Here is a 57,884-nt window from a genome sequence, read left to right on the forward strand (position 1 = left end):
AAGGCCGCACGTGTCCCCGTACCTCAGGGGTAGGCAACCTCGGCTCTTTTATGACTCATGGACTTCAACTCCCAGAATTCCTGAGTCAGCAGAGCTGACTCAGGAATTCTGGGAGTTGAAGTCCATGAGTCATAAAAGAGCCGAGGTTGCCTACCCCTGCCGTACCTCGTGAAGCGAGGGAGTCTCTGCTTCCTTCTCCCCTCCCCCCCAAGCTCTTGCGCGCGTGTCTCGGACGCCATGCTTCCATGGGACCTGCCAGGGTGGCAGCCTCCCTTCCTACTCATGGCAGAGTAACCGTCGCCTTGCTTTTTGGCATAGCTCCCCCCATATGATTGCGGGGAGACTCTGACTTGGGCAAGTCACATTCTTGTGTCATCCTGTGCGGAGGGAGGGTTTGCTTTGGAAACGACAGGGTGGCCTGGATGGGAGCTGCCTCTTGAGACGGATGATAGTCGTTGAAAACATACCTTGGGTAAAGCAGAGTTGAAATATTTTGAGAGGCCTGCAGATCTGTAATACGAAGCTGATATTTTTTTCTTTTAAAACGAGTTTTGGGATCGGCAGCCGATGGTCGAGGATTTAAAGGCATTTTCTAACCATTGAGAACGGTACTGGGGGGGGAGTGCTACACATTTTGCTAGTTGGTATCTTGGATTTATGAAAAAAATTAATCTATGTAAATTAAACATGGGTAATAACTTTTCGACTGCAAAAGTGATTTTTTTTTTCCTGTTTTGCAGGGTCGGTTTGCATGCTGCTCTGATTCTGAGGATAAATGCAAGAAATCAACTTTTATGACAAGATCTGCAACGATTTCTAGAAATAAGACTTTGCGGTGTATCTTCTCAGGAATAAACCTGGTATAGTTAAAGCAGTGCTTCAGAGCCCAGTTAGACAAGATTAACCTTCTTGCCCTTGATCTTTATTTTATTTTATTGCTTTTCCCAGTGTAATGGATTTCTCAAGGGAGCTGGCTTCATTTGTTCAGCAATCTGGCTGAATTTGTTCTCTGGCTATCTAGAGTACTCTCAAAAGGAGTCCTTGGTGCTTTCTTGATATTTCATTATCCAATTAGGCAACATCTTCAGGGTTAGAAAGACAGCAGTTTGCTCTCAGGCACAGAGCTAAGTTATTACTATTAAGTTATTGCAGAACCACCTTTCCCTAAGAACATCTACTCATACCAGGTCAGATAGGGCATGCACTCTCCTAGTCCCTTCACTTAAATTTTGCCATCTGATGGGAGCTAGGAAATTTGCCTTTTCTATGCCAACCCCTGCCTTGTGCTCCCTGATTTTTGGCAGGCCCCTACTCTCATAGCCTTGGAAAGCTTTTGATGGCCTGGCTTTTCACCCAAGTATAAGATAAGATACTATGATTTGGCTCATGGTTTTTTGATGTTTTAAATGTGTATTATGGTGTTTGTTTTTACTTTTGATGGGAGCTGCCCTGAGTTTATTATAAAATGGGCTGCTATATAAATATTACAAATAAATGACAACATTAATATTTTGGGCATCAATGAACTGAAATGAGGAACTGGACATTTTCAGCCATGATTACACAATCAGGACATAAAAAATGAAGCAGTGATCTTAGTCAAAAATATAGCTAAGTTGGTACTTGGGTTCAATGCAGACTAGTATCAGTTAGACTTCATGGAATGCCTGTTATTACTGTGCAGGTGGTCCTCAACTTATGACCACAATTGAGTCCAAGATTTATATTGCTAAGCAAGACATTTGTTGAGTTTTGCTCCATTTTGTGACCCTTTCTTGCCACCGTTAAGTGAATCATTGCAGAGTGTGAGACTGGTTTACCCATTAACTTTCTTGTCAGGTTGCAAAAGATGATTACATGATTCCAGGATACTGCAACCATTGTAAATGTGAGTCAGTTGCCAACTGTCTGAATTTTGATCACAGTGACGATCAATGGAAGGAAGTGTGAAAAATGGTCATTAAGTCACTTTTCAGCGATATTGTAACTTTGAACAGTCACTAAATGAACTGTTGTAAGCCGAGGACTACCTTTAATCAAATACCCCAACCACTGATGCACATTGAGTATATCCATTGGTAGACACTGAAGGAAGAATTTTATTTCAATAGCAGAGTAAAGTGAAAGAACAAAACCTAGCCAGAATGGTGATTAGCATGTACTTGTGACATAAATGCAATAAAAACGTATTTTGAGATTCTTTATGTTGTGTTCTCAATTCATTTTGGAGGTGCATGCTTCAGCATTTTGTCCTCTAGAAAAGATGTACTAATTTCCATAAATACAGAAAAACACATTGACTTTAGTTTTGTTAAAACTTGAGATTGTATACTCTCATGGACCTTATAATCTGGCCGTATATATTTCAAAGATTCTCAGTCATCTGGGTAGAGTTATCTGGAAGTTGAGTCATTTGGATTTCTTTTTTTATTTGAAATGCTTTGCTGCTTATCCAAGTAGTTGCAAGTTGGTTGGGGGATCCCTGTAATACCCTTCAGGGTGGTTCCATTTCTCATCTAATCTGAATAGGTTGGCTCGGAGAGTAGGCAAAGAGTTAAGAATTACTCCTAAATCCTTTCTTCTATGTGAGTTGTTAAGTGGGACTTCCCAGCTGAACCTGTAAAGTCTTGGTCTTTCTGGACAATACAGAAAATAAAGCCCAATTTTCCCATAGCTCATGTTATGAGAAGCTTGTGAAGGAAATAGATTTGGGTGTGTATAAATCAAGAGAAATAAATACTTTTGCTGAAGGTATTGTATGAGTGATGCCTCCCAGAGTCATCTTGTAGGAAAGATGGGCAGCATAAAAAAGACTAATGTTGAGGCAAAACTTTGCAAGTCTTAATGGATTAGAGAAGTCTGAAGTTGAAGTTTTCACAGTAGAAAGCAGAGGAAGTCTACTGATGGCATAAATAAATTGATAATGGCAAATGTCTTTAGATTGTTGCATTCTTTATCACAGTGTATTAATATGGAAGCCGCATTCTGCAGTATCTAGCCAACATTGGCTAATTGTTAAAAACTAGAAAAAGACAGGGAATCCAAAATAAATGCCAGAAGTATTTATTAAGGCCTTATTTAGTTTAGACAATATTAGACAAATTAATCATACTTAGACAAAATAATGATGAAAAGAATCCATGAACTACAAGGTTAAATATGCTTTCTAAAATTAATTTGTAGGTATGTTAAATATTTGATAACATTTAATTTGGGCATAACTTTGGTCATTACAAAAATGGGTCAAGTAATTTACAAAGTTTGTAAAAAGCTGAGGTAATAGAATGCCACTATTAACAAAACTTATGTATTGTTTATTATCTTACTGAGAAATAACTTTTGAAATAGTTGCTGAAAAATCTAGGGTGTTTATTCCAATACAGCAGAGCACAAGTTGGGGAAAACTAAGATTACAGTATAAAAGTAAAGTCTGCTATATGATAATAAAATCATTTTAGCTGATATTTAAAAATGAATTGTCATAAAACACATATATAAGGCTGCCTTTACCCACCTCATTAAAAACCACAATTTAATAAATAAACATTACACAATCTTGACATTTTACAAGATATTTTATTCAACTGTTTCATGTACAATGAAATCAGGGCAGGAAAGTTCTCTAAAGATAAAACGCAGTATAAAATCAATGAAAAATTCATTCTTTGAAACTAGTAGGGGATACGGTTCATTGTAGAAAATTTGTCACAATACAAAAAGATAAAAAATACTATATATGAGAACCATATATATAGAATGAGCTGATTTGTGCAGCTGTAATCAGTACTGTTTTGTCTTGGTAGAATTAATATTCAATCAAAATTACTTCAAGGATGAATGATTTTATATGAAAAAAAGTATTTCCCCAGTACAACAAGGGACATTCATAGTTTGGTTATGCTTCTTATCCAAGGTATAAAAAAGGAAACTTTGGTATAGACGCCTGGAGAATCTTTGACTCCACACCCATACCCCCAGGAAGTCACACCATATACGACCCAGATATTTCCTTGCCGTCCGCACATTAATGGTCCACCACTGTCTCCCTGACAACTGTCTACCTGTTTTTGTGCATGGAGACTACCAGCACACAGCATTCTCCCTGTGAATTTTGTGTGATACCGTTCTTCGCAAATTCTTTTAGGAATAAGGGGAATAGCAGCTTGTTGTAATGTTCTTGAGTAGGCTCTACCTGATGGGAAAATATTGAAATTAAAATGCTGAATAGCAAGCAAATGCTTATTCTTAAAACTTTGTTTTACCAAACAACTGAAATATTAGCAAAACAAATCAGGTCATTTAGTGAGGTCTTTTGTTTATATCAAGAACATAGTAATACACAATCCTGCAAAAACAAATCAATGTTTACTGAACAGTTAAAAATGGCTTGAAAGATGAAATTTTTCTGGTGTTCCTTATTTGCTACAGTAACAGAAATAAACTTTATAGGAAGCTGTACTTTTACAGTCTTCTTGTATTCAAACTTAGCATGCCTTTTTAATAGATACGGGTATCTTCACAGTTTAGGAAATATTTTCATCTGCAATTTGTTATCTAGGTTATGTCAATTCTGCTTCAGTTTGAGTTGGAATATTGCAATTCAGGGTGAGGTGTTGATTCAAGTTTCTGATTCAAGGTTCAATGGAAATGTTCCGTTTCAAGTATTAATTTGAAAAATGCATGGATTATCAAGAAGTTTCAAAATTCCTGATATTGTTTAACTTTGCAGCAAAATGCAAAGAAGCAGGAGTGGTAGAGGAAAATAGGTAATTTTAAGCTAGCCAAATTTTAGTTTGACCATACCAGAAATCATCAATTAATAACAGTAATTGGGACTGGAATTCCTATCACTACAATGTTATAAACTATGATGTCATGTGAACACATTGCTTAGCAACTCTTCTTTAACCAAATCTCAACTGGCCATTAGGTGCAGATTCGCTCCGATCCAAGCCACTCCAACTTTGTTCTTCCCAGCTCAGCCTCGCAAAGCAATGGATTGCCACCTCTGCAACTCACTCCACCCCCTTATCCCCCATCTACAATGATGGAAAAAATTATTTGATCCCCTGCTGATTTTGTACGTTTGCCTGCTGACAAATGATTAGTCTATAATTAAAATAAATATAATTATAGATTAGTCTATAATTAAAATAAATTAAAATAAACCTATAATTCGGTTTATTTTAACAGTGAGAGACAGTAACAACAAAAAAATCCAGAAAAACGCATGTCAAAAAAGTTATAGATTTGCATTTTAATGAGTGAAATAAGTATTTGACACCTTCGCAAAACATGACTTAGTACTTGGTGGCAAAACCCTTGTTGGCAATCACAGAGGTCAGACATTTTTTCTAGTTGGCCACCGGGTTTGCACTCAGGAGAGATTTTGTCCCACTCCTCTTTGCAGATCCTCTCCAAGTCATTACGGTTTCGAGGCTGACGTTTGGCAGCTCGAACCTTCAGCTCTCTCCACAGATTTTCTATGGGATTAAGGTCTGGAGAATGGCTAGGCCACTCCAGGACCTTAATGTGCTTCTTCTTGAGCCACTCCTTTGTTGCCTTGGCCATGTGTTTTGAGTCATTGTCATGCTGGAATACCCATCCACGACCCATTTTCAATGCCCTGGCTGAAGGAAGGAAGTTCTCACCCAAGATTTGGTGGTTCATGGCCCCATCCATTGTCCCTTTGATGCGTGAAGTTGTCCTGTCCCCTTAACAGAAAAACACCCCCAAAGCATATTTCCACCTCCATGTTTGAAGGTGGGGATGGTGTTCTTGGGGTTATAGGCAACATTCCTCCAAACATGTTGAATTGATGTCAAAGAGCTCGATTTGGTCTCATGACCACAACACTTTCACCCAGTTCTCTGAATCATTCAGATGTTCATTGGCAAGCGTCAGGTGGGCCTGTACATGTGCTTTCTTGAGCAGGGGGACCTTGTGGGTGCTGCAGGATTTCAGTCCTTCACGGCGTAGTGTGTTATCAATTATTTTTTGGGCGACTATGGTCCCAGCTGCCTTGAGATCATTGATAAGATCCTCCCATGTAGTTCTGGGCTGATTCCTCACCGTTCTCATGATCATTGAAACTCCACGAGGTGAGATTTTGCATGGAGCCCCAGACTGAGGGAGATTGAGAGTTATTTTGTGTTTCTTCCATTTGCGAATAATCACACTAACTGTTGTCACCTTCTCACGAAGCTGCTTGGTGATAGTCTTGTAGCCTCTTCTAGCCTTGTGTAGCTCTACAATCTTGTCCCTGACATCGTTGGATAGCTCTTTAGTCTTGGCCATGGTGGAGAGTTTGGAATCTGATTGATTGATTGCTTCTGTGGACAGGTGTTTTTTATACAGGTAACAAGCTGAGATTAGGAGCATTCCCTTTAAGAGAGTGCTCCTAATCTCAGTTTGTTACCTGTATAAAAGACACCTGGGAGCCAGAAATCTTGCTGATTGATAGGGGATCAAATACTTATTTTATTCATTAAAATGCCAATCAATTTATAACTTTTTTGATATGCATTTTTCTGGATTTTTTTGCTGTTATTCTGTCTTTCACTGTTAAAATAAACCTAACATTACAATTATAGACTGATCGTTTCTTTGTCAGTGGGTAAACATACAAAATCAGCAGGGGATCAAATAATTTTCCCCCTCACTGTATATCTGCCCTTTAGTCAGCCCTGCACTACACTGGCCCTGCTATCCCCCACTTTCACAAGACTTTCAAATTGGACAAGGGGCCGATGTGGCCATGGGAAGAAGGCCTGGTTAGCAGCTGATTTGCAAAGCGCAAGATTAAGCGTGCCTCATCAGCTCAGGAGGAAGAAGATGGTGGTCAGTTGGGGATGGAAGGGACTGCAGAAGTGGCCAAAAGAGCAAAATTGAAGGTGACAATAGGCAGGTGGAGGGAGTTAGTGCTCCTGTAATAGTAAACACAGGAAGGCTGCTAAGAACCTGAATTTTGACCCTGAGGGTGCTGCAACAGCAGTAACCTCAGGAACCCGGTGTAACTATCATTTAATCAGCACTGCCATAATTTCAAACAGTTGCTGAACAAATGATCGTTAAGCAAGGACAACCTGAAATAAATGTTTAGCTATTCTATACAATTATTTCATAGAGCAACGATGAAGAAATGGCAGCAGAACAGTTTCAAAGTAGTTTAGCAACACACCCATGAAGACTTTAGCTGAAGCAATTCAGAAGTATTGTCTTCCATTTTACATTTTTGAAAACTATATTTCTTATGCTGCCTTGCTACCTAGGATTGCTAGATGTTTTAAGATTCCAGGAGGACTAGTACAAAGTTTGATTTTCTACTGGGAAGGATCTCATAGTTGGCTTTAGCCGGCTAGGATAGATAGGGCACACTGATGAAAATTTGATTCAGCAGAACAACCACTCTCCTGCCCTTGCTCCTTCAAATCACTTTTTTTCCAGGGCACCAGAAGTGTTATATAATTATTGTACTTAATATATCACCTAGTGCAATAACCAATTAAACATTAAAAAAAAAACACAATCTTACCTGTATCACCCCATCCAGTGATGTAACAATCAGAAGCTTTCTGTGGCCTCTCCCGCCTGAATGGCAAACAGGCAGGTAAAACATGAGCGCTAAAGCGAGTACACTGTTCTTGAGGCCCTTGCAGCCTCACTAATGCGATGTCATAGTCACTGTTATCAGGCCTATATTCTGGGTGTTGCACAATTTCTTCTACTCCAATTTCTTCTTCATACTCCTCAGGTACCAATGTGTGGTAGTCTCCAACACGCACCACATAGTTTCGAGTATTGTTGCCATACCTAAAAGAAAGGGGAATAATTGATGTAAGATTCTGCTTTTATTATTTAATGAAAAAACATTGGAAATTGAGCGAGCGAGAATTAAATTTCCAGTTCAGTAATAATTCAGGAACTCAGTAAAATACAATGGTGCTTAAATGTTGTTAAATCTTTTTAAATTTTCAATATTTTGGTAAAAATATGGCCTAAAATGTGTTATGTTCTCCATACAAGTTCCAAATATAAAGACAACTCAGTTCAACGAATGAATCAAAATATGATACTTGTCCATTTACTCACTGAGGAAAATAATCTAAGGTTACATATTGTAGTCTATCTGTGATAGACTAGGACAGTTCATCACTGAATACAAGCAGGAATTAATTTCCTTTTCTGATTTCTGATTCCTTTTAGCTTTATTGCCACTCATTTGTGGATTTTTGCCCTAATTTTTGGAAAGCTTTTCATTATTTGTTCTGATCAGGTCCAAATTAAATTTGATATTAAAAGCCTTTCATAATCTATTACAGTGTTGGCGAACCTATGGCACGCGTGCCAGAGGTGGCACTTGGAGCCCTCTCTGTGGGCACGTGCCGTCGCCCCAGCCCCGCCTCCTCCCGCAACCCCCTCACCAGCAGCCTGCCCGGAGGAGCTCCCCAGGTGCGGCCCACGCGGAGCAGCACAGCCAAGCACATGGCAGCCATGCAGCAGGAGCAAGACTCCACCCTCGCACCTCATCACGTGCAGATGATGCTGCAGGATGTGGGCGGAGGGTGTGGCCGCCATGGCGCTGCAAGGCTGCCTGGGCGATCTGTGGTGAGTGGCCCTGTGGAGGGGCAGGGCGGTTTTTGGGCACTCGGGCTCTAAGAGGTTCGCCATCACTGATCTATTACATTTCTTCTGTGTTATTTGGTAACTAAAATGGATATAAAACTAAAATATATTCTGCCAAATATTAGCATGTTGAAATTGTTTCATCCTGACCATTCTGCATTATGATATAGATATAGTAATCATACTATATAGATAGAATTAGCATGTTGAATGTTAGCACCTTGAAAAGGGGGATATGGCTGTAGCAGTAAAGGGGAAAAAAGCACACATAAATATATTATTTCTCTCTGAGTTTTTGGGATAAAGGTGACAATAAGAATCATTTCAATAACTTACATTTAAAAAAACTTCCTTGTATAGTATGAATATATGTAATCCATATTAAATCATATCTTTTTAATTATGTTGAAATATCCTACTAATCAGATCCTCAGGCTAGTGAAGATTATGAAGGTCATGAATTTAACCAAAAGAACAATGTCAGTGTCATAAATTGACTGTTTACAGCTGTTTTATAGAACTGTGTTTTTTTTTCATAATATTTGTTCTACATTTCTTCATAAAGAATGAAATCTTCCCATAAAATGATTAGGGCTAGAGCATCAGATGGAAAGAATCTCAAAACTATTTGTGCTAGACAATTACTCAATACATTTGATAACAGTTATTTCTTTAACGCTTGCTACATCTAGAAAGTATCGGGTTCACTTATCTTTTGCTAGCAATTATTAGATTCAACCGATTAAATGGAAACATAATTCTGCAAGGTATCATCAATGGCTTGACTGTATATGTTCAGTTTTTGGAAACTTAAATGTACATTTGGTAATAAAAGCTATTGCAGCACTATACAGCATATTGTCCTTCAGGTTTAGGAACAAATAACATAGCTTGGAAAAGATTGGGTGTTTTTCTTCTTTTTTTCTGCTTGTTTGCAGATTGATCCTATACACTGAGTTACAAATTTCTACATCATATGTTTGTTCATTCCAGACTGAGTACATGTTTTCCTCTAAAAGTTACCCATCTGTTAATTCTGGGAGTTGTATTCCCAAGACATCTGGAGAGTGCCTAATTGGGGAAAGCTGACTTATGTCTATTGATTTGCTTTCAATTTCCATTCATTTTTCATTTACAGTATTTAAACATCCAAGCTTTTCAGAATGACATTAATGAAGGCATTTCACATTACAGAAGCAAAAGCAATTTAAAATATATATGAAATACTAATGTTGTGTTTTAAAAATGCAGCATTGTTTCTTTGAGCATAGTTTCAGAGCAATGTCAGAATCGTCCATATATTTTATTATCTTTGTCTTTCTGCATTAAGTTTCTGCACTATTATGCTAACATACTCCTCTGTAAATTTTGCAACAATACCTCTTAAAACAATGTGCTGCAGTAAGCACCCAGCAACTGCTGATAAGAGTGGCACCACATAGAAGTCTTCCATCTCCATGGGATGATTTAATGCGCAAAGCTACTTGCCAGGGCCAACCACCCCTAGACACAGATATATATAATTAGTATGAAAGTTCCAAAGTTAAAAATAAAAATATGTTTATGTATTTGTGTGAGTGCAAAAAGTAGTGTCGTAAGGCATCACCAAACAGGAGATATAATCCTGTCCAACCACTTTATTCTGAATTTATCCGAGGATAGTTAAGATATTCAGCCAGCCTCTTTCTACACATCCATACATTTTTTTTTAAAAAAAAGCATTTTAGCAAGTTAGTTTTGCAACATGCTCATTTTGGGATTTAGATCTACAGAAATAATGAGTGACAGATACTGAGGCATATGTGAAAACTCTTGCTAATTTAACAAATAAATAAAATTACTATTTTTAATATATGACACATTCATTTAATTTGAGAATGATTAACATAGGAAAGTGTACAGCTATACTGGTTGTTTTCATCATCATTAATATAATACGTAAGAATAGACATTGATAAGCACAGCTGTCATCATATTCAAGATAAACCTTGTTAATTTTAGCTTCTCCATGCCCCACCTTTTTTTTTAATCAAAGGTGTACTTCTGAAGGAGTTGCATTTTTAAAGATCAAAAACACTAATGAAATTCTGCTCACAAAACAAAGACTTTTCAAATCTGTTTGCCTCTGCAATTCTTCCATTGCACCTAATATTCTACCAAAAATTGGGGACTCTGCAGTTATGTGTTAGAGAAATTGCAACCCAACATACCATTTCAAAATTAAATTAGGACACTGCATACGTGACTGTCTTCCAAATCTCATTTTTAGTAATTATTGGAGATGCCTAGTAATTTTAATTGTTTAGCTAGCAATTGTATGGTCTGAGTCCACAGACTCAGATTTTCACATGTAAGCCAGGTGCATCTTCTATTAATGAATTAGATTCTTCTTTTATATTTGATTGGTCTTGTATCACCAAATTGGTATCAACACATCACACAGATTTTCTCTAGGATCATCTGTCCCTAGCCTGATCCTGTCTTCCACATTTGGAAGAGAATGCCTTCCACGAAGTGCAGATCAACTCATTTTCTACACTTTGTGGAAGGCATTCCCTTCCAAATGTGGAAGACAGGTGACATTCTCCCATGGGATGTAGAAACAGAGCTCAGATCCTGATATTTGAACTCCTTTTCTGCACTCCATAGAAGGCATTCCCTTCTACACACAGAGAAGAGATGACATCCTTTCACAAGGTACAGAAACAGAGCTCATCCTGGTTATTTGAACTCCATTTCTGCACCTGTCAAAGGCATTTCCTTCCACGTGCTGAAGAGATGACACCCTTTTGCAGGGTGCAGAAATGGAGTTCAGATCCTGAAGATCTGAACCCCATTCCTGCACTCCATGGAAAGCATTTCCTTTCACATGTGGAAAGATGACTTCCTTAATGGGCAGCTCTTTCATCCAGCCCTAGAGATGAGAGGGAGCTGAAATCCTAGCAGAAAGCAAGGAAGCAGTGTGATAACGTAAGCAGCTTGGAGTGATTGCTGAAGGAATCCCGGCATAGGTCACACATGAGTGTGTCTTCCTCAGGGTCAGAAAATCCTTGGATTTTGGCAAGGAGGATTTTCAGCTCCTGAGCATGGGGTCTCCCCGGGCACCCCATGCTACTTACCTGGGACTTTGTCTGCTTAATGATCTGCATAATTGCTTAACAACCACAAGTGGGAGTGCTGGGATTGAGGTTGTTGAGTGAAGCAGTTATGTAATATTTTGCTTAATGACTATTTCACTCAATGAGTGAGATTCCGGACAATTGTGGTTATAAAATGAAGAGTCTCTGTAATTTACTGCTTGCTATTGGTTATCTTTTTCTTCTCTTTCCTTCCACATTTCACAGTACTATAGACTTCTTAAGAAATCCAGATCTTCTCATATTACTTATACAGTCCTCGGGTTACAACAGCAATCGGGACTAGAATTGCTATCGCTAAGCAATACAGTAATAAATCATGACATCACATGACCACAGCAATAAGAATTCAGATCCTAATTGCTGTCGTAAGCTGAGGACTATCTGTATAAGTAATATGTAATATGGGAAGACCTAGGTCTTTTAAGAAGTGCTCCAAGATATGTGGGTCTTTAACCGGGCAACAATGAGGTGCCATGGGAACCTGCCATAGGCAGGCCTGGTGCAATCTGTGTGCAAGCGAAAGAAGGCCAGGTGCTGCACAAGTGTAGGAGAGCCAAGGTAAGGGAAGCATGGCTTTGTGATTTTAAATTGGTGTCTGTAACTTACCTTAAGGAGTTTTTCCCACCAATAATCCGTTTTTGGCGACGATGCAATATTCTTAAACCACATACAGAAGAAAGAGAATCTAAAATAGGGTTCAAAGCAGAGAAGTTAAATTTTCCAATCAGTAAATACAGAGAATACTCCAAATGACAAGCAAAATGATCAAACAATTTTTCTCCTAAAAACAACCCAAATACTCCCCGATATTTCTTTACAATTTATAGATAAGAGAATTATTGAACTTTATATTCATTTCACCTTTACTACTGGATGCTTTCTTGATAAGATAGTCACAGATGACACCAGCATCTTCACTGTGACGACAATTATGTTTGCCAATATCCTGTTTAATGCAATCAGCAAGGGATCTTTCATTTCCTGTACACTTCACATTATCCACATGAATGGGACCTTTTCCTTCCCCAAAATATGCCATAGTCCTTGCTCGTGATAAACCTCTGGGGGAAAAAAATATCAATTGGGCAACTATTAAAATAAATCATAATGGCAAGGACAACAAGAACAAGATATGGAATTCTTAGTTCATGTGAATCAATAATTTTCCTCTGCCATCTCTAGTAGGACTGTCCATTAGATGGAGAAAGGTTTGTTACAGTATTATTTTTCAAAGTATTATTTTATTTAGCATATTAATAATTTTCAAAGGCTATATATATATTTCTATAAAGAATTTTTATTACCAGATTAATATTAGAACATAATGATATAATGATTTCTTTTGTTATTCGGATGATAAAACAAAGTTTTACTTAATAGTTATTTTTTAATAATTTTGTTGTTAATAACTTCAGTTTTTAAAAAAAGTCAAGACTATCAAAATTAGTGGCAATTTTCACTGAGCCATTTTCATTCATCAGAATGGATGAAATATATACTAATCCAAACAAAACTTCAGAATTTGTCATTTGACAAAATCAGGGTTAAACATGACAGATATAATAATTAACAAATATATCTTATATATGCTTCCATCTCAAGACTCAGTTTGAACTGCACACCTCATGGCTGTAATATTTACCAATTTAGGGATTTTTTAAAAAAAACTCTGATCTTATGAACTCTTTATGGTAGCATCTTACATGACAAAGAGTTCAGAAAATATTCAAAGTCCATACGTTGTTTTTGTTGGCCTTCATAAAGGTATTATCCTATTCTGAATTTTCATCAGTTTTAAATCCTTGCTGCTAAGTATGTTACCCAGTCCAATATGCCCATGCACAAGAGTACAATATGTTTTTCTAGAGCAGTATCACAATATGACAAGCAACAGCAAAAAGAGGGATTTGCGAAACTTGCTTCTTTTGCTTTCCCATTCATGCTACCCATATTAGAGTTTTTGTTCAAGAAAAGGATACATGTCTAATTAATATTCTGTAATCATTTTATCTTGCAAGGAATAATAATAGTTTTTGTTATCTGTAGATCTGAAAAAATAGTCATCACTTTACTTGCTATAAATAAGAACTAGGCTATAAATAATCTGATAACATGGTATCATTCATTAATGGGTCATTTGATCAAATATAATAGTTGTGTTAGATTATATCTCAAATCTGCAGAAATTTATTTATTTATTCAATAATATCAGCTCCAGTAATACTATTTGTAAATGAAGGATATGTGGCATAATTGGAAATATAACACAGCCTGCTTTATCACTAGTTTCTCAGTTACTATTATGACATAATACTACCATATATACTTCTATCTTTTATAAACTAAAAGCATCTCAAGAGACAGGTTGGTTTGTACAATGTATAAAGCATTTTAACTGAAGATTTTTCAGAGAAACTTTTTATGCATATAGTTGCAGCAAGCAAAGTACATTATTAAAATAAAAAGGAATTAATCACCCCATAGCTTTAGCTCTTCTATTGTACAATCCCCTGCCTTAGTCCCAGTGAAGGAAATGATGCCACAATAAAACTAATTACTATCTTAAGTATTAAAATGTTAACATTTTAGGCACTAAAATGTTTTATAATTCAAATATTTTTACTAATATAGATCTTTTATGTAATTTAGTCAATTATGTTTACTTAAGGCTGATTTTATAAAAGCAATAAAGAAAACAGAGTTCATTAAAATTCCAGTAGTCCAGTGCTTAGAACTAAACTGCCCACAAGTGTTGATCTGTATGATCTGCATTTATAGACTAAGACAATACACAGGAGATCTCTTCTTGTTTGGAAAATTCTCCCGTTACTCTTAACCTTATACTGATTGCAGATATTCAAAGGATTGTAAACAACTTTTTGTATACAACTATATAATTCCCCTACAGCTGTTCACATTTTTTAAATTTTGTATATAAAATAGACTTTTAAAAGATGATGATGAAATGCAGGCAGTAATGTAAGAGTTTGTATGTGTGTATGTGTGTTAAAGTAACTAAATATTTTTTTTATTATCCATTAAAAGCTTCAATTATTCAATTTTCTAAAGGGAAGTTATTCATTCTGAACAAGCATTGCTTATACTTAGGTATTATAATCAAAACAGATTCACAGGTCCACTTTCCTTTCACTCACTGCTTAGATATTTTTCAATAAGCAACAAAAAAAATGATACAAAAGTCCTTAATTTTTAAAGATAATTTTCTTGAACTTCCACCTGGTTTCCCATGTTGCTTAGTTAATACGCCACAGAAATCTCTTATTTGGCCATATGCCTCAATTTCCTATTCCCCATAAATTCCTATTTTTACTATTAAGACAATATTAAAATGACAAAGCAGTAAAATGAAAACACAGCATTTATCTTAGTATATGAAATTATCAATATGTTAAGCTATTAATCTGGCACAAAGAATAGATTATACTCTGATTTCTGAAAACTGATCTCTTACTTGTAGCCTAGTTGTCGACATACCACAGCTGCATCCTTATCAGACCATCCATCATCACAAATTGTGCCCCACTGGCCATTAATATAGATCTCCACTCGGCCCTCTTTCTTATTCTCACCATCCATCAATCTGATAGGAGGCCCTGGGAATAGATTAATAACTATTGACATAGACGCACAGTAGAAACAGTCTCAAAACATTCAAGGAAAGTTGTTATCTAGAAATAAACATTCCAATTTATATAGCCATATGGGAAAAATATGTTCTCTGAATCTATAACAAAAACCTTGAAATCTGACAAACGAATTAACATTTATTTTTTTAAAAAATATCAATTTTATATTTGCTTGCAAATATAAGGTTGCAAACTAGAGTGCACAAATAAAACATTTTAAATGTAAAGGCTTGGGAAACCCAAACAAAAATAATAATAATATATGATCAGCAATTACATACATAAAATTTATTTTTCAGATAACACATATCAAAATGTCAGGCAAATATGTGCATGTTGTAATCATTTACACTAACCAGAACACATTCATATCTATGATTTGGTAAAGTTGTTTTATTTTGCATTTTGCCTGTCAGCTAAGTGGCCTGAACATTCACTCATAAAGGTTTTCAACATTCAATGGGAAATAAAAATAAAAACAAAATTGGTTCCATTATATTTTATCTTTCAGAAAGTTATTATTTCTTTACTATTCTTTCAGAGAATATTAAAAGTCAAAAGTTATCAACATTACACAAGGGGTTATTAAACATAATTAATGCCTTATATTGTTGAAAAAAAATCATCAGGGTCCAGTCCAAGCCGGGAATAAATAAAATGGAGACTGCTTAGGAAAGAATGTTCAGTTTATTTAGTTGCCAGAAACTTCAATGACAGCAGCATGTTTCTGGGGTGGCTGACAAATTGAAGCTTGGAGTGGGTGGGTTTTTATACCTTTTTGGGGTTTTGTGTTTGGAGTTGTTCCTGTTTGAGGTTGCTCCTGTTCCTGTGTCATGTACTTTGATCTGAGCTTTTGGTATTCTAATGGTGGTGGGTTAATCCTATTATGTCCTAACGGTCATGTTCTGCTTCACTGGGGCTGTGGCTGAGGGCATTCTGCTTATGAATAGATGGCCTAGTCCAGTGGTGGTGAACCTATGGCACGTGTGCCAGAGGTGGCACTCGGAGCCCTTTCTGTGGGCGCTCACTCCATTGCCCCAGCCCCGCCTCCCCCCACAGCCCCCTCCTCACCAGCAGCCCCCCTGGAGGAGAGTCTCCCCCAGGCACGGCCCGCATGAAGCAGTGCAGCCAAGGACATAGCAGCCGGGCAGCAGGGACAAGACTCTGCCCTTGCGCCCCATCGCGTGCAGATGATGCTGTGGGGTGCAGGCGGAGGGCGTGGCTGCCATGGCACTGCAAGGCCACCTGGCGATCTGCTGCAGTGGGCCGTGGAGGTGATGAGTGGCCCTGCAGCTGCGCAGGGCAGAGGTGGAGCACGGGTGGGCTGGGGGCGGGGTGTTTTTTGGGCACTCGGTCTCTAAAAGGTTCGCCATCACTGGCCTAGTCTTTCTGAATAGGATTATCAAATCTGCATTTCTACAGAGCTGGCCTGCTCAGTTTCTGCCTGGGGAAACCTGGGCAGAAAAGCCTTTTAAGATTTTTTTCCCCCTCCATTATTCCTTTGGGGGAATATAATGTTCTGCTTTTTTTTTAATATCCCCCCCAAATATTTCCTTCTCTAGGAGGGGGATGCTGACTTCCTACAATATTATACTATACTTTTCCTCCAAAATCTAGCAGTAAAGTATTATAGGAAAGTCTTCCATTACTATGATTTTATTATATTTAGAAAATTAAAAAATCAACTTTTTAAACTGAGCATTAACAAACAAAAACAACCAAGAATTTTCTATTTACTGAGATTCCAAGGATATACAGTTCTTCCCTTTTAATGTTTTCTTTTTCTCTGAAACCTGTTAACGTATATTTTATAAGACAATTGTATACACGTCTACTAAAAATAAAATAAAGTGAATATTCTCTGATAAATACATAGAGCAGAGACTGTCAATACATTTCAGAAGCTGCTGGATTTCAGCTCTCCTGACCATTATTCCTAATTTTGATCACGATCCTGCTGGCTGAGTTGATATTTGGACTCCAATAATCTTTGAATGTCCAAGCATCTCAGTCCTGGAATACTAAAATTTCTAGGCTGACTGCTCATGATACTCTTACACTGCTCAGACAACATTTATGCATGCCAACACATGGTGCCATGAAGTGAATGTGGTCTCAGTTATGGTTATACGTAACTGTTTTTAATGTAAAAATATACTTGCAATCATAACACATTAAAAGTAACCACGTTAATCAGCTCTCATAAGTAAGCAATTGTTTACCTAATTCATAAATATTAAGCTAGAGCAAAACTGATCAGCCTTTATGAAAGAGTGAAGTAGTGGGTGAATATTCTCAAATTAATTCTGGAAATCTTTATGCTCTTATAAATGTTTTATTTATTTTTACCCAACTGAATTCTGTTTAATGGAGCTACTATTTTTAGAAAATCTGATTCAGAAAAAGAAGAAACAATGTGGCAATATATTTGTCAAGGTTTAATTCATTGGAAACATTTATAATAGAAATCAAATTAAATGATCCTCTGATTTCTGCAACTTTTATTAATTTATTTGCACATCAATAAAAGGCTCGCTTTAGGAAAATCATGCTGTATAATGTAAATACTTATATACAACACAGGGCATAAAATATAGAAAAGTTCATGTTTAGTGAACTGACTTTTACTACTTGGAATATTGTTTGAGAACTATAAAAGTAGTATAAGTCTCAGTACTGAAAAAGGATTTTTACCATGTGGAGCTATTTAACCAAAAGATAACATACCATTTTGATTTCCAGACAGATTCAGTTTTATGTATTATGAGCACTGCAACACAAATCCATGTGTTTATGTAAACTGGCACCAAGATGTGAATTCCTGTATTCTGAGTTTAAATTTTCCATTCCTGGAAATATACTTTGTCTCCCCTACATAGACATGCTATTGGATAATAACACATTTGGGATATTAGAAAGTATAAAAAGAAAGCAGTGAAGAGATTCAGGAGCAGACAAAGAAACACGGCTATGGAAATAATTTTGAAGCTTTAATTCAGGTTTTTAATTTTATAGTAGACTTAATTCTTTAACAATATGCTTGAAGATATAGCTGTGGGATTAAGAAATATTCAACAGATGTTTTGTTAGGGTAAGAGATGCTCACACTAAGTTACCCTAACTGTTTGTGTACATTTTTAAACTTTAGTCTTTTGCTACATTTAAGACCTTCAGGCTAGTTAGAATAAACTAGAAAGCCTTCTCTATATTTTTAATACCTCCTAATGCATGGACAACATATATTCTTTTATGGCTGGAAGAGAGAAGGGAGGGAGGGACAGACGGAGGGAGGGGGAGAGAGTTAGATAAGGACTCTCTTATTTAACTGGAAAATCCAGTATTGGAAATGGAGATCTCTGCTTGCTAATCATTTGTTTCCCCAGCTGGTGTTCTCCAAATGCAATAGGACAAGAAACTCCATGATGAATGAGAATTCCAAGGGCAATAGTTTCAACACAATTGGAAGATATCTGATTTTCAGACTAATTTTTCAGTCTCTCCTCCCAAACATCCTTAAATCTTTTGGAACCAGACGTCCATGTAAAAAAAGAGTTCCTTTCTTGTGAGATGGGCAGTTCTGCATATATGATGAATAAACAAATAAAACAAAAGGCAGTTTACCTAACAAGGCTTTGTGGCTGTCATTATCTCGATAGCAATTTATACTAATATCTTCCTGGTGGCTGCAATCATGCTGTCCCCATTCCCCCTTAGAACATTGTAGAATGTTAAACTCTTTTCCAGAGCAGGTAATGTCATCCAGCCAGATAGGTCCTGTATTTTCTTCTAAGTAGCGTTCTGAAACCATTTTCCCATTCCTGTTTACATAGACATTAGCACTTACACAGTTATAATACATACTATAAATATATTCCATGATCAGTCTTGATTTCATTGAAATCTATTGAATATTTTTTTTTCACTTTTAAATTAGGCTTGTTAGTAGAATCCATGGCTATATTTATTAAGGCTCAGAATCAATATATTATTCTAACACCATATTTCACCATTGATATCTGCTATAAATGCAATGCTACTGGTTGCTTAACTACTTCTTTAAACTGTGTTCATAAATGTAATACATTAAATTAACCACATATATATATTTTCTCCTCATTCCTTTCTTCTGCACTGTGAATTTTCTCTGTAGGGTTTAATAAGGCATAAGCATTAAATCAGTGACCTTAGCTAGCCAGAAGTCAAATTGCTAACAACAATCTATTGAATAAACTGCAGTTGGCTGGGATGTACATCATGCAAAGCCATAAATCAGGATTTTCAAATGAAAATAGCTGGGATTGCACACTATGCTTTTAAGCCAAAATGAAATAAATCAAATTATGTTTTAGAGCAATGTATGAATACTGTGAGAGAGTGAATGAGAGTTCAACATTTTGGAATATATCTAGTATGAAGTCTGGATTGTAGGAATTTTGTTTTCAGGTCCAATTCAAGGTGCTGGTATTACCTTTAAAAACTTACATAGTATAGGACCAGATTATTTGAAGTTATTTGTCTCTTTTTGATTCAATCTGCCTATCCCACCAGATCCAATAGAATGGGCTTGTTACGGCTTCCAAGCTTCATTTGGCAATGGGCCCTTTCTGCTATGGTGCCCACATTGTGGAATCTTTTCCCCTCATCACTCTGGAGCTTTTGAAGGTCATCAAGACCTGGTTATGCCAGCAAGTCTCAGGACCCAAGAGATGGGTGAATTATTGAGGTAGTTCCTTTATTGTTAATATTCCTCTGCCTATTCTTTCTTAGTTTTGTCTTTATTGATTTTTAATGGTTTTAGATGACTGTTTTATATTTCTATTGTTTTACTGGATTGCTGTATGCCACCCAGAGTCACTTTCTATGAAATGGATTGCTACATAAAGTTGATTAATAATTACATAAAAATAAAATGATCTTACAAAAGTCCAGGTTGCTTGCCCAAAGCATAGCAATCCTCAGCTCTGTATTTCCTCAATTATGGTCCCAATTTCTGTGTTAATATTAGAATCCAAATATTATCATGACAAGTTGTTCACTTATTACAATTTGTAATACAGAAAAGACAAGCTGTACAATTTGTAATACAGAAAAGACAAGTTCATGCTGCAAAAATAAGTAAATAAAGATAACAATTCTTGCCCTTTTTTCCAACCAGAGTTAGCATTTTTTTATTAATTTTCGCTCTTTTTTGTTGTAGTTTTCCAAGGTCACAGTATTAAACAATTAGATTTTGATCAGAAAGCAAAGAAGCAAAGCAGTGCAATTCACTGAAGTATTATCAGCATTGCTCTGCATAATCATTAGTAGCTTCACATAAATGGAGCTTACTTAAAGCCCAGTTGTCGACAAACCACCTGCGTATTCCATTCAGTCCATCCATCGTCACAGACTGTGCCCCATTGTCCATTATAAAGCACCTCCAGCCGTCCCTCATTGCTTTTTCCAGCAACTAGTCGAATTGCACCATCTGTGGCATTCAAAATAAGAATGTATTTTAGTATGTAACTATTGCAGAAAAGAAAGTGCACTGCAAAATAGAACAGTTATAGGCTAGATAATAACTTTTCACATCATTTAAATGGAAAACAGAAGGTTAGAGGAACACCCTGATATTGAATTTCCTGCTATAAATATTTTAATAAAATTAGAATGCATTGGTTTGGTTTTGTGTCTACCCAGGCATTTCTGCATAATTATTATTATATAAATATAAAAGATGTAATTCCTCATCCCAGATGCTCATAATTTACAGGACAAAATTGTGCAGACAAAAGTAAAAGAGAGGATATCTTTAACTTGTGCTTTTCTGTGCTCTGTTAAATCCCACACAAACAAATGTCCTTTCACTTCCTACTCTACACTGCTTAAGGACTGTAATTGGGTTAAATAAGACACAAAACGATCAGGGAAAACCAGAATATTTTTACAGTAAATGACAGGAACTTCTTCAGAGTTCACAGAACCAGAGCTACTCCATTACTAAGTTATTTAAATTTTCAAATCATGGAGAACTTTTAGGAAAGCCAATCGTCCTTTAAAAAAAATCAGCAGGTGCTTGAAAATGTTTAGGTTAAATACAGGATATGCTAAAGAGAAGATAAACAGAAGTTGCAGAGATGTTCACAGATGTTGATACTGAACTTCCATTCGTCCTCCCTGCAATTATGTTACATTAGGAGGCATGGCAAGTTTTTCCCTCATCAGACAGAGGCATTTCCTTTCATGCTTGTTTTTAAATGTGGCCAATACATTCTGGAAGTCAGAATGAGGCTTTTGGTCTGCATCCAGAAATGTTACCTTCTCTATTGTTGAAAGAGGTCAAAAAATATTCAACCACTTTGTGTCAATTAATCTTAACTCATGCAGTGATTCTGGTTCAGAAAAGTGATTCCTTTGTTGCATACCTGCCAGAGGAGTGCATGAAACCGCTGCATCCTCTTTATGGCCACAGTTGTGTTCTTGCCAGGAACTCTTTAGGCACTGTTCTATAGACAACTCATTTCCTGTACAGCGTACTTCATCCAGTAGCACAGGACCCGAGCCCTCTCCAAAATAAGCCTGGCTCCATGCCTTGGCAACTCCACTGTCCAGACATAATAAACAGAAGAAAACTGATGGCAAGAGAAGTACTCTGCAATTTAATTGTGTAAATGATCTGCACTACATGTGCAAGTACTACCATTCAAAATAATATTAAGGCTATACAATGTACAATCCTTAAACTAGAAAACCTGTTATTTTTTTATTTAAATGTACATATTAAAACAGCTTAAGACAGAGAAATATAAATTCAAATACAATTTGTTTTTAAAATGCAATAAACTGAAAACAAGAGATATGCAAAAAAGAGAGAAAATATAAACGTAAGTAGAGAAGGCAGGGTAAGTAAAATTTGAAGCAAGAGCCCATTTTGTATCCAAAACCCAGACAGTTACAGCATACACAGCTGAAAAATCCAGGCTTACATTTAAAGTGATTTATGCATCCTGGTTTATTTTCAACACATTTTCCCAAGATAAATCTCGGTGTCCTTCATGACTAATAAAAGATTTTTATTTTTATTTTTTAAAAATGTTTGTTTACAGCAGACTGAAACTATAACTGAATTATAATCAGGATGGCTGCCAGTTATGAGGAAGCAGAACCAGTGAAACAGAAATAAATTATGGACTAGGGCAGGGGAAGGCAACCTTGACTCTTTTATGACTCGTGGACTTCAATTCCCAGAATTCCTGAGCCAGCATTGCTGGCTCAGGAATTCTGGGAATTGAAGTCCACGAGTCATAAAAGAGCCAAGGTTGCCTACCCCTGCACTAGGGTGAGAAAGGAATGTTTTTCCTATGATAGTTACCTATACATAATATTAAAAAATCTCTTGATAATTGACCAAGAAAAATGATAAAAGCACAGGCTACTGTTTTAGGACATGATTTCTTTAAGATATCAATCAAACACAAGAGTCTGTTTCTTTAACAGAAAATTATTATCTTTTTTGTCACCCAAGATATCATCAGGAATAAATAGCCCTTCTCAGCAAAGAGATAAATTGGCATTCAGACACACATATCAGGGACATATCCCAGTAGGGAACACTGGACATTCAACTGCGAGTTGCCAAGGTACATACTTACTGGTCACTCAGGCAGTCAACTATGTTTTCATGCTACGTTTCACCCTAGAATCATCTTCCCACGAACCTTAACCCCCCTGCCCCTATGCTCAGCAATTCATTCAACTGATTAAAATTTCAATTTAGTAGAAAAAAAAGTGAGCTTGAAGAAGTAAAGAAGGTGGGCTGGATTTGGTTTGCAGAAGGTGATTCTTCATGCTTGTTCTGTTTCACATTCTGTTCTGTGCAAATCCCCACATGCAATACAAGTCTCCAGCCAATTCCTATGGCCATCTACCTGGTTTTAAATCTAATCATGGAAAATAGAATTACTGGTACCAGTTAAACTTGTTGGAATTGTAAATGGTTCTATGAATATGTTTAATAGCTGTTATGGTTGGGGAGAATGACAAGTAAAAAGTAAAATATAATCCTTTCCTTTTTGTTGGTTACAATTGTTCTCCTAAGCTCTTATTTATAATAGCAGGAAACTTCCATTGATACCATTGTTATTTTTTCAAAAGCAATCCAGTGAGTCTGGATTGCTTCAAGACTAAGGACTGCAAAAATGAGACACCCACTAAATGGCAGCAAAAAGGCACAAAAACACTCATTCTTTGTTGCTGTCTACTGGAGGTTTGGATTTCTGTCACTCCACTCTATTCATCACTGAAGTTACTAAGGGAAGGGATTAAATTCTTTTCCATACATACTCAGATTCACAAAAGCATAGGCACACATTAAATGATTATATATCAAATGCAAATCCATGTTTAATGCTACATCCATTTTTTGCCCTAGCTATGTTCTTTGAACTAGTTACCAAGAAGCTTTCTTCGGGGTTTGGAAGAGATTATTATATATGACTGACAATATTTAAGACTAGAAGCGTCTCTCCATTCATCCTTTTCATTTCTAATTTATACACTTTTCTAAAATATATTTCAGAACATTAATATTCACATCACTGAATTTTTAAGCAAGCACAATTAATAATAAACACAACATTTTAAAAAAATGTTCCTAATCTCTTGATAATCCTTTTATTCATTGCTCAGTAAGTAAAAGAGGAACAGACAAAAAATGCCAAGAAAATAAATTGGTTTGCAAAAGACTGTATTACACTGCAAAGAATTATGTGAAAAGATCTCTTATAGCTATATTTAGGCTTACAGTACTGAGACTGCATTTCAAATGCCTGGAGGTTAGGAATTCAAATAAAAGAAGACTTTATTTGAAGTCTTGAATAGAGACTTCATGTTCTCTGTTTGTGAATCCTGGAAAGCATATTGCATAGTAATACCAAAGACAATCTATGACAAGTAGGAAGGTTATTGCAAAGAAATTTCACTGTACAATCTGCAGCTGGATTAACTGAGAAGGTCCACATACCGTAGCTAAGTATCTCTTTCTCATGTCATCCCATGCCCAGCTACTATATCTTTTATCTCTCCTTTTTTGGTCAATTTCAGTTGAAAATGAGTTTGAAAATGAATCTATTTGCCAAAGCATCCTTCTATGCATTTTTACACTACAGCTTTGCATATTTTTTATAAAAAAATTACTAATGTTATGTGCTCCTGGCTACTTTCCTTTGTGACCAGAGGCAAGCTCGCCTGACCAATAACCAGCCAAGACACATTGAAGGCCTTTTGTTTCGTTTATTGCAATAAGCGGGGAGAGAAGCTATCAAAGCTTGATTCTCTCCAAAGTTTCAATCCAAAATATTCTCTCCTTTATACAACCCTGTCCCGGCCGCCATATTCCTCCTCTTTCCCCATTGGCTGAGGTACTATGAGGTTACATTCTTTCTGACCATCTCCTACCTATTCTCCAGCACTGGAGATGTAGGATCCACCCATGGGTTGAGACTGTATTCCTGCCCAATCAGATCAAGTCAGCCAAAGTTGTCACGCCCTGTCCCTGGACCTATGCCCAGTCTTGACTTGATCTTGCCCATGGACAGGACGTACAACTCTGGCTCCTTGGCACAGTCTAGACTTGGGTGAATTTTCCATCTCCTTCCTGTTACCCTTTCATAATTAGAATCCCTTATCTAAATTTAATTGGCTAAAGCTAGCCCCAGATCTTACCTTTTTTCTTTAATTTCAGCTCTGTAGTGGGGGGAGCAGGATCATAGGAAGACAGAAGGGGGTCCCTTCTTTTTTCCCTCCCCCCAGGAACTCTTTCAGGCGAGATTTGTTGCTGGATCTAACGGCCGTTAGATCCCAGGGATCCTTCCGGAGCTCGCGGCTGCGAGCCCGGTGACGATAGGGCCTCTTAGGACACAAATTACCAGGCCGCAGAAGCATTTTCGGCGGACTTTTGAAAAAAAGCGTGCGCGCCCCAAACGAAGCCGATCGGCTCTTCCGTGGCTGATCGCAGGCCTCATTTGAGCGGTGGCGGCGTTTTTTGGCCTCTCAGGGCACAACGTGCCTTCCAGCAGGAAACAAGTCGGTTCCTAGGCCCTCAAGCCGATCGCCTTTTTTTCGCGCGTGCAGCCGCCATTTTGGGGACCACGCGATTGCGAATTCATTCAATTTATCGGAAATTAGGGGGATTAGCTACGAACAGGCTGCTGATCCTCCTAACTCGCTGGAATTGAGCGGTTCCCGTTCCCATCTCACGGGGATCCTCCCTTACTTACGGGACTGTGATTCGGGCGTGGGCGCCATTTTGATCGGGCGGCCACATGGGCCCGTTGTTCAGGGAACCCAGATATTTCATTTTCGGCCGTTATTTAGGCGCGGCCGCCATTTTATACTGTAACTAGATTTCAGGGGGAGCCCTCCTGGAGCAGGCCTGGTGGTCTGCAGGTGGGCGGTTCATACATCTCTTCTCACTCAGGCCCCAAATTCTGAGGACTGATTTCTATTAAAATTTGACCGCAATAAGAGCAGAGGTTTAGCAAACCCTTTTTTTCCCCAGCTTGGTGCCTCCTGGGAAAAAAATTATTGGCTGCCTTTGTTAGGTAGCCTGCAGCCCTGTTCTTGTGCTGCTTACCATAATTCTATACTCACTGAAAGTATTGGGGCGTGTATTAGATTCAGCTACTTCCTGTACTTTTCGGCGGACCCACGGTGACCCATCAGAGCACCGGTCCTTGTTAGTGACACGTTTATTCCGGGCACCAGGCACTCCCATTGCGTGTCTGTCGTTGCCTGTGATTGCATCAGTACCTGGGTCCCTGATGTCCTTTGGAATTGCGTCCGGCCGCACCCAAGGTGATAATTCCCTCTAGATACCGGAGGCCCCCGCTTGAGCCCCTGCGCTATCAGAGGATGGAGAGTATGGATTCCCTCGAGAAGGAGGTCGTGTCACCTTCTCTGGCCGTCGTGAGCTCTATGCCAACTCATCTGGAGGGATCCGACAGAACTGCACAAAATACTAAGGTAAAATCTGCGAAGAAGACATTAAAGGGTGCAGATAAGCACACCACCAGGAGACACCAAGCTCTGGAAAGAGAGTTTTCTAGGGCGCAAAAAATAGCCCGTCTGGACAATGCTCATACGGGGGGGCAGGAGCAGGAGCCCCAGATCCCAGTTACTCAGGTGCCTCAACGTATACCAGAGGCCACTTTCACACCCACAGCGGCTGGGCTTCGCCAGACCGAACAGCTTTCTTTCCCATCAGAGGAGCGATTGTCCATGTTGATTGCTCAGGCAGTGGACCGCGCTCTGAACGCTAAGGCAGTTCCTAACCCTCCAGTCATAGTTTCCCCTCCTACCCATCATCAGACAGAAGAGCCTCAGTCCGGCCCCTCCTCCCCGGCTGAATCCTTGTATTCTGAGGGTTTGTCGCTACCTGATCAGGGCTCTGACCAGGAGTTTCCGATGTCTGAGGAAGAGGAACAGTCGGCGGACGCTCCGGCGCCCACTGGAATGTTCCACTCTTCGGCATTTGTGACATTGCTCCGCAAGGTCTCTTCCACCGCACACCGTGGTTCTGAGCCCCCTTTCACAGCGACTACTGTTGCTCCCGATTCGGATCTTGATCCAAATTTTATTGAACCGGTGGCAGCTCAGCACCGGATCCCATGTCCGCCCATGTTTCTAACTGCGGTAAAGAAGCAATGGGCGCTACCGGCCTCCTTTCCCCTTCCGAGTGCCACGGACAAAAAGCTGTTCAACGTGGCCAAGGAATTGGAGGAAGCGCTGGAGGTCCCTGCGGTGGACGAGCCTTTCGGACCATTGATTTCCCCAACAGCCATAGCTGGGGATGTGTCAGAAGCATTGAAGTCGGAGGACCGTAAGTGCGAGTTATCCTTTCAAAGGATTCACCAGGCATCCGCTTGGGCCATTAGGGCAGCGACCTCAGCGTCGTTCTTCACTAGAGCCGCCCACCGTTGGCTAAAACAACTTCAGGCTCGCACCCCCAAAGATGATGTCCGATCCCAACAGGACATCAGTAAGATGGTTGCAGCAATGGAATACGCCTCGGATGCTACGCTCCAGGCGACCAAGTTTGCATCCAGAGCTATGGCTTCAGGGATCACCAGTCGACGCATGCTTTGGCTCAAGCATTGGCAAGCCGATGCCAAATCCAAGTGGCATCTGTCCTCTGCCCCGTACCAGGGGGGTAAATTATTCGGTGAGGCTTTGACTCCTTATCTCTCAGAGAATAAGGATAAGCGCAAAGTGCTCAACCATATCCTCAGGAAATCTGACAAGAGGCAAAATTATGTTTCCCATAGGCAGTCCTTTCGGGGGGGGGGAATAGATACAATTATTCAAACTCCTTTCGTCCCTTTCCACCCAGACCGGACCGACAGGAGGGGCAATTCGACAGGCCGGCGAGCAAAGCCAGGCAACAGTACCAGGGCAACCAGGGGAAGCGCCCCTTTCGTGGGAGCGGCCGGCCATTTCGTCGCTCCAGGTGACTCCCCGGCAACGGGACCTCCCATAGGGGGCAGGCTGTCGCTATTCTTCCACCAATGGGAGGCCACCTCCACGGACAAGTGGGTGCTGAACACAATAAGGTCCGGCCTCTACCTGCAGTTCATCTCCACACCTGTAAACAGGTTCATTTCTTGCCCATTCCCCCGAAACCTAGCCAAAAGAACTCTGATGAGCCAGGCCATCCAGCATCTTCTGGAGATACGGGCCGTAGAAACCGTTCCAGTGGAACAGAGAGGTCGGGGATTTTACTCCATCCTCTTTGTCGTTCCAAAACCGTCAGGAGGGTGGAGAGCCATCCTGGATCTAAAAAATTTGAATCATCATATAAAATATCAACAATTCAAGATGCAGACGCTCCGCTCCATTTTGGGGAGCGTGAGAAAGGGAGACTTCCTGACATCCATCGATCTCACAGAAGCGTATCTCCATATCCCCATCTTGGTCGATCACCGGCGGTTTCTACGGTTCAGTTACAAGGGAGAGCATTATCAATACAGAGCTCTACCCTTTGGCCTCTCGTCGGCCCCCAGGGTGTTTACCAAGATCCTGGCGGTCCTGGCAGCTCACCTACGGATGGTACCGATCAGGGTCCAGTGCTACCTGGACGACATCCTGATCCAGTCGACCTCCGCCCACTCGGCGCGACAGGATCTCGACCGGGTAGTGCAGTTGCTCCAGGATCACGGGTTCTCGGTAAACTTCCCCAAGAGTCATATGGTCCCCACGACTCGACTATTGCATTTAGGGGCCATCATAGACACCAGGGAATGCCGGGTGTATCTGTCTCAGGAACGTTTGACCAACCTGAGAAAATCCATCCAAGTACGCAAGGGGCAGAAGGTTTCTCTACTCAACCTTTCCAGGGTACTAGGACAGATGATATCGGCCATAGACATAGTGCCGTGGGCCAGGCTCCACTCCAGGGAATTGCAGTGGTTTCTACTCCCCTTTCAGAGATGGAACATCAGTGCCTCTCAGGCAAGGGTGAGGCTTCCATCTCAGACCTCGCTTTCCCTCAAGTGGTGGCTGTCCCCAGCCGTCCTCAAAGGGTCGTTGTTCAAGGAGCCGGAGAGGCTCCTCCTCACGACCGATGCCAGCCTCTTTGGTTGGGGGGCGCATCTTCGCTCCCATTGGGCTCAGGGGCGTTGGTCTCACTCAGACCTCCGCCACGATATCAACTGGTTGGAACTGAGGGCGGTACATTTGGCTCTCCTTCACTTCCACAGCCAGGTCCGAAGGTGTCATGTGTTGGTCCTCACGGACAACATGACGGCCAAGGCCCATGTAAACAGGCAGGGGGGCACTCATTCTCGAATACTTCTGAACGAGGCATTAATATTGGGGACCTGGGTGGAGCACAATCTCGCGTCCATCAGGGCCGAGCACATCTCGGGGAAAGACAATACCCAGGCAGATGTCTTGAGCAGGGCGACAATAGACCACTCAGAGTGGAGGATTCACCCGAGGGTCTTCAAAGAGATTTGCCACCGCTTTGGGCTACCTTTAGTGGACCTATTTGCCTCACCGGCCAACACCCAGCTACCCCGCTTCTTCTCCCGCTTTCCGTCTCAGGGAGCGGAGCAGATAGACGCGCTGCGCTCTCCGTGGCCTCGGGGTCTGCTGTATGCTTTCCCACCTCTCCCTCTTCTTCCGGCGGTGGTATGCAAACTACTCCGGGAAGACGCGGAGATTCTACTGGTAGCCCCGTATTGGCCACGGAGACCGTGGTTTGCCGACCTGCTGGGTCTCTCTAAGACGGATCCGTGGAAGATTCCGCCAGACAGGATATCACTCAGTCAGGGAACCATTCTGCATCCGGATCCCCAGTGGCTGCAGCTAGCCGTCTGGCACTTGAGCGCAACTATTTGTCGAGGCAATCTTGCTCTGTAAGGGTCATTGAAGTTATACAGGCATCCTGTCGCCCGTCCACGAATCGCATCTATGAGGCAACGTGGAAAAACTTTTGTGTTTGGTGCGACAGACATAAGTTGTCTCTCTCACGACTCAATATTCCTAATATCTTGGAATATTTGTCGGACGGCTTGGTCAAAGGTTTGGCCCCTAATACCTTACGTAGGCAACTAGCGGCGCTCTCTACTGTTCTCGCCTGGGAACACGGAGGGTCGTTAGCTCAACACCCACTGCTACGCTCCTTTCTTAAGGGAGCAGCTAACATCAGGCCACCGACAGTACATAGATATCCTTCCTGGGAGTTGCCCCGGGTTCTTAGGGCTCTAACAAGGGCGCCCTTCGAACCATTAGCATCGTGCGATATGACCCACCTGTCACACAAGGTAACCTTCTTAGGGGCCATCACGTCGGCCCGACGTATATCAGAGCTGGCGGCACTGTCGGTCCGTAAGGATCTGTGCATTCTCCACCCGGACCGTGTGGTTCTCCGTCTGGACCCTACCTTTGTCCCAAAGGTGAATTCGCTCTTTCATAGGAGCCAGGAGGTTGTCCTACCGGACTTTTGTCCTAGGCCAACGTGTACTTTGGAACAGCAATGGCATTGCTTAGATGTCCGCAGGGCGCTCCGTTACTATATTGCACGGACAGCGGATTTCCGCACATCAGAAGCCCTGTTTGTCTCCTTTCACCCCTCTTCCAAGGGTAGGAAGGTTTCCTCTTCCACCATTGGCAGGTGGATTAGGGCGTGCATCATCGAGGCATATAGAGCGGAGTCATTGCCGGTTACACGAGGGGTCACAGCGCACTCCACACGGAGTGCCTCTACATCTGCGGCTTGGAACACTCAAGCGACCATCGAGGAGGTTTGTAGAGCGGCCACATGGTCCACTCCATCTCCTTTTATTCGGCACTACAAGGTCGATAAATTTGCCTCGGCGGAGGCCTCATTTGGTAGGAGGGTCCTCCAGCAAGTAGTATGCCAAAGTGCCACACCGGACCAGTCTGTTTCCCTCTCTCAGGGACAGTAGGCTTTGGTATGTCCCATGGGTGGATCCTCCATCTCCAGTGCTGGAGAAGGGGCGTTGTCTTACCTGAACGCCTTTTCTCAGCACGGAGATGGAGGATCCACCTCCCTCCCTCTTTATAGGATGTTATTCAGCATTGTAGGTATTTAGTGTATGAGCCAGTACGTCATCGATCAGTCAAGGGCTACGCTCGCATCAAGACTGGGCATAGGTCCAGGGACAGGGCGTGACAACTTTGGCTGACTTGATCTGATTGGGCAGGAATACAGTCTCAACCCATGGGTGGATCCTCCATCTCCGTGCTGAGAAAAGGCGTTCAGGTAAGACAACGCCCCTTTCCTGCTACATACTAAATCAAACATCACATGTACATTAATAATATAAAATATCAGACATATTCAATTGTTGGTTTTGAGTTCTGGGCTCCTTAGAACAATAGGTTCTTCCCTGGTTTTCAGTTTAGTTAAGTTTTCCTGCCTAGCCATTTCCTCTTATAGATGTTTTTATAGCTTGTCTTCTTCCTTTCCCACTCTAAGACCCAGCTAATTTTTGCCTACATATTTATCTTACATCCTCTCTTTATGCTATCCTTTCCTGTTTCCCATCCATTATAGTTACTTTGGTAAGCTTGTTTCTCCACTCAGTAAGTTTCGACTGCAGCAAATTCAATTTTCAATTTCTCTTTCAATATTAAATTTTGAAGACCATTCACTTATTCCTATTACTAATAATATGAGTTTAAGGCAAGGGGAACTTCCTTTCAACTCGTGGGATGTTTTTGAAACTGCAAACTTAAGTTGTAATTCAAATTGCAGTTTGCAACTGGGATCAAAATGATATTTGTATTCCATACAGATGTTTGCATCTATACTAAGATTGTTTTCTCCACCTAGATTCTAGGAGAGATCCATTCATGATATAGAAACCACACCCAGTCTCATCCAATATTTGGAGTAACTTGCTGAGCAGCAAATTAAGAAGGAATGCTTAGAAAGGAGTTTCAGAAACTTCACTGAATAAACCAAAGCTCATAGCCCAGTCTTTGACATTTTGTTTGGACATAAGAAACTTGGGTTGAAATCTACAGAATTTAAGAGTCTGAAATACTTAGTTTTGGTTCTTATGAGAAATTAATATTACAAATGCAAGGAGGAGTAGCATGCATATTTTGAATGCACACATATTAAGATTACTGCAAATCAAAAGATTACCTAAATCAATTTAGTTTAAACTAATATCTGAGCATCCATTCTTCAATCTGTGTTTTCTTTTTAACATTATTTGCATGTCTGTTTCCAATAGCCCCAAAATAGCAGTTATATATATTCTCTTTTGTAATGCTCGTTCGTTCATTCATTCATTCATTCATTCATTCATTCATTCATTCATGTGATTAATTTGTTTATGACCAGTTAGCTGAATATTTTAGAGAGCTGTTTGGTGTAGTGTTAAGGAACTAGACAAGAAACCAGAAAAATATGAGATTCAGTTCTGCCTTAGGTAAAAATTAAATCAGTCAAATGACTCTGGGCCATTCATTCTCTCTCAGCTCTTGGAAAGAGGCATTGGCAAAACACTTCAGGTAGTGATCCCTCTAGGAATAGAAGGAAATTTCCCAAATACTCAAAGAACAAGAAATACTCCATAAGAATAAAAGACACCCTCCCTCCCCTTGAATTGCTCATCACTGGTTTTAGTCTGAGACAAGCTGATTATGCAAAGAATTGAAATAGACAGAAGCTGATCACCCAATTAAAAAGACAAAAACACCTATGCCCACACTTCCTACACCCCTAAGGGGCAACTACAAAAACTATATGCACAACAAAAAGAGAACTTACAAGTATAGAAAATAACAATTGCAATATTTCCTCTAGACATGGAAGTACCAATCTCTCTCACACACATACACACACCCCACCTCCTCACATTTAACATAAAGGGCTCAAACCCCTATAAAAACTTGACCAAGGCACCATCCAATTGCTCCCACCAAGAACAAACCTCTTTGTTGTTAGGAAATACATGGATCAACCTCCTTTCTACAGCAGCCTGCCTCCTGTCTTATTTGTTTGAGTTTCTCCAGCTTCTGAGAAAGGGGCCTGGAAAATTCTTTTTAACACGCTATTAAAAATCTTGCCAAAAAGCTGCAAGAGACATGTCCAGGCAAGTGAAGACTGCTTCAAAACCCCTCTCCCAAACATGTAAATATTTCCTCTTGCAGGTCTACAAAGCAGCTTCCCCTAAAAATAATGTTAAGAGTTAAAGCAAAGTGACTTAAGCCTATTAACCTTATCCTATATATTACCAATACTTGAGGTTAGTACAAAGAATCCACAACTATCAAATAGAAGAGAAGAAAAAAAATGACATCAACATTCTGAGACAGTTTTGGGAAACAATGAAAGCAGAACCAGTTTTCTAGTGAGGCCTGTCAGTGTCTATTTTGCTACTTCACACAAGGGTATTTTTTTATCACAAAGGTTTCAAAACTGTTCAAATTTACTGTACATATTTTGATGTTAATGCAACTAATATTTCCTATACTGCATGAAGACAATACTATTTACAGATATGACCTTTCCATAAATTGATTTGTTTTAATTAAATCTTAAGTTGGTTGCTTTTATACTGGTATTTTTATTCTTCAACTGCTGGCTCGCAATTTCAAATACAAACTCAGATTAGACCATGGGTGTCAAACTCGCCACATCACATGACATGTCGCGATGTATCGCGACTCTTTTTGCATTGCCGGCAGTGGGGTGGGCGCAGCTTCGGTATGATGAAACCCCGCGGGCAGGCAGTTTGACACCCCTGAATTAGACCATCTAAATAACACTGTCAGGTCTTCATAGTCAGCCCTTAATTAGACAAGTGGGACAAGGGTCATGAGATTAGGCAGACATCTACAAAAATGTATTCAGATCGCTAGCTAAAACTCATTCAAGAAAAATATAAATTAGCAAGAAATAATAGATGTTTATCAGTTCAGGATCTATAAAATCTGTGATGAAATAAATCTTAGTAGCTTTATCCATGAGGGGCATCCCAAGTATTTGATTGGTAAAAAGATTGTTGTTACCTCAACAATTTGTGTTAACTGAACAGGTCGTGTATTAGCTGATAAGAATAGAAGAAACCTTTGAAAATAAAGGAATGGACATAATTTAGGTGCTGGCTGATTCCAAACTGATACATCTGCTGAAAGCCTTTTAGGATTAATTTGAAGTTTAACCATGCTTGAAATCTTGCTAAGTGAGATTAACCCTTTCTGAAAGACATAATCAGAACTGTCTCTTTTCTTTTCCTTATCATCTACAGTATCTTTTGCTCTTCACCCATTTTGTTGTTTCTGCCACAAAGAGGAAAGGGGGAATGTGTATGTTTATATACTCATGTGTTTCCGTGTGACTATTTAGTGTGGAAATAAGACCTCGGGATGATTCAATGATGTAATCATATTTGACTTATATAAGTATAGTATTACACATATGTTTATTTCTACTTCCTTTATTGTGTATCTCTAGTAGGTAGCATACTTAAGAATGGAATTCTTGTACCAGCCTGTGCCTGATAGTGGCTAATTGGTTGAAGAGTTCACTGCCTGAGAGGAGGAATGATTCAGAGATACATTCTACCACAGTGTTTCTCAACCTTGGCCACTTGAAGACGTCTGGACTTCAACTCCCAGAATTCCCCAGCCAGCCCTGCTGGCTGGGGAATTTTGGGAGTTGAAGTCCTGACGTCCTCAAGTGGCCAAGGTTGAGAAACACTGTACCATGCCTCTTTATCTCTCCCTTCTTCCACTGTCAGCTTGTGGAATAGCAGTTAACTCAAGCCTACAGTTTTTCCTTTCTAGAAATGATTTCACACCATGAAAGAAACCTGCATCTACCTTTGTGATGATGTTTCTTTATCAATTGTAAAGCAATTTTGTCTGTATTTGGGATTTTTTGCCAATGGACATGCATGTTCAAGCTTTCTATGAGGAACATCCTATATTGGAACTCTGTGACTTTGGAGCTCTTGCCTCTGATTTGTCTGAGTCCAAGAACCAAGTGACTAACTCTAACGTGCTATAAAATGATCATCTGGATTTTCTCCAGTTGTTGATGATTTAGGGAGGACTTTTCCACCGCAGTGTGTCACATAGTTTATCTAAATGAGAACGATGATTTGTATATGGGGGTAGGAATCAGTTAATGTTCTTGTGAAGTAATTTTTATTTGGTCAATGATCAGCACAATAAACAAAAAGTATTAATTTTATAAATTGTGTATTTTATTTTATAAACAATTAATTTGAATTGGCAGTTATTCAGTCTTTTGTCCAGAACCTTTTTCTTTATAGTGCAACAGCTGGCAGAGTTTTGTGTCTCTGTGTGTGTTTGTGTGTGTGTCTGTGTGTGTGAGAGAGAGACAGAGACAGACAGACAGACAGACAGAGGTAAATCCACATTTTTATTCTGGAGGAGGAAATTCCTGGATTGGTCAGCCCTCTATTGGCAGGATGAAAGATCTGGATATTGTTCACAACTTTTTTCTGTATATTAGTTTGAGTTGGGGGTTTTTTCATTTTGTTTTTGGTCTATTCCTTATTTTTGTGAAAATTAATTTACAATAAATTCAGACTCGGCTTCCTTTGGGATAAATATTACAAGTCACAATGAACTTCTGAAGTTCCCTGGTTCTAATACAAAGCCCTCCAGATCACTTGAGACTGTATCTAGCTTGGATTTTTTAAAGCAATGATATAAATAAATTTGGAGAGCACCAGTTAGAGAAGGCTGATTTATAAATACTTATGGATACTCACGTAATAAAGATAACATGATGTTCATGGTCCAATAACTGCTTAAAAACCATCAACTAACCAAATGGGTTATATTCTGTTACATTCAATAATAAACAATAAAGTGGTTTCCATTTCAGCACTTTATATTACAGGAAAGAAGAAGAAGAAAGCAAGTACTTTTTCACATAGGCATTTCCTAAACCACTGACCCATTTCTAAAACTATGTTTCTCAACCTGCGGTATATGTACAGAAGTAGACAAACTGGGCTTGACTTTCCTCCTCAAATCAGGCAAAAAATCCACAAGAGAAAGAGAGAGTGTTAGGATTAGGAAGGAACAAAGAGGAACAAGGTTCCCACCAAGGGTGCTTTGCCAAGGGGACTAATTATCTTGGAAGAAGAAGAACTTTCTCAAAGCCAGAGTAAAATACCTAACATAGCTGTGGTGGCTATGTGATTAGAATGAAGTACTGCAGGCTACTTCTGCTGACTTCTCACCGGCTCAAGGTTAACTCAGCCTTCCATCCTTCCGAGGTCAATAAAATGAGGACCCAAATTGTTGGGGGCAATAGGCTGACTCTGTAAACCTCTTAAAGAGGGCTGTAAAGCACTATGAAGCGGTATATAAGTCTGAGTGCTATTGCTATTTTACAATAGTTAGTTCTCTCTATTGTTATTTGAATGCAGTTATTGGTTTGGGTATATGGAAGACTATTCTCAAAGTGGCAAATGCCACTTGAGCTCTAGTTAGCTTTAATTCAAATTATTGTCATCAATATTACTGCCCTTTTTATTACTTTAAACATATTGTAACCAATACATGGAATAACAAAATGTCTGAAAAGATACATGCAACCTTCTAAAGAAAAAAAATGCCTTTTGTTTCTGTCTTGGGGAAAGCAGTTTATTTGACAAAGTGTTTGATGAGAGTTAAGATATAGAAGACTGAGAACCAATCCTCCAAAATTTTCAGGAAGTTTTATCTTTTAAAATAATATTACTGAATTTCAAAACCAATTAGCTCTATTCCATGAAGGACAACAAGCATTTTGAAGTTTCTTAAACATCTTGGGTGCTTTTAGTTTTACAAGTGAAAATAACATATCTAGTACAAACTAACCCAAAGCCAAGCTGCCTGCAGACTACCTCAGCATCGGCATCATCCCACTGGTCATCACAGATGGTTCCCCATTGGCCAGCATGATAGACTTCAACTCTTCCTTCATAACTGTGGCTGCCATCCACCAGCCGGACTGGAATAAGATCAGAGGCTGAAAATAAAAATATGAAAAAAAAAAATCAGTTTTTATTACCAAATCATGGAAAGCATAAAAAAATGCTATTCATTTCCTAGTAACATTTGAATATTTCATTTCTCAATCTAATAACTATTAGATTAGGGAGCCCTAGTGGCGAGTGGTTAAAATGCAGTATTGTAGGCAAACTCTGCCCAGAGCCTGGAATTCAATCCTAATGGGGCTCAAGATTGACCCAGCCTTCCATCCTTCCAGAGTTGGTAAAACGAAGATCCAGATTGTTGGGTCTTTGTAAACTGCCCAGAGAGTGCTATAAAGCAGACTGGGGCAATATATAAGTCTAATTGCTATTCCTATTACTGCAATGATCCTAGTTCCTGGCCTGTACTGATCACATTTTAAATAAAATTATCTTGTCCAGTGTTCAATGCTGGCCAGGAATTAGAATGCAAATGGGTTGGGATTGTGAAATGTAATGTTCCCAGTTGCCATGGCCAATGACAAGCCTAATAAATTGAGAGGGAAAGGTTGGATTCGAATGTATAAGAACATTGTAATTTAGGCATTAGTGATACTGCCATGTCCCAAACTATTTTCATGCAATTCCTCCCCTCAAATGCACACGCCTCTAATCTCTAATGGGACTCAGTTTTAATATAGTGGAATTCATTGCTAGCTACATCTAAGAATAAGCAAGATTTTAAGATGGCTAACAGGTTGGAAAAAACAGCTGAATAAACTTGTCTACCGAGCTCTAAGTATCTTTCATTCTAGCCCTCTTCAAGTGACCTTTTAAATCCACTCTATTAAAGGAGCCCTCTTAAAAAGAACAATGAAGCCTTTTTGAAATATGTTTTTCCAGTTCTACGTACATAGAAACAGCCTTTATAGCATAATTTTGATAAAAAGGAAAGGAAAGAAATACAAAAAAAGCCATAACATTTCTAATCTCTGTGCAGCTTCTATACAAAAATATGATTACAACTGGATATTTTAAATATTAACAATCAACTGGCAGACAAAACGTGTTCCATTTGGGAGCTAGGAAGAAGCATGGCATGAACTTTTGCAAAAGATGACAAATTGCCACACCACCAAGTATTTTTGGCCTACGCAAGTATATATACATACATACCATATTACATGCCTTGACTATCAAGGCATCATTCTCAAATGATAGGCATGCCTTTCTAGCAGCTGCTTAGGGAACATGATCTTATGCTTTAATCAGCTTCACAAGAATTCCACCTTTTATTGAATAATAGTGTGTAAATTCAGAATTCTATGGGAAATCCTACTTCTTTGTAAGTTCTAGGTTTTATTTCTAAGAGATTCCATAGCATTCTGATTTGAACTTCTTACCTTTAGACATCAAAAGGAAAAACCTGTGCTAATCACAATTTGTTTTTCTTAGAGATATCTATGGGTAATTAGGAGGCTCATTGTGATCTACACTGATTCACTACACCTAAGCAATGTCAACTAGTGAGACATTTTTCCCCTACTATGTCATGATAAACATGTGAGGGAGGAATGCAGGCAATCAAATATGTTGATGGACAATCAAACTCTTGACAGAAAGTAGAAGGCACCAACATATTTGCACAATAGGAAGAGAAGTTTTTCGGTAACAATAACAATAAAGTCTACAAAATTCTCCAGATGGGAAAAAACATTTGAAGTAAATAGCACACAAAACATAAAGCCCATTATTTTTTAATAGAGTGGGCACTCAAAATCCAACTGAATACTGAAGTATAAAAATTACCGGAAGAGGAAGACTACTTTGAATTTCATAAACAAGACTACTCCCAAAGAAAATTTTCTTCTTATTCTTTAAAATGAAACCTTTTGCATATATATATTGTTAATTCATAGACAGGGTAAGGATTTTGTACCACTCTCTTTTTTGATCCCCAAATCACTGTTTATATCACTGTATCAGAACTGCATTTTAGTATGGTGTGCATGCTGATGGTATCATTCAGAATTAACTTATTTTAGACTTTCTTGGTGTGGCATTTCCCCTAAATTACACAATTATTAACCCCAGCATATCTAGAGGGCACCATACTCAAGAAGACTGACTTAATCATTATCAATAATTTTGTACTATGTAATCCTCCATCACATCTTCCTGTATGATACTGCTGTTTCCACAGTGTAAGACTAAATGATGTTTCTTGTTTCTTTTTTACCATGGAAAAAGCTACACGTGACAGCAGCTGCCATATTCTGGGAACACATTTGACCTTGCCAAATAGTTTTTTCACATAGCATGATGTTTTCTTCATTGCCATGGCAATGCACATTGCTCCAATGTACAGGAATAAGGCCTGATCCAGAAAATAGGATGTGCTTTGCTGTACCTCTCCCCCTATGGAAAGAACAACAAATATAGATCATAAAAAAGAAAACCAAGATAATTACAAACTCTTTGTTAATATTTTATTCCATGCTAAATATTACATGTTTTTCCCTGATCCACAAAATATCAGAGAAACATCAAGTAGCTATGGGACCACTGCAAGCCAAAGTACAGGATCAAAGTGCAACTAAATTATTTTCAGAATTTCACCAAACAGTAATTTCTTTAGTAATTTCCAAAACTGCTTTTTAAACTAAGTTTGTGAATACCTCTGTGAATACCATGGACAACTGAGAGGACAATCAAATAGATTATTGAACAAACCAATCCATAGCTGTCACTCAAGGCACAAATGATTGGACTCAAATTATCCTACTTTGGACACATTATGTGAAAACCTAGCTTTCTGGAGAAGATTCTAATGAACGAAAAGATGGGAGAAAAGAAAAGACAACAACCATCAGCAAGGTGGATAGACCCAATGATGGTGGTGATGGGGTGCTGTTGTAATAGCTGAAGGACCAGGTTAGAAAGAACATATATGTATTGTAGTTGCTAAAAGTCAACAACAACTTAATGTCATGTAAACATTAATATATTAGATATAAAATCCAATTATATAATGGATTGTTGTTTGAAAATTCATGATAGATGTTATAAAGCAATGCAGAGTCAGGTCAACCAAAACCATTTTTGGTTAACAGTATGGTATTGATACGATGCTTTAAATTATTAAGTCAGCAGGAATCACTAAAAATTTCTAAAGTAGTCCCAAGTTGTATCTCAGAATTTAGAGCCAAAATACTCTAACTGACTGAATGATATTGTAATGCTGTGCCAACCACTTTAAGATCTTAAAATTGTCTTGCCTATATTTCTCAGATAAGCAAAGTATATAAGAGAGCTGTCACCATTTTCTTTATCTCCTTATTCCTAACTTGTATGTAATATTTTATTTAATTAAGAAATATTTATACACTTCTCCCTACATTACACTTTCAGACAGTTTTCATACTTCTCTGAACCTATCAAAATATTAATGTTTATTAAAAATGCATTGAAAGCACATAGAACAACACAATCTACAACTAACTGCTTCAGAGAATTATACAACAGTGCTCATAAAATACATATGAGCACCTGCCTATTACATCAGTTGTTGTATACTTTTTGAAACTTGCTTTTTGGTAAGCATCTATATTATAGTAGGATAATAGTGTTTGCCTTTTTGTGCTACAAATTAATTCAGCTTTTAATGTTAAGTAATTGACTAAAATTTTGAATTATTGAATTATTCAAAAGCGATGCTAGCTAAATATATAAATATAAAAAAATAAATTATGTGAGAAAAATTAATAAATTTGCTACATAATTTAGGAACATTTGTAAATTAAACTAACAAGATGGTGTAACAAAACTGTTACAGTTTAGAATCACAGTAGTCAAATTTCAATACCAGGAAGTGTCTTCATAGAGATTGGATTTGGGCTGAGCTTGGCAAGTGTTGATCCATCCTTTTTAAACAACAGCCCTTAAGACGTCTGAACATATTTTGTTTAATATTCCCTGTGAGATTTCTTGTTCTGTTCACTTCAAAGATTTATAATGTACTTTGGTCTTAAGGTTTTTTTATTCTCAAAGCACTGTACTGCTTGATTGAAACAGACATTCTCTATACAGATAAGGCAAGAATTAACATTATTCTAGAGCAGTGATGGCGAACCTTTTAGAGACCGAGTGCCCAAACTGCAACCCAAAACCCACTTATGCATCGTCGGGTGCTGAGTGGGTGTGGCCCATTGGGTGGGTGTGGCCCATTGGGTGGGCGTGGCTATGGTGGTAACAGCAGACTGGGTGGGACTAAAAAGTTCAATCAATCAATTCCAACTTTGCAAGATCTTTTTTTCCCCGCAAGAAGTTGAAATTGACTGATTGATTGAACCTCTTTTTTTTTGTACATGGTGGCGGAGGCCTAAAGCGAAAAGGTTTTATAAAACCCAGCTGAAGGCCTAGGACTGGGGCGAGGGCGCGCATGCCCATAGAGAGGACTCTGAGTGCCGCCTCTGGCACCCATGCCATAGGTTTGCCACCACTGTTCTAGGGATAACCAGTTTAGCTATATAAGACACAAGCTACCACTCAATATCATAAAGGAAAAATTATAGAACTGTGTTTATACTATTTTGCTTTATTTTAGCTCTGACTAGTAACATGAATTAAAATGGGATCTATATATGATCAGCCTTATCTATTTACTAAATTACAAGTTTCTTACATGAGAATCATATCCATGCAGAAAATGGCAAGTATATATTGCTGTGCATCATACAGAACAACATATTTAATTTTGTACGTGTGGACCAAAAAAGGCTATTATGTTCTATTGAAGATTAATTTGCACAGGATTCATATTATTTCTTTTATAGAAATTTGCATATATGGGAAATTAGCCCTGCAGGCAAGACTGCAGCTTTTCCTTAATCCCTAAGATCCAAATAAGCCTTTCAATATTTTTGCTTTAAGCATAATCTATTTTAAAGGGAACTAAAATCAGTGCAGTGTAGACAGAATGAAAAAGAAATGTGCCAACATGAAGGATCCAGAAAAAAGAGAAGGACATTTAAAAAAGGACTTGAAGATAATTTAAGCATTATTTCATTAAAAGTTGAACTTCATATATTACCAAGTTCCCATTGAATTCATTATAGCAGGAAAGTTACAATTTTTTAGTTTCTATAGAATAGCCATAGAAATACTCTGCATCCTGGATTTCACTGCATCAAATCTATGCATCTCTGTAAGTCTTATCAAAACTGGGCTCCAAAAATCTGGAGTACCATTTGATGAAAACAAATAGACACGGAAAATACTAACTTCTTACTTTCATCTAGATAGATATCCCCTTGTCAAGAAGCAAAATTTAAATCTTCAGGATTAAAATTTAAGCAGTTTATCCCCTTTACCAAAGAAAAAGAAAAGAAGATTAAAAACTATAAAGCAAGCTTGGAGTCATACTCACTATCTTTAGTAGAACTGCACAGACTAACCCTAAATAAAAAAGTAACATCTGTTCAAATTAACATTCTGTTTCACAAGAAATACTGAATCACATTTTAACCTTTCTTTGTAACAATAGCGTATAGCATATTACTTGTTAAAAGTACAGTTATGATTTTTAATGAATTTAAAGTAATCAATGTAATATTACTCATTAACATTCTAGAAAAGAAGTAATCGATTTATCTATTAATCCATTTATCTAATATAATGATGCAAGCTATGTTTCAGGCACTGTAGCAGATGAGAAATTTGGAAGTAACTGCCTTTGTATTTACAAATGATATGGAAAAACTTCCAAAAATAGTGTTATTTAGTCAACATTAATTTACTTACCCAAGTTCAAGTTGCTGACATATCACAGAAGCATCAACATTATCCCAGTGGTCACTGCAGATTGTTCCCCATATTCCATTTAGATATATTTCAACTGTGCCTTCAAACTCATTTCTGCCACCTTTAAGTCTTACTGATCCTGTTTATTTTTGTCAAAAAAAGTGAATTTATTTCAGAGATTATGGTAATATAGTCATTACAAACTATGAACAAAAATTATGCCACATTTAGAAAGAAATATATTCTGTGTGGCATTTATTTTTGGCGTGATCTGAAAGAGGCATGTTGAACCAAAATATATAAACAATATAAGCCATACCCTTGCTCTAGAATGGTTTATGTCACTTTTTGATACAGTCAAACTTTCTGGATCTGAGGTTTGTCATTAAAACTGCTTGAGCATCAAAAGTCAATCAGCTAAGTCCTCAGTTCATTCAGATTCTTCTAGATCAGGGGTGTCAAATTGCTGGCCCGCGGGCCAGATGCGCCATGGCGAAACGACGCCCAACCCCATTGCCGGCAATGGAAAAAAAGTCGCGACACATCATGTGACATTGCAAGTTTGACACCCCTGTTTTAGACCATTTCAGCTTCTCTATCATTTCATTGTCATGCCACTGGTATGATATGAACATTACTTAAGGTATGTTTTATAATCAATCTATCCAATAGAAATAGTTTAATACAACTGCACTTAATGTGTTCACTATGGACATTTTTTTCCAAATTTGGGCAGCAGTAGCAAAGTTAGTACCATACTATCATTGTAGGCACTACCAAAAGATGACTATTATTATGAAACTTGGCCTATTCCACAAATGGATGCCAAAATGAGTAGGTCAATCAAATAATACTAATTTATCAGAAAGCAAGCTGATGACACTCCTATTACCCTTCTAAACCCAAGATTCCATCTTATTTCTTTCATTCTTTTGAGCAGATGAATATATCCCCAAATGTAGCACAGAGCAAAAACTCCAGAAGTATCCTAAAATACAGATGATGGTAAAGGCTGGTATTTTTCATTATTATATGTCAATTTCTATTTTTTGTTCATTTACCAGAATCTTTTAGAAAGGCAAAGGTAGCTGCAGGAAATAGCCGAGACTGCCAAGGTTCTAAGATTACAAATATCTGACAGGCACAACACTACCAGCCCTAGTGAATCTCAAAGATTCTTTTCCACGAGGCAACTGGACTGTCTTGTTTTTCTTTGAAGATGTTTCGCTTCTCATCCAAGAAGCTTCTTCAGCTCTGACTGGATGGTGGGGAATGGAGCTGAAGAAGGTTCTTGGATGAGAAGAAGCTTCCAGTCAGAGCTGAAGAAGCTTCTTGGATGAGAAGCAAAACGTCTTCAAAGAAAAACAAGAAAGTCCAGTTGCTTCGTGGAAAAGCATCTTTGGGATAACTATGACCTGGATGACTGAGAATCTCCATAGACTCCTAGTGAACGCAATTACTTCCTAAAAGCTCAAAACATCCATTACAGCCACTTACACAGCATAACAAAATAACAACAGACAATACTTAATAAAATTAGTAAATGTCTTATGGACTAAAATATTATATAGTTTTTCTATAAATAAGGTTAACCAGTATTGAGATATGGACTTATTACAGAAAAAGTATTGTTTATAATCTAGCTACTTTATTGCTCCCAGTAACTAGGCTGAAATTCAGAAGAGTGTAGACTAGGGATTTCAAGTAGTAACAGAGTTATCCTTGATGGTATTTCTCTCTAGCCCCTGTTTAGTAACTGTTGTGATTAAGGTATACAGGCAAAGAAATATCAACTTTATAAAACGATTCCTTTCTTATAAACATTTCAAAAGTCTGTGTATGATTGCTTTGCCTCTCATTTATTGCCATTAGATTTCAAGGAATTAGAAAACAGTTTATTTTAAAACTTGGGAATTTTTTTTATCAATGGTTAGAAATACAATAGAACGAGAAAAGAGCTTGAAATTAAATAGAATAAACAATAGGTTTTTTACTAAGCTTTATCTTCTATGTTAATAACAGCATTATTACTAGTGATTTTAGCTACTAGTGGCGATAGAATCAGTTGATATTTTATTAATTATGGTTATTTACTTAAAGGAACTGTATTTACTTATTAGTTTCTAATTCTATGATTATAGTCAACTTTACTTATTATAACTGTTTAGTATTATATAAACTATGCTTACTCGATATGTATATCCGGACGGTAATTTGCTTGTTAAAGCATGGGATTATTGTTGGGGGCTACCCCATTACTGTGCCTCCCCTTACCCTATCCTGAATTCCTTATTCCTACCCCTTCCCATACCCGTACTCACCCTATTCTTTCCCTACCTGTATAAAATCTAATAAAATATTTATAAAAAAAGAAAACAGTTTATTTAACTTCTCATGACTCAAAGTTATAGGAGTTTATTTCAAGCAAAACAATGTACCGATTTTTTCTATGTATAAGACGCTATTTTTTCCTGCAAACACCCTATTCAAAAGTTAGGTGTGCCTTATACAAGTGCAGCGTCTTATACACGGAAAAATAATGGTAACCTCCGCAGCCCAGGGCATGCCTGTGTGGGTTGCCATGCCGCTTGGTGCAGGTGTCAAGCCCCTGTGGGCTTGCCACTAACAAGAGGGGGGAGGGGGCAAGATCGTCGGCCAGCCAAACTTCCAGATTTGCCGGCTCAGCTGTTCGGCGCTCTGCCGAACAGCTGATTGGCGCGGAGAAACTCACTTGCCAGAGCATCTTGTACAAGGGTGCATCTTAGATGGAAAAATACGGTATTTATTCATGTCTGACCACAAGCAGATCATGTGAATTTATGGAATGTATAAATTCTTGGAATGAAGCAAACAAGTACTTAAATTGTAAGATCTATATTACTGAATAAACAATTGTCAAATATGGAAAGCTCCAAATACAGTACATACAAATAAGAAGTTCTTAATGTCAATCTGACATTGTGGGATATTTTCTAAATTAATTAACATTTTTGATTTGTGTTTTTAAATATGCTTTTCTTGTCCAGTATAGGCAAGCGTTGTCCACCAATCTTATATGAAATGGGCATAAGTGAGTATTATTTTTCAGAATACTGTATGGCAGATAAAATATGAATGCCTCACCTTTAAAAGATTTAACTGTATATATCAATTGTCAATGTTAAAAATTATCAGAGTGAACTGAGAAAAAAGTTAAAGACACTTAGCCTTCTCCTTTTTTATGATAGCTACAAAGTGGACACATATAATAGGCTAATGTCATGGTCCAGACTGTGACTCCAACTGAACCAATGAAATGTCAGACCCAGGAGACGCCAAGCCTGGAGTCAAAGTGGCTGATCAAATACAGGCACTATTAGAACAGCTGAAGCAATCAGATTATGTTGCATGGGCTCCAAGCTCTCCTGCGAATACAGTGGAGAGCACAGCAAAGATGCTCAGTGCTGCTCAAGAAATTAAATCTACAGCTGGATGTAGCCTGCTTTAAGAGGCAGTCCCGACTCATGGTCCCAATTGGATTTTCTGATTTCCTGCTCTGGTGTGCTATTTCTGTGAATCATTCTCATGAAACTCTGACCTTGGATTGGCTAAGAAACCTGGGTTAGCTCTCTGAACATTGGCATGGATTTTGACTACTTTTCTCTAGGTTTCTATTGACAGCAAAACTACCCAGGCAAGTTTCTTTTCAAGAAACTTTACATTTCTTCCCTTGTCTATTATTTGCTCAGCCTTGATTAAATTGTTTTCCTCATGTAGCAACTGTGTGTGGGAGTGTGAGATCTGAAACGGGACAGCTAAAAGTTTATGTGAGTTATGGTTTTCATTAAGACCTTCCCATCCTTGGGCCATGATATTGTCAAAATTGACACCAATAGATTTTTTTAAATATCTGAAACATCAGGTATCTCATAGTTAATACATTTCATTAACTTTGTTTCTTTTTTTTATCCTTAACTAGCACTTTTGTATCTTTTAAGATCTACACCCATCAATCTATGGCCACTTTTAACTGTTAATTCTACTTTGCTCATAATGTACTAATTAGAGGTAGAAGGTCTTTCTAGAAGCAGCATGTTCTATAATTCAAAGATGGACTAATGTTGTATTTCCTTTATATAAAATATAGGCAAGATGTAGCCTTTCAGATATTACTACACAACTATTTTCATCATTAATGCTTGTTGTAATAGCTAGTACTGGTGTGAACTTACGTTTTTTTTGTTTTGTTTTTTAAAAAGCCATGTTGACTATTGGAATTTGAAGAAAGATACAAATATGATAAAGTTGCAACACAAAAAAATTCCAGACTATTTTATTCTAGCCCTTAGGCTTTGCTTTGTACAATGAAGATTTAGAGATTATTTTAGGTCATTAGATTAAACCGAGTTGGCCAGCTCCTAACTATGCAAACAAGAAATTTCAGAATACTTTTTACTACATTCCCTTCCTAACTATGTAAAGAATGTAAGTATGTCATATGCAATTGTGCATTCTATTCACAATTTGTGGATATGGTATCATCCCTTGATACCATACTGAAAGTTAAGTGAATAAAACAATCCTTATCAAAATGTTAGTTACTTTTCAGTTGATTTTCAGCTCCATTTTACCTTGTTAAATGTATAGTTGTGGCAAATATATTCAGTTTTACAACTGTGTGCTGGACTTGAAGAGGAAAAGGTACTTCCGTGCATTCAAGTCATGAATTTTGCCTTGTCTACAATTTCTTACACCCAAAATGACTTTTAGCTGGGACAGCTGCATGTTCCTTACACAAGGTACAGAGTAGTACATTCACAGCCCTGCCTGCTGTAATTTACACTTGCTTTCAATTCTTCAAAGGAATTGTACCTTTTGTAAATTGTGTAAAGCATACTGCTAGGTGTACAACCATTTCAAAGCAAAGAATCTATGTCTATGTGTAATATATTGACGTGATTTACAAACATCAGATTTCAGAAGGATCAATGAAATTGATCAAACTGGTCAAAATTCTATATTCACCATTTATTTATATTCAGTGTTACCTGTGCATAAGCAATCATTTAACACTAGGACTCATCCCTATTTTCATGTTAATATTTTCTTTCAATATTCAATTTTTGGCAGACTGCTTCTATGATTTATTTCCTAGAAGCTAGTATTTCTTTGAATCTAGTAATGATCATGTCTAAACTAAGGACACCTCTCTTGTCATTGGGAATGATTTCAAATATGAAGTATCTATTTTCCAGAGGTAAAAAAAAAGTCTGTAGAGGAGAGAGAATAATAAGGAAAATCTAGATTCTTAATCATGGAAGCTCACTGAGTGATGTTACACCAGTTGCTCAGCCCAGCCTACCTCACTGGATTGTTCTGACTGAAAAGAAAATGTAAAAAATATCATGTTCTTTGACAAATACATAGCCTAGAAATAAAATGTCATTTGGAAGGAAATCTTCATAATAGTAGTAAAAATTGTTATTATTGTTACTTACTCATATGATAGCTGTGAATGACCAAGCACTATAGTTTTGAGCTAATAACTGAAGTTACCAAATTTAAAATACTTGAAACTGCAAAGCTATCTCCCACACTTCCACCGCTATGTTGCCATTGCAGCATTATGTTCATTCTGCAACCACTGATTATAGAACACATGTGAACTCTATGAATATGTGAAAACATACTGTATTCCTTAATTATATTATGTTTTATAAGCCAATACAATATGCGTGCTTACTAAGCAGCAGTTGTCTTTGGAAAAAAAAATACTGAAAAAGTGCTGGTGCAAATCAAAGCAAAATAAATCCTAGTTAAAATCCTACATAGGTTTGACCGAGTTTTACTTAACTGGTTAATATTCACACAAAATGGGGGAAAAACAGTGAAAAACAAAATGAAGAGAAACAAAATGCAGGGGAGGGGACTGAAGTAGCTTAGGAAAGAAATGTCTTCTATTTCCCTTTTTGTCTCAGAATATTGGAATAAGGAATTGCTTTAATGTGTTTATGGAAAGAAATTACTATAGAAGTTATTTCAAGTAAGATTCTATAAATCTGATTTGCATGTGTCTTTCTCTGGACTGCATCCAAACTGAAACCTGAAGTGATCAAGAGCCAATTCACGCAGTATATATTCAGCTTTGCAATAAGACCTCCTTTGGATCAATCCCAAATAGAAGCATCTGATGCCTTCTGTTACCTTTTGGAGAAGCTCTTATTACACTTTCCAATGCAAGCTGGAAGGGGAATTCAGACTAGCATAAATGAGATTTATTCTGTTAACACTTAAGTGCCAAGTGTTCTGGATGAGGCAAGATGAGATACTATGTACAAGAAGAAACTTGCAGCCAATTCTGATATTTTCTAAACATGCTGAAATCGCTGGTGTTTATTTATGATATAGCTATTGATTCTCTCCATTCATTTCTTCTAAAACACGGAAGTCTCCAAGCATTACACATTTCAATTATACCCTTATTTTAAATGGCATCTTCATAGTATTAGCAGATAATAATCTTGTTGATCAATGAGACTTCTTTGAAAGCACAACACATAGACAGACTCAACCATAATTTCAAGTGGGAAACTGAGCATCCTTTCCAAGGTAAAATAATAAAGGCAAGATATAAATCACGAAAACTAGAAAATTCCTGGAAGCTTGACATTAAAAAAAAACAACAGCCCTCAATGGACACATAGTGATAAACCATATTTACATACCACTCAAAAGAAAAAAGTCAAGTAGAAAACAACAACATATCCTCTCCAGTAGTCAACACCCAGATAACCAGGGATTAACACCAGATAAACAAGCAGAAAACAATGCCCTAATCAAGGAACTACCAAGGAGAAAATAACATCCCTACAACAACTGGCAAGGCAAGCTACTATGTATAAACAGAGAGTAAACTGCATGCTAATAAGCACTCATAATGTTATCTAGTTGGATAGGTCTGCAAACAAACACTGTAGCTCAGAGAGCACCAAGGGCACCACAGTTTAACACTGAGCTATATACATTTTCTTCTATTGGAAATGTGTTTGTAAAACATCAGAGGTAGGTGATATGAGACTAATAACCTTAGCATTTATTTATGATGTACAAGGGACTTACAGGTTTACATCAAAATGCATATGGAGGCGCACTTTTCTTCAACATGGTAAAGAATAAAATGGTCACGTTTATTAAAAATAAATGAGATGGCACTGAACACAGTTCAGGTGACAAAATGAAGAGCTAGTCTATTTGCATTGAATTCTAAATGCTTAAAGAACTGGCTGTATATGCTAACAGATCACCAGCTGACCGTAGTAACTAAAACCAAATCACTTTTGTCCCTCCTGCTCACTCATCCTCCCTCTGGTATCTTACTATACCAGAAGTAATAAATAAACAAGCCTCAACAAGCAATAATTTCAGGGCTTGTTGGTGCTGTTGCAAGACCAAATGAAACCAGATGTTGCCAAGAAGGGTTTGGGCGAGTAACCAAATAGTTAGCCACTTATATCTTTCAGACATTTCTTGATGCATGGAACCTCTTATAAAAGTGTCAATGTGGAATGGGCTTTTTAATCAACAAAGTATTGATTAGGACTTAGAAGGCAAGTCTACAGTGTGGATACCATAAATGACATAGGTGGGCACAACTAGACATCTAGATCTTCAGCAGAAGGAATCTAACAAAACTGCTGGCCAAAGAAAGAAAGATTTGGGGGTTCTCCAAAGTTATTTTTATCCCATCCAGAGCTACACTGTATATACGTAATCTTTGGAATAATTGGATTCATACAAGATATATACCTCTTGACCCTCAGTAATTAAACACTTTTTAAAAATGTGTCCCCCAATTCTAGTGACTGAATATAACTGCAGCAACTGGGAGCCGGGGAGAGAGAGGTGTTGGTCATATTACTGGATGTGTATCTTCTTCCATTATGCAGGAACCAAACAGTTCTCTATTCTTTAGTTTGCATCTCGCGGCATGTTATAAAGATCTAGCAGCCTTTTTGGAGGAAAGCAAGACTGATTCTAATCACTCCCTGGATAGAGAGTTACTTGAGACTGAGAGGAAACTTATTCTGTGAACACCTACTTTGGAATGTTCCATTGAAACTTTATGATTTATATGCAGAGTCACAAATGAGCACACATGCAAGTGGTTAGTAAACCACTGACATATGAAATAGACAAAAATGTTACTTATACTTTACCGAAATACATGTTGGTAGAATGTATCACAAGCAAACACTACCTGTGATAGTCAAGTATTGCAAATCAGAGGCCAATTCTACAGATACTGATAAAGCGAGTTCCAGATATCTCTCAGTCTCAAGTAACTCTCTATCCAGGGAGTGATTAGAATCAGTCTTGCTTTCCTTCAAAAAGGCTGCTAGATCTTTATATCTCTCACTAATGTCAATCTGGCTGGGAAAACTGGGGGTTATAGTTAAACATTATTTGGTAAGCCATAGTTTCTCCATCCCTGATGTACATCATTCATCAGTACAAAGGATACTTCAGAGTCTATGAACAGAGCTTTTGTATCTTTATATTCGGTCACTAGCCAACATACACATGACAGCCAGAGAGATTAAACAGAATCACATTCAAACACATACAGGAAATAGAAGCAAAAAAATTTTACACTGAAGGAATTACTGTCCTATCCTGGAAATCTTTCCCTGCAGATTAAATTATTCTAACCCAGGTGTTCAGCAATGCAGACATAGGCTGCATTCTTGCACTATTAAGAGGGCAAGCAAGCATAATTCTGCTCCTGATAAAACTATTAATCCTGCAACATTTTACAGATGAAAAGGAGGACATTCCTAATGGATTACTGTTGCAAACATCCGTTTTCTCCTCAACGATCAGACTGGGGCTTTAAAACAGTCATGCACACGAGAGGATGTCCTCATTTAAAGGCTAAGTTTGCGTCTGTGTGATTTCCCTTGCTTCATTTATTTCTAACTTTATTTCTTATAAAGTCTGCAGAATTAATTGCAAGCGTTAACTGTAGGCGCCCTAGCCCGATAGGCACGGATCACGCCGCATGCTTTCAAATAAAATATATTCGGTAGAATATATCAGGTGTGAAATATCGCTTCGCCTGAGCGCCAAGTGACCCTTCAGCGCCCGGACACGTGTAGGCAAGGGCAGTTCACACGGGCGCGTTAATACCCGTCCGATCCCGGCAAGAAATGACAGCTGGCGCCGAGTTCCTGCCTCACCTTGCCTGCAGTCACAGTAGCCCCAGTCAACCCTGCCGCGGTTGTTTCGGTAGAAGCACCAGGGCCTGCTCCTGCCGTCCGGGTTTCTGCAAAAGTTGCGCTGCCCGCGCAGCCCTTTGCCCTGCGGCGTCCGGTCCAGGAAGGTGGGCACCTCCGCCCAGGGCAAGCAGCCTGCGCCGAACTCCGTCACGTTGACGAAGCGCCCGCCGTTTCTCGGGCAGCCGCCCCCGCCGGCGGGTTGCTGAGGTTGGAGCGGCGGGGAGCGCGGCGGCTTTGGGGCCGGGCCCCGAGGAGCGGCCGACAAATAAGACGGAGAAGCGAAGCGGCTGGCCGCGGAGGTGCCGGCTTCGGGAAGCGCCCCGACCAGCAGGAGCGCCGCGGCCAGAAAGAGACGGGCGAAAGTCATGCTGCCAGCCGCGCGCGGCTTGCTCCATCGCCCCTCAGCTGCCGAGCCCGGCCGGGAAGGCGGAGGGCGGAGCCGCACCTCCCGCCGGGTGAACGCGCAGCTCCTCGCCCCCGCCTTCGCTCTCGCTCTCCCGGCTCGCAGGGCCCCCGCCGCTCTTTGGCTCCGCTGCAGCCGGAAAGGAGGGGGCGCTTCACTTTCAGCGCACGGCGCTCTCCATCCTAAAGCAGCTGCGCTTGAGGGGCGTAGGCAGCGCTCCCCCACTACTCTGCACGGGTAGAAATTCAGCCGGCACAGCTCTTTCCCCTCTTTTCACCGCTCCTTTGCGCTAAGAACAAGCCCGCACCTTTGCCCGTACCGGGGAAACTCGCATCCTACCCTCTGTTAGGCCAGCCACCCTTCTCTTAAAATCGTACGTGGTTTGGAAAGGCGATGGAGTGGGGGTGGGTTGGTTGGTTGCGGAGCGTACTTAGGGAGGAAGCAAATGCATTGCACGCGCTCAGGAACTAGGCGTCGTGAGCCCGACAGCGGAGGAGAAACGAGGACTCTCCGGGCCTCCGCTGAAGCCCAGCGTGAAAGACAACAAACTCAGAACCTGAGCGGAGGATTTGTGTGGCCTCCGGGGCTACCAACTGGAGCCCCGGGAGCTTGGAATTGGAGCGCTAGGGCGCCGCGAACCGACAGAGGCAGCGCGTGTTTCAATTCGCCAGAAGCTGCATTTTTGGCACCCGGGTTTTCAACCTCTTCTGCCCAGAGAGCTTAATATTGAGAGCGTCGGAACGCGCGCCAGTTTCCTTTTCGCGGCAACCGGCTTAACAGCGCTGCGGGTTTTGTTTTGTTTTGTTTCTGGTTTTTTGCGAACCGGAGCCCGAGTAGTGGTGGTCGTCGCTTACCCTCCAAGGGAAGACTGGAGCTGCCGGCCGTTCATAAGAAACAGCGCCGACCCAGGATTTTGAAAGGAGAGCTGTTTTGCCTCCGTCTTTCGGTGGCTGCATTCGCAGACCTTGACTCCCAAAGTCAGGCGGTGAAGGATGTTGGAGGCACCTGTCTGGTGAATCGGGTTTAGTGTCCCCTGGGAACTCAGAACAAAGTTGATTCAATAAAATGTGGGTACTGATGAAGTTGAGGAAATTCACACATCCTGTCTCCAGGAACTAGAAATAGACACCTTGGCCTAAGACAGCGGTTCTCAACCTGTGGGTCGTGATCCCTTTGGGGGTCGAACAACCCTTTCACAGGGGTCACCTAAGACCATCGGAAAACACATATTTCCGATGGTCTTAGGAACCAAGACACCGCTCCTCTATCCGTCTCCGCACGGCTTCGAGCTGGGGGCCTGTGCAGTGCCGGATTCATTTCCGTAGAGCATCTCCTAAGGGAGGCTGTGCTGCTTCATGGCCCTTTCCGCGAGGAGGCTGAACTAAGGTCTGCCAGTGCTGTCGCTCTCTTGGCTCTCTCCCTCTCCCCGCCTGGGCGCTTCTCCAATCAGACTGGGCGGAGCCAGCAGAGCAGCCTTCTTGCCCCCCCTTTCCGGCCTGCTGAAGCCGGCCAGGCAGGCGACCTTCGGAAGTGAGGCGAGGACAGGCAAGGCATGCTGAGCCCCGGGCGCGGCGGGTGAGTGGGCAGCGTCGGTGCGCGCTTGGAGAGCCCTTAGAGTTGGGGGTCACCACAACATGAGGAACTGTATTAAAGGGTCGCGGCATTAGGAAGGTTGAGAACCACTGGCCTAAGAGGAGTTAGGTGGCAAATCTGCTGCAATTAATGGAATAGTGCCACCTTTCTTCAAGTTCCCCACCCCTGCCCAAGGCTGAAAAGGCAGAAAACAACTGGCCTGACACGGGCTGTCTGCATAGCACTTTGATCCTGCTTCTGTTTACTCTGTTTCCGGGTCACATGACTTTCCTCCGGGGTAATGGGCGACATACCTAATAGATTCATAAGTTGGGTATGTGAGAGAAAGACTACATTGTGAGGACCCAGCAGAAAGAGGTTGCCTAGGCATGTTTGCATTGTGTGTAGGTTGAAGTGGGGAAATTCCAAACAGGTTTCATAGCTTTTGCTTTATTCATGGCTACTTTCACTGGACCAGTAATTACAAATTTTTAAAATGTTCATATATAATTTTTAAATTATTTTTTCCATATAGACAATCCTCGTTTAGCAACTCACAGAGCACCAAAAACTCTGTTATAGCTTTCACCTTTCCCAAGCAAAAATATGCAAAAATGTTTGATAAACATACATGCTAACATTCATTTATGCAAAATTATAACTGATCCATAAAGCTGATATGAACCAAAAATACTACTTTTCCTGAATTTGTTTTTGCAGATACATGTAGGCAAAACATTTTTCTCTTGGGCTTGGTGAACACGCTTGTTTTCAAATACTTGAAATGAAACAATCATGCTGATCACACTTGAAATATTGCATTCGGTTTTTATATAAAAAAGATGTTGAGATTCTAGAAAGAGTGCAGAGAAGAGCAATGAAGGTGATTAGGGATCTGGAAGCTAAAACAGTTGAAGAATAGTTGCAGGAATTGGGTATGTCTAGTTTAATGAAAAGAAAGAATAGTGGTGACATAATAGTGTTCCAATATCTGAGGGCCTGCCACAAAGAGGGGGTCAGCCTGTTCTCCAAAGCCCCTTAAAGGTAGGACAAGGAAACTAATCAAGGAGATAACCAACCCTAGAACTAAGGTTTTTTAAAGAATTGTACAATCATTTGTTCAATCTTGAGCAGGGGGTTGGTTTAGAAGACCTCCAAGATCCCTTCCAACTCTTGTATACTGTTAAATAATTATGTGTATTGTATGTTAGTGTCTGGGTTAAATGGAAGAATGTTCATTATTAACCTAGCATTGCCAAATGCCACAGAACATTTTAAATATTCAAAGGGCTAAAAACTGAAAACTGAACTATCACTGTTGTAATTTTAAGATATATTGATTGTTCATTTTTTCTTATTTTCCAAGTAATCTCTCTTTTGTTATCAAATTGCAGACTCCTAACATAGGCCATATAGCTCTGAGTAAAGCCAGTGTCAATGAACAGAATGTACTTCTTACAGTTCCTCTTTTTTAAATTTGAGACTGTAACCTTCATTTATTTCAAACAATTCAGTCTTTCATTTAGTGATGATTCCATGTTCCTTTCAAAGATGCTTCAAAAGCCAGTTGACATAAATGGAACCTCTTCAGCATTTGCAAGCTACCACCATCCACAAAAAGGGAATTTTCACAACTTGCATGCCACTTTTATGTAGATCTTTTAAGCTATTCATGTTCATTCAGATACTCTTTCAAAGCTCTCCATTCCATCTCCTTTTATTTTTTTAGTAGAATGAACCAAGAAAGAATTGTAATAGGTCATCACCATCTTGTGGTCTGAACGGAGCATTGCAGGTCCTCCCCCCCATCCCCACTTTTGAATATTCGCATTCTTAGTGTTTTTAGTATTTTTTCTTTTTATAAAATAAAAGTTGATGTTTTAAATCACTGTGATTGTTTTATATATTAATTTTCATTTTCTAAATGTTTATCCTTTTATCTACCAGAAGGGAAGTATAAATTGTGGGAGCACTCTGTCTCTCACAGACAGGAATAAGAAAAAAGATGACAGATGAAACAAACACCTCTTGATAGTAAACAGGCAAGGCTAGAGCCGTAGACCCAGAGACCTCTGGGAGAAGAGATACAGCCTTTCTTATTACACTTGTCATAAAACAAATTTCCATCCTGATCAATGTCACAGTCTTTTTTAATAATAATTTTATTAAGCATTACAATCAAAAAGCTAAAATTAATGGTGATTTAAAAAGAAAAAGTGTAAAAGAAAAATAGAAAGAAAACAAGCAACACAATAAATAAAAAAATAGAAAATGACTTCCCCCTTCATCGCAACAAGTATAAACAATTTTAGTAACATATTACCTTTGCTTAAAATGAACAAATGATCTCTTCTTTTATCTATAAACAAATCTTTGAAACTTCATTGTTCAATCTTGATCAGCAAAAGACCATTAATAATTACCAGAGATAACATTTCTATATTCACCTTGATCAAATAAACCAACTTCATATTGTTTTACTTTTAAACATTTTGATCTTTTATCCTTTCAAATAACATCCTAGAACTTAATTTTTCATTTGTCCCTTTTTACAAAATTCTTCAAAACTTTAAGAAATCTCTTTTATAAATCCAAAATAGAAAAGTTAGTCAGATCACTTTTTTGATTTATTTTTTTTATATTCTTTTAATAATAAAAACATTAGCAGGTTTCATTTGTATATCTAGTGTAGCATCTTTTTTCCCATATCATTCTTATAGCCTGTCATTTTTAAATCCACTTTCAGATCAGTCTCAGTTCTGTCCAGTAGAGCAGAATTGTTCTTCTTCCATAACAACTTTTTTTAAAAAAAAAACCCACAAGTTTTATTGGTTTTTTCATTTTACAAACAAATGCTTAAGAAACAACGTGGTGGCAGGGCAATCAATTGTCCACAAAACAAAGTCATACTCATAAAGTTCGGATTAAGTCATTAAAAACGTCCTCTCTTTTCCCTCTAATAACATATTATATTCAAATTGATATATTTCAATACAACTAAATCAATCATAACAATCCTCAATAATCTTTCATCTAAATAAATCCATGAATCCAGATCCTATATTAAGTTTTACTATTTCACTTACTATATTCCATATTTCTAATCTAAATACCTAGTTAACACTTCGGGAGCCTCCCCATAACCTTTTCCCTTAACATATTCAATAGACATTTATTAATATCATTACTTCTTTTTTCCTATTCCTCTTCCATTACAAGATGACTATCAGTTCTAATAAGAAAAGAAAATATTACCGTAGTTCAAATCAGAAAGGAAAAGAAGGAAAAAAGAAGAAAAAAACAGAAACAGAACAAAAAAAAGAAAAGAGAAAAATACCTTTCTATTTCTATTATTCTTTATAATCTAACAATCAATCCCTCAATATCTGTATCAAATTTCTTTAACTTCCTCCCAAAGTTACTGTATCCAAAACATATTAATACATAGACAAAACTTATTAAGTTCAAACCTTTAATTATTTTTTATTCAATCTAACCTCTTATTTAACTGTCTTAGGCCATAAATCAATCCATATCTAATAAGCCTTTTAAACCCATTACATAAAACCTTAAGTCGCATTCTTAAATCTTATTCTAGCTTTCCTTTTATGCCAAAACGGTTTCCATAACAAGGCCTCTATATCAATAACCGAGTCGTGCCGTTGCGGCCTCTGACCCGACGTAGATCTCAATTGGCGCCTTGGTTTACCGAGGAGCTGAGAGAGATGAAACGCCGGAAAAGACGCCTAGAGAGCAGTTGGAGAACTACCCGAACCGAACCCGACCAAACACAGGTAAGGACACATGTCAGATCCTACCTTGTGGCAATGAGGGTGGCGAGGTCTAACTACTACTCCACCCTCATTGCGTCATCAGATAACCGCCCGGCCACCCTCTTCAGGGTGACCCGCTCCCTCCTTCAACTGAGGGGGGGGACCCCCTGGTGGGGAGGGCCGAGGATTTTGCACAATATCTGAATGATAAAG

General features: G+C 38.9%; 1 protein-coding gene and 1 non-coding gene across 2 annotated transcripts; one reads left to right on the forward strand and one right to left on the reverse strand.

The window, feature by feature from the left end:
• Window positions 1–233: 233 nt before the first annotated feature.
• LOC114923080 lies at window positions 234–367 on the forward strand. The gene has a single exon (XR_003810563.1). It is a non-coding gene; the product is annotated as a small nucleolar RNA SNORA24 (small nucleolar RNA).
• Window positions 368–3,364: 2,997 nt separating this feature from the next.
• PRSS12 (serine protease 12) lies at window positions 3,365–52,290 on the reverse strand. Its single transcript, XM_015823287.1, has 13 exons — window positions 51,885–52,290; window positions 42,670–42,808; window positions 39,107–39,285; window positions 36,773–36,923; window positions 21,817–21,995; window positions 20,741–20,879; window positions 19,034–19,230; window positions 15,238–15,379; window positions 12,627–12,826; window positions 12,372–12,450; window positions 10,006–10,128; window positions 7,535–7,812; window positions 3,365–4,192 (listed from the first exon to the last, which is right to left on the reverse strand). The coding sequence occupies exons 1-13, from the start codon at window positions 52,288–52,290 to the stop codon at window positions 3,885–3,887; spliced, it is 2,520 nt and encodes an 839-aa protein (XP_015678773.1). The 3' UTR covers window positions 3,365–3,884.
• Window positions 52,291–57,884: the final 5,594 nt, after the last annotated feature.

Source organism: Protobothrops mucrosquamatus, unplaced genomic scaffold (assembly GCF_001527695.2).
Source record: "Protobothrops mucrosquamatus isolate PMUCROS unplaced genomic scaffold, P.Mucros_1.0 scaffold1825, whole genome shotgun sequence".
Taxonomy (NCBI): domain Eukaryota; kingdom Metazoa; phylum Chordata; class Lepidosauria; order Squamata; family Viperidae; genus Protobothrops; species Protobothrops mucrosquamatus.

What these genes read in the sequence shown, in the direction of transcription:
- PRSS12 (XM_015823287.1), bottom strand. Translation starts at nt 52,290, where the DNA reads ATGACTTTCGCCCGTCTCTTTCTGGCCGCGGCGCTCCTGCTGGTCGGG. An exon ending in CTACTGTGACTGCAGGCAAG is followed by an intron (nt 42,809 to 51,884) that starts GTGAGGCAGGAA and finishes AAAAATAAACAG; the next exon opens with GATCAGTAAGACTTAAAGGT. An exon ending in GAAAGCATCCAGTAGTAAAG is followed by an intron (nt 12,451 to 12,626) that starts GTGAAATGAATA and finishes ACCCTATTTTAG; the next exon opens with ATTCTCTTTCTTCTGTATGT.